The sequence below is a fragment of the Papio anubis genome, chromosome 3 (assembly GCF_008728515.1).
Source record: "Papio anubis isolate 15944 chromosome 3, Panubis1.0, whole genome shotgun sequence".
Classification (NCBI taxonomy): Eukaryota; Metazoa; Chordata; class Mammalia; order Primates; family Cercopithecidae; genus Papio; species Papio anubis.
Window position 1 is genome coordinate 12,241,022 of NC_044978.1, and position 72,089 is coordinate 12,313,110.

A 72,089-nucleotide genomic window follows, 5' to 3' on the forward strand; every position below is an offset into this window, starting at 1 on the left:
AACTGTCATTTTCCTTTCAATCCCCGCCTTGAGCACCACAGTCAGAATTCTGATGTTGAATGAGGCTTCTTTGGTCCTTGAGATCTAAATAAGATAGATTTAGACTCTGAATTTAGACTCTTCTGAAGTCCAAAGTCCTTCAAAACGTTTCTAGACATTTACATAGGTCTTAAATTTTCAAGCTCACCTAAGTATCTGAGCTTGTGTTTCTGTATGTGCTATTCCCATTATGTACTATGTGGGTTTTGGGAGGTTTTTTTGTTTGTTTTTTGAAACATAGTCTCGCTCTATCACCTAGGCTGGAGTGCAGTGGCCTGATCTGAGCTCAGGGAAACCTCTGACACATGGTAGGCAGCCAATAAATACTTTTGAAAAGAAAAGGGAGAGAGGAGAGAGGAGAGGAGAGGAGAGGAGAGGAGAGGAGACCGGAGGGGAGGGGAGAGGAGGGGAGAGGAGAAGCTGAAGCAATTCTCCTGCCTCTGCCTCCTGAGTAGCTTGGATTATTGGCATGCACCACCACACCCAGCTAATTTTTTGTATTTTTAGAAGACACGGGGTTTCGCCATGTTGGCCATGCTGGTCTCGAACTCCTGGCCTCAAGTGATCTGCCTACTTCGGCCTCCCAAAGTGCTGGGATTACAGGCATGAGCCATTGCTCCTGGTCCCATTATATACTATGTTGATCCAGAAGCAAAATCCAGATCCTTCAAAATTTTTGAAAAAAAAGAAAGAAATGTTGTGATTACTGGAGATTTTACTGAAAAGGCCAGGTGGCATCATTCTGATGATGAGAATAAAGTAGTATTCTACTGGGAGTGTCTGAGAAGGCTTTTGCGTTCTGGATGAAAAGGGAAAGACGCGGCTGATACCAAGTCCTTGTCCTTTTCCCCAGCTTGAACGTGGATGTATGTCTGGAGCAACAGTAGCTGTCTTGTGAAAATAAAGCAGCAAGTAAGTTCTCACAGTTTAGAGCTACTGAACCAATGCCAGCAGCTTTCTACTTATCAGGTGCAAAAAAGTAAAGCCTTGCTTGTCGCTTTAAATCACCATTAAGTTTTCTGTTATTTGCAACCAAAAGCACTTAAAGCTAATACAAAATTACAGAGTTACAATGATCATAACTCTAAACCTATGAAATTCAAGGGGTTTAATGATTTATGAGTTGGGTGTGGTGGTACATACCCGTTAGTCCCAGCTGAGGCACGAGGACTGCTTGAGTCCAGGAGTTCCAGGCTGCAGTAAGCTATGATTGTACCTTTGAATAGCCACTGCACCCAGCCTGGGAAACACAGTGAGACCTGGCATGAAAAAAAAACTTTTTAATCTGTGCCTTTATTCTAAGTGCCATCCAATAATAAGGGCACCTAAACTACTGAGTGTCCTCAGAGCTTTGGGTGCAATTAAAAGTTAGTGGTTTTACAGCTACCCAATTCTGTGGCCGGTAGAAAATTATAAAGATGGTAGGAAGATTAAAAAGCCTCTTCCATAGAAGCTACATTAGCTGGGTGTGATGGCCCACGCCTGGGATTCCAGCTGCTCAGGAGGGTGTGAGGTGGAAGGGCTGCTTGACCCCAAGTGGCAGAGGATGCAGTGAGCCAAGATTGCACCACTGCGCTCCAGCCTGAGCAACAGAGCAAGACACTGTCTCAAGCCCCTCTGATATATGAGGGGCTTCCTCATATCAGAGTTCTTCTGATACCATTCTCTCAAACCACCTGACTCCCTGAATTTGTCCTGAATTTGGAGACCTGCTTAATCTCTAAATCTGCCCTGACTCTTCAGAAACCTTAGTGTTAGTAACATACAGAGCTAGCTCTGCTCACGCACCCGATCCCTGTTAGAGTCCTGAATTCCTAATAATGACCTTCACTCATGATCTAGCGTGATGCTATTTTAATTGCTACTGACTATCATATAAACTCAACATAGTATCTGACAGATTAATTCTGAAAAAATTCTTCATACACAAAGTCAAAAATTTTTAAAGCAACAGAAATCAATGGTTAAGTAATTTCTGTGTATCATAAATAGATTTTATACATCCTTTAAAATTACATTGTCTCTGCACATGGAATTTTTTTCAGAGACGAGGTCTCACTGTGTTGCCCAGGCTGGAGGGCCATGGCACAAACAGCTCATTCTAGTTTTGAAACCCTGAGCTTGAACAATCCTCCTGCCTCAGCCTTCCATTTAATAGCTGGGACTACAGGCAGCAGTTGCCACCACAAAGTTAACTTAAAAAAATTTTTTTTTTTAGAGACAGGGTCTAGCTGCATTGCTCAGGCTGGTCTCTAACTCCTGGGCTCAAACAATCCTCATGCCTCAGGCTTCCCAGTAGCTAGGATTACAGACATACAACACCACACCCAGGTACACAAGGATGTTTACAGCAGCTTTATTCATAATTCCCAAAACTTGAAACCGCCAAGATGTCCTTCAGTAGGAGAATGAATAAACTGTGATACATCCAGACAATGGAATATTATTCAGCGCTTAAAGAAAATGAGCTATCAAGCCATGAAAAGACATGGAGGAATCTTAAATGCGTATTACAAAGTGAAAGAAGCCAATCTAAAAAGGCTCCATACTGCACAATCCAAACCAAATGATATTCCGGGAAAGGCAAAAACCATGGAGACAGTGAAAAGGTCAGTGGTTGCCATGGGTTCGAGGGGAGGGAGGGATGAATACGTGGAGCAGAGGATTCTTACGATACTCTAATGGAATATAGGCCAGTATACATTTGCCAAACCCATAGAATGTATAATACCAAGTGTGAACCTTAATATCAACTATGGATGTGGAATGATAATGATGTGTGCAATTTGTTCATCAACTGTAACAAATGTGCCACTCTGGTGGGAAGGTTAACATATGTGGGGGCAGGAGTATATTTTGTACTTTCTGCTCAATTTTGCTGTGAACCAAAAATTGTTCTTAAGAAATAAAGTCTTCAACTTAAATGTAAGACCTGAAACTATAAAAATTCTATAATGTAATAATAAAATCTAGGAAAAACTTTTTTGGACATTGGTCTAGGCAAAGAACTTATGACTAAGTCCTCAAAAGGAAATGAGACAAAACCAAAAATAGACTAATGGAACTTAATTAAACCTAAAAGCTTCCACACAGCAAACTAAGTAATCAAGAGAGTAAACAGATAACCTTCAGAATGGGATAAAATATCTGGAAACAATGCATCTGGGACAGGACTAATATCCAGAATTTAGGAGGAACTCAAACAATACAATGACAAAACAACAAATAACCCCATTAAAGAGTAGGCAAAGACATGAACACATATTTTTCAAAAGAAAACATCCAACTGGCAAACAACCATATGAAAAAAAATGTTCAACATCAGTAATCATCAGAAAAATACAAATTAAAACCACAATGATACCATCTCATACCAGTCAGAATGGCTATTACTAAAAAAGCAACAAACAACAGATGTTAGCAAGGATGTGTAGAAAAACGAACACTTATACACAGTTGGTGGGAATGTAAATTAGTATAATCTCTATGGAAAACAGTATGGAGATTTCTCAAAGAACTAAAAATAGATCTACTCTTCGATCCAGTGATCCCACTACTGGGTATCTAACCAAAGGGAAAGAAATCATTTTATCAAAAACACACCTGCACTCAAATGCTTATCACAACACTATTCACAATGGCAAAGTCATGGAATCAACCTAAATGTCCATCAGCAAACAATCAGATTAAAAATGTGATATATACACACACACATACCATGGAATACTACTCATCCATAAAAATGAATGAAATCATGTCGTTTGCAGCAATGTTAATGGAATTGAAGGCCATTATCCTTAGTGAAATAACTCAGAAACATAAAGTAAAAATCTGGATGTTTTCATTTGTAAGTGGGAGCTAAACAATGAGCACACACAGACATTTAGAGTGGAATAACAGAAGACTCCAAAAGGTGAGAGGGAAGGAGGGGATGAGGAATGAAATACTACCTTTTGGGTGCAATGTATACTGTTTGGGTGATGGGTACACTAAAAGCCCAGACATCACCATTACTCAATATATACATATAACACAACTACACTTATACCCCATATCTATAAAAATAAAAAATTAAATACATTTTTTTAAGTCTTCAGAGAACATGTTATAGAGGTTCTTAGGGGTTTTCTGGGGTATTGACAATATTCTATTTGTTTATATAAGTGGTGATTATATAGGTGTTCATTTTCTACAAAATTATTTATTTATTTACATTTTATGACCTTCACTGTATTTACATTGCAAAATGAAGGTTTTTAAAAAGCATAAACTTTAATGATATGCAGAGGTCAAAGATATATTAAACAAAAAAGTAGGTTCTACAACGGTGTGTATAATACCAAGATTTTTCACCAAACAGATACATATCAAAATGTTAAGAAGCTGGTGATTTTCAACAAGGGCTAGAGTACTTCGGAGACATTTGAAGGACACAAAAGTGTTTCTAAAAAATGAAAAAAAAAAAAAAAGCTATGTTATGTGGAAATCTTTCCTTTCAAATTTTTATATGAATGATTGAGAAATAACAGACTATTTGTGTAGTTACACACAGGATACATGTGTTCATTATTTGGATAGTTTTCTAATACTCATTATCATGATCAACAAGTAGATATCATTTTAAATACATAATGTACTTCCTGTAAGTCACTGTTAGTTTAGAAGTTCGCTTTTATTGTTGAATTTCTTTATTGAAATCATCTGTCACACTACCTTAACAATGTCAAAGTCATTTTTTAATGGTAGGAAGACATCCTGACACCTATTCTGTTGCCCTAAGGCTTTACTATTGTAATGGATCACATTTATGAAGACATCATAATGTTATAAACAACTGTCATAAAAAGCAAGATCCACCATGTTTAATAGTCTACTATGTCCTTGTTATGAAAACTGTATCACAGCAGTGGCCCAGTATTACAATTACACATTGAAAATATGCTGTACATAATTTATTTTGATAAGAAATAACTTAATAGGCCCACATTCTACTGCACAATCTTGGTCTTTATAAGTCACTAAGATGACTCTTAAAGGTTAAAAAGTCAAGAAAGTTTGTAATTAGAATCTGCTATTGATTTGACAAATGGTTTTGGGGGCATGACCCAGAAAAATTATTTCAGAAAAGAAGAATGCTCTCTTTTCTCATTTAGAGAACAAGAAGATTACACTTATTTCTGTATAATGACTCTAATTACATCTAGAATATACAATCAGGTAGTAACATCAAGTGTTCCCAGATTAATGTAGACATTGATTTAAATTAGAAACACAGTACCACAGTGCTCTAACATCAGCAAAAAATCATTACTTACAGTTTGTGAAACTGACAAGAGCAAATGCCAATCAAGTAAATAGCCTGTATTTAGATAACCTAGGTAATAGTTCAGTGGGGAGTTTTGAAAAAGAAATTATCATTTCAATGCGAAGTCACGCTGACAGCTTTGAACAAGTAGCAAAACATGGACATGTTTCTCAAATGGATTTCACAGCATCAGTGCAAAAGCCGGAGGGGATGGCTTAGTTTTTTAAGCCTCAGAATTGAAACACCTAGACTCCCTGCAACTACAGCATTAAATCCTCTGTGGAACCACCGCTTCAAATGCTATCAGGAGGGACTCAACTCTTCATCCTTCTGAGACTGATAAATTGAAAGCCATGAAGTTTAGAGGAAGTAAGAGAGCCTGCAGCTGTCTGAAACTCCCCCACCCACCTCCAACACACACACACGCGCTCTATTTGCAACATCACTTAAGATTCCATTTGAGGCTTTTTCCTTGTTAAGACCTAAGAGTGCTGTTTTTAAGACATCCAGAAATCTCACAGTCCTGCCATGCACCATCTTTATAAGCATTTAAACCAAATTTTAGGCAGCTCCAAGTAGACTAAAAACATTATTTTTAATTCTTATTTAATATGTTTAAGGAAACTCTAAGTGATTACTTTAAAATGCATTATAGGTATTGGGCCAACTTGTTATTCTTCCTGTGGAAATTTCTGTATCTCAAATTGATTTCCTTTTGCTGCCTTGTATGCTTCTGCACTGCATCCTTGACATCAATTATAGATACTTGGGAATGGCCAATTAGAATAAGAGAATTTTATTTAATTTGCCTGGTATTCCACCATTCTCCCACGTCTCCTACCTCATTCACAAAGCTTTGTAAAATAAGAAAGAACACTATTATTATCTCCATTTTATAGATGAGAAGAGCATGGCTTAGGAAGCTTACATGAGTTAATTACTACAGCTGATATGTAGTCACCTGTTTGTTTAATTTTTTTTTTTTTTTTTTTTTTTTTTTGAGGTGGAGTCTCACTCTAATGCCCAGGCAGGAGTGCAGTGGCACAATTTCGGCTCACTGCAAGTTCCGCCTCCTGGGTTCACGCCATTCTCCTGCCTCAGCCTCCCAAGTAGCTGGAACTACAGGCGCCGCCACCACGTCCAGCTAATTTTTTGTATTTTTAGTAGAGTCGGGGTTTCACTGTGTTAGCCAGTATGGTCTTGATCTCCTGACCTGGTGATCAGCCGGCCTCGGCCTCCCAAAGTGCTGGGATTACAGGTGTGAGCCACCACGCTCGGCCTAATTTTTTTTTTTTTTAATAGAGACAAGAATCTCGCTATGTTGCCCAGGAATCTCTCTATGTTGCCCAGGCTGATTTCAAACTCCTGGGCTCAAGCCATTCACCCACCTCAGCCCCCGAAAGTGCCAGGATTATGGATATGAGCCACTGGGCCTGGCCACACCCTATGTTTTAAAATCGAAGTCTCGAAAATCCTCCTGAAGTATTGCTAGTTATAAGTAAGCTTTATTTAGGAACAGAAACAGTTTACCAAACAAAATTGTGTAATGCATTCTAAATTTATATAAAAATAATTTTACAAATAGTTCCTTTATCAGTAACACTAAATATATCTGCCCTTGTGTATAATGATTGAAAAGAATGAAAAATTGGAGAGGATGCTGGAAAAAGTGAGGATCATTTATTTTATGGTCTACTACTGACACGGGAAAGGTTCCCTTTTCCCCCTTGCAGGGCGTGTGATGGGGGTGTGGCTCGCTTCTTCAGTGCCCTGCTGCTCAGACCTCTATGGGGGCATACAGACGGGCAGGCTGTGGGGCTCCGACCCCACAGCAGTGTCTAGGTGTGAATGTTTACCCACGAAGCCCCAGTGGGCGTGTGTTACAGGGTGCTCTTTTAGTTTAACCGTCTGTAGGCGGCTTGTGTTCGCTCAATTAGACCCCAGGCTTATCGCAAAGACAGAGGGCTTGCTGTATCCCGAGTTCTTACCTTGGTGTACCAGAAGAATTGGATCACACGTGGGCTTGAAGAATGAGTGGAAAGTTTTACTGAGTGGAAGTAGCTCTCGGCAGACGGGAGATGGGTTTTCTCCTGGAGTCAGGTATGGACGCCTGACGCTTCTCTGACCTCCCTGGAGAAACCCCGCATCCTTCCGCTGGTCAATGGCCTGCGACCATGCCGGTGTGCTCCTATGCTGGTGCGTTCCTGTCCACATCCAGCCGCTCCTGTATTCCCTGCCGATATGCTCCTCTCAACGTCCAGCTGCTTGTGTGTCTGCCTGCCAGGGTCTCTGGGTTTTTATAGGCACAGGATGAGGGCATGGCAGGCCAGGGTGGTCTTGGGAAATGTAACATTTGGGCAGGAAAACAAAAATACCTGTCCTCACCTACGTGGGCACAGGCCCAGGGGTGAAGCCCTAGCTGGGGACCACGCCCTCCTCTACCCAGCACTTCCCGTCCCCCTTCCCTATCTTTAAAGGGACCACGCCCTTCCCTTCCCAGCATTCCCTTCCCAGCACTTTCCTGCGGCATCCCTACCTGTTAACAGGTGTTCCTTTTCCTTTAGATTTATCTCAAAACAAAGGCAAAGCATCTAATTATATTTAGGCCTGAAAGAACACCTAAGTGAGAGTAACAGAAGGTTACTTCTAGGACTAAAATGAAAATTATTCTTCAAGTGTTAGTCAAAGGAAAACTACTCCAGAAGGAACCAAATATCCAGACGAATTTAACTTCTTTAAGAAATAGCCACAGTTTAGGCAAACTGGACAGTGGATCCAGTGGGTATTTTAGCAGTCACTATGAAGACACTGAATCGGCTACATTCTTCAGGGGTTGCATATTAGTTATTTAAATACAAATACCCAGCCGGGCACGGTGGCTCACACCTGTAATCCCAGCATTTTGGGAGGTCGGAGAGGGGGGGGTAATCACCTGAGGTCAGGAGTTCAAGACCAACCTGGCCAAAATGGCAAAACCTGTCTCTACTAAAAATACAAAAATTAGCCGGGCACAGTGGCAGGCAGTAGTAATCCCAGCTACTCAGGAGGCTGAGACAAGAGAATCCCTTGAACACAGGAGGTGGAGGTTGCAGTGAGCCGAGATCACACCACTGAACTCCAGCCTAGCTGACAGAGCAAGACTCCATCTCAAAAAATACATACATACAAATATCCATGGAAAAGTTGATATATTGAGACCTTCTATCAGCCATTCCCACTATAGTGTAATTTAGCTGTTTCTCTGACAGTAAATTTTTATTTAAGAAGAAATAATTTTGGAGAAACAGACATAGTAGGAGATAACAGATCATGCTCTTTCCACCAGAAGAAACACAAATACCTTAAAAAACAGGACGAGGCTAGACAGATCGGGGGTACTAAGACCAATTTTCCATGTATTGTATTTTACAATTTTTGCTAAAGGCGTGTCCTACTTCCTTAAGGCTGCATAAAAATAGCCCAGGAGTTAAGGAAAATTTACTCAGAGGACAATGTATGTTTTTCTTGCTTTCTTACCCTGTTTCACCCAAGTTTCCAGTTTCACCTGCCATTGGGTTATGCTGATTACTCCAGCACAGATGACTTGTTCCTTTTCCAAACCCCATGAAAGGAACTTACAAAATTTCTCTTTATTGTACCTTTTAAATAACACTGCCCAACGGGATAATTATACTTCCGGGCTATCTTATGTTCTTTAAATTATGTATTTAATTTCCTAGTAATCAATAAGAGCCTTGAAGGCTTTGTCTCACAACTCCTACCTAGTTCATATTTTTACATTTATTTATTTATTTACTTATTTATTTATTTTTGAGACGGAGTCTCACTCTGTTGCCCAGACTGGAGTGAAGTGGCACCATCTCAGTTCGCCGCAACCTCCACCTCTTGGATTCAAGCAATTCTGCCTCAGCCTACCAAGTAGCTGGGACTACAGACATGCACCCGCACTCCCGGCTAATTCTGGTATTTTTAGTAGAGATGGGGTTTCACTATGTTGGCCAGGCTGGTCTCGAACACCTGACCTCGTGATCCACCCGCCTCGGCATCCCAAAATGCTGGGATTACAGGCGTAAGCCATCGCGCCCGGCCTAGTTCATATTTTTAAAGTTTGTATAGATTTATAGACCCTTTAAAACATGACCTGATTATGTGTCTTGCCTTGGCAACATGGGCAGGCATTCCAGACGCCCAAAGGGATTATTAATTCATGTTCGCACCTCTGCCCAGCAACAAAACTGAGAGCCCCCACCAGCCACGTAAAGTCCCCATTCCTCCTTTTATTCATTTATTTAGCACTTAATAGTTGCCAGGCAGGAAGGTGAAAATACATTTAAAAAGGAATGGAGGTAGCCTTCTTGTCCTGGAGGTGCAGGAAGGTGCACTTCAGTGTGCTAAGTAGAGGGTACATAGGCCATTTGTTTTTCTTCCAGCTCAGGGATTTATAATGAGGAAGTGCTACAAAAAGTCGTGGTGCGAAAATGACGGACGCTACAAATGGAAAAAAAAATCTAAAATGAATCCGATCGTAAGCAAACACGCTCCACCTACACTCAATAACTACTGCAGATTTCCGAGGCCTGGGATCCCCAAGAATATATTGAGTTTGACAAACTTTTCAACTTCAACTTTAAATTAAAAAGACAGTAAAAGACCAAATCCATAGCACACAGCAATCAGCTAAAGTTCCTAGGGCCCTGCAACCCAGAGTTGAATAATTTTGTATTAATTTCCCAATATCAAGCTAAATCTAACAACAGGAAAAGCAACAACTTGTTTGGCTGTTTTAAAAATCTGCACAGCACTTAGGAAGAAGCACCTCAGCGCAGGGAACAGCTAGCTCAGCACCGCGTGACACCACGCTCCCGCAGGCCCAAAGACGCCAGGTCCCGCGAGAGTTGACGGAGGCCTGGCGCACCCCCGAGAGAGCGGGCGTGGCCGCCAAGCGGGCGGGGCGCCTGGGATTAATTGTTCCGCGACCGCTGGCTGCCGGGACTTTTCTCGCGCTAGTGCCCTCGGCGCTCAGCTATGGCGCGGAAGTCGAAATTGCCTCTGCTTCTCGTGCCGCTTCTGCTCTGCCAGGCCCTAGTGCGCTGCTCCAGCCCTCTGCCCCTGGTCCTCAACACTTGGCCTTTTAAGAATGCAACCGAAGCAGGTGCGGGTTGGCGGCCTGGGTGGGTGGCTGCGCCGCGAGAGCTTGCGGGTGGGGAGGATCAGCCCGCCCCAATGCAGTCACCGGGCCAGGCGGACTGACGAGCGCCGGGCTGGGCTGGGCCTCGTGGTCCCGCCCTCTAGCTCTTCCTGAATCTCCAGCGCCGCTCAGTCTCTTCCAAGTGGCCTTTACTGCATCCTCCCTACATACAACTGCTGCATTTTAGGTCCTCCCTTCTGCAGCGTAATAATATTTCCACCCTGCTGCTGACCATAGTTATGGCCTTTATGCTTTACTCAAGTAGCACGTACGCTTTTTTGCCTGACAGTCTTTTCGCGAGCTATATACGTCTCCACCTCTCATTTCGAATCCCTCACTTCTTCGCAATTTTGTAGACGACTAATAGTTTCCCAGCCATAGCGAACTCTTTTGCCATTTACTTTTTTTGCCACGTGTTATCATGCTTTACTTGCCACCTAGAATTCGAGGTTCCAACCTTTGCTGTACGTTAACTATCTGCGGAGCTTCTCAGAAATCATCCTGGCGGCGCCCACCTCCTGTGATCGTGATCTAACTGCTGGAACCAGGGCAACTGTGTTTTTTTTAAAAAAGCTCCCTTGGTGATTTCGATTTGCAGACAGGGTTGAGAACCACTAAGCTAAGGCATCACCTCTTCCCGGAAGAGCTGTCTGACCTAACTGCCCTCGTGCTTGTGCCCGGAATGAGTTCGGTTCCTGTCCTCTGCGTCTTGTTAATAGCCCTTACGTACCATTATCCTGGCATGTTCCTCTGTACTATGCTTGTTTCTTTTATTTGCTTAATGACCAGAAGAGTCATTTTTCAGACCCCTCCTCCTCCATCTGAGGTTGCTAACATACTAACTTTCTGGGGCAGAATTGACTCCAGAATGTGGTGGAGCTAAATTTCCGTATTATAGGCAGTGCATACGAGTCAGAGAAAATGAAGAAACAGGCTGTGAGAAAGATATTCCCAGCGATAATGAGACAGAAAGTGCAGCAGTCTGGGCGGGGACAGTTCTGTGTAAGCTGCCTGTATTGAAAGAGGGAATTTGCGTAAATACACTTTCAAGCCTCTAGGTGCTGTAATGATGCTTAAAGTGTCTACCAACAAGAGCACCTGCCCTTCAAGGAATTCTGTTATTACCAGGAAAGAAATTGTCCATCGAAGAGCCTTCCCCACATCCCCACATGTATGGGATCCTGACTCTGCTACTTACCAACTGTGTGACCTTCAACTAACTGCCTGGCCTCTGGCTCTGTTTCCTTTTCTTTAAAATGAGGGTCGTGATTGTACAGTACCTACCACAGAAGCTGTTATGAAGACGCAATGAACTAATCCATATGAAGTCCACGTTGTAATTGTTTGCTGTTCAGTATTATTAAGACTTGCTGGGATAGGTGTTACCTCAAGACATATATTAATTATGCATATTTTAATCTAATGATGCAGAAGAAATGTGTGAAGAAGGCTGTGGTTTAGTGGATTTTTTATTTAACTACCTTTTAGTAGTTTTGATGGTACCTTTTAAAATAAAGGAGGGGATACTGATTTTGTTTCTTACACACAGAGGAAATAGATATTAGTAAGTGGAAAAAAAAAAAAAACTTCACTTTGCACCAATAGCCAGTTTTTGAGTTCTTCTGATAACTAGTTAAATAATTTTGCCTCTTATGACTCTGACTCGTTTGTAGCACTTGATAAACTAATGTGTTAAAAAGTCAGTTTAACTCAGTAAATGTGAAAAAAGTTGTTAAGTTGGAATTGGTTTGTTGCATTTGGCTTTGAAATATATATATAAATATCAACAAGCATTATTGGGATTTGATTAACAGCGTGGAGGGCATTAGCATCTGGAGGCTCTGCCCTGGATGCGGTGGAGAGCGGCTGTGCCATGTGTGAGACAGAGCAGTGTGACGGCTCTGTAGGCTTTGGAGGAAGTCCTGATGAACTTGGAGAAACCACATTAGATGCCATGATCATGGAGGGGTAAGAACACCGTTCAGGTCCTGTTTATTATGTTGAGTTACATTTAGAGTTGTGGTCTTCTGAGAGCAAGATGAAAGAATGCATGAGTTTTGTCACAGGTCAAAACCCCTAGCTTAATGACCTTTCTAAACACAGTTTCCCTCTCAACTAAAAAAAAAAAAAAAAAAAAATCAGAGTAATAGAAATATCACATGGAGAGATAGGTAGTCTCCTTAGAACCGGGAGAATGCCAAGCTGAAAAACTGTGTCTCTGACCTTATAAACAATCGTTTATCTGCTGTCCACAAATCCTGTGGTTTGCCTGACCTGAAGCCTTCAGGCCCCTTTCAAAAGCCATATTTAAAATTAGCTTGGAGAAACTGAGAATTTTAGTGCTGTTGTGGTATAGGCAAGTTGATTTTCTATTTTTTCCCTAATTTTGTCCGATTGTGGGAATCTATATGAACTTCATGGATGTGTTGTCACTTCTGTGTTAAGATGGTGGAGTTTAACTGCAAAACACTATTGATTGGAGAAAAGCAATGTTTTTAATGTATGAACCTGTGAAAACTTCTTATTTCTTAACTGCATTCCATTTTCTTGCAGCACTACTATGGATGTAGGAGCAGTAGGAGATCTTAGACGAATTAAAAATGCTATTGGTGTGGCACGGAAAGTACTGGAACATACAACACACACACTTTTAGTAGGAGAGTCAGGTATTGTTTTAACTACACTGAAATTTTTTCTAGTCTTTTGACTATAGTTTTCACTGAAAAATAGTACAAAATCACGGATAAAAGCAGACCTAAGTTCAAATTCCAGCTGTTTTACTTAACATCTATTTAACTGGGTAAGTAACTTCTAAATCTCTTTACTTCTTCATCTCTAAGAAGAAGGGAATGGAAGTTTTGCTACGATGGTGTCTGTTATTTGAACACCTTCCAAGTTACAGACCAAAAACCGTACAGTGACCTGTAGTCAAAATTTATTGTTAATGATCTATTATGTGACAACTCCAGTAGTCTTCCCTCAATTTTGTAGCATCTACACAATTAGAAACTACCTGACAAGTCAAAGGATCTGCTACCCATTCATTGGAATTCAGTTGTTCCTTTGGTGTCTCAAAGTTTTTTTTTATATGCAGGCATTGCAGTCTAGTTTCAGTGCAATTCTAAGACTCAGTATTGGTGAGAAGTGTGTCTTTTCTTTTGTGAAGTGGAAGGAGGAAAATTGTGGAGGAGGCGAGGTGGGAAGAGAACTCTTTTTTTTTTTTTTTTTTTTTTTGAGACGGAGTTTCGCTCTTGTCACCCAGGCTGGAGTGCAATGGCAGGGTCTCGGCTCCCTGAAACCTCCCCTTCCTGGGTTCAAGTGATTCTCTTACCTCAGCCTCCCAAGTAGCTGGGATTACAAGCACGTACCACCACACCCAGCTAATTTTTGTATTTTTAGTAGAGACGGGGTTTCACCATGTTGGCCAGGATGGTCTCAATCTCTTGACTTGGTGATCCACCCGCCTCCGCTTCCCAAAGTGCTGGGATGACAGGCATGAGCCGCTGCACCCGGCCAGGATGAGAACTCTTGTAATGCATACCCCAACGGCTTTAAGTAGATCAGTTTTAGGAAGGACATAAGGAAATCGAAGGTGTAAAAATTGAGTCTCTTAAAACTGTTCATGTATGAATACTTCTTCGAAAGTCTTTGTGTAGCTCTCTTAAGATGCTGCTGACCCAGAATGCCTCTAGTACATTTATTTTTGTTGAAAAGACAATACTCGAATAATTTACACTTGCCTTTTTTCCAATCTCCAGCCACCAAATTTGCCGAAAGTATGGGGTTTGTCAATGAAGATTTATCTACCAGTGCTTCTCAAGCTCTTCATTCAGATTGGCTTGCTCGGAATTGCCAGCCAAATTATTGGAGGGTATGCACACGTATTTAATTTTAAAAAATAAGTTAATTGAAGATATTAAATGACATCCTTTCTGCTCACTGTTGCCTGCCTGTTGTCTGGGGTGCTGGTTAGCATCCTGGCTGTACATTAGAACCAGTGGTTTTAGTTTAGTTGACTCTGTAGTTGTGGATATTCCTGAAACACCTCTAGCTGCATCAGATGCATATCCAGCGTGGAGAGCTACTGGTCTCTCACAATAGTTTTCAAACTGAAGTTTCTGTCATGTGGAGGTGGCTGCCTCAATCAGGGCTGCTGCTTGTATTTCCTTGTAACTTAAGTCTAAAAAATCAGTTTGGAAACTACGAGTCTAAAATATTTCTTAGATTTTATCTATGTGCAGTATATCCAATATCTTGTTCTTGACTTGAGAATGTATAATATTACATGTCTAGTGTGTTACCAGTGGAATGATTTGTCTTTAATGGGACTTTTAGCATAAATCAGTTTGCCTTTGCCATACAGAGTCCTTGTATGGGATATCTTAGTCTCTCATCTATTTCTTCCCTAAGTCCTAATTACTTTTGAGTAGCCATCAAGTCAGAAGTCCCTTGGGTTAGCACTTGAAAGAGGCTAATCATAAAACGAAGTTAGGGGAGGCACTTAGTGCACTGATGTGTAAGACATGAGGAATAGGAATAGGTTTCTTGTTTTAATATCAGTCTACATATATAACCTAAATTTATGAGTTTGCGTTATATACTCGAGCCTTTAAGATTTATAAAGATATCTTAAAGCACAACTTAGAATATATTCACATAAACCTAGCTTTGAAAAAACAATAAAAGCTTTTAAAACATATTTTGCTTTAAATCTCAGAATTCTTTGCCAAGGAACAAATTTCTGAAATTTAGAGGTCCAGTGTGTATCTAATTTGTTTAAGGATTAATGTCTAATTTTAAAACACTTTATATCTACTACCGTGTTGAGAATTTTAGGCATATAAAGAGACAAATTAGGGACCTGTGTCGTGCAATATAGATACCTCACCTATATTATTTAATTCTTAGACTAGAATGGATATTCAGTAAAATTATTTACCTTATTTGTTTTTATATGAGACTTAGTGATTTCTTAGCTTTTAATTTTTATCTTTAAGTTACCACGTCTTTTCTTGATTCGTTGCTAGTGTTTAGTGATTGTACATAATTTCTTGGCAATTTCTAAAAATACCCTTTGTAAGAAGTAAAACTTAAATCTTGTTTACAGAATGTTGTACCAGATCCCTCAAAATACTGCGGACCCTACAAACCACTTGGTATCTTAAAGCAGGATATTCCTATCCATAAAGAAACAGAAGATAATCGTGGTCATGACACTATTGGTAATTTGCCTTTTGTGCAGTTTTTATGGATAAAGTTTAGTTAATTATCTTCCTGTAGCTCTTCCCTATTCTTCTACTGGCAGTTGATTTTGATTGTTTTAACTGCCAATTAAGTGTGTCTCTCTATAGATTGATCAATCTTGTCTTAGAAACTGTATAAAATTTGGTAAATTATTTATACAAGACAACTAAAACCCAGTGACTATTCACTTGTGGATTTTTAAATCTTTATTTGATATTTCATTTTTTGGCAGTGTTATGTTGCTGTAGTTTAGTGACCTTAAATAACTTTTTCCAAGTTATAATGTTAAAAATTTACATTAGTTTTTGTCTTAGTTTGTTTTTCGCTGCTATAACAGACTACCACAGACTGGGTAATTTATAAACAAAAGTTGATTTGGCTCACAGTTCTGGAGCCTGAGAAGTTCAAGAACAGGGTGCTGGCATCTGGCAAGGGCCATCCCAAGGTGGCAGTCAAGAGAATGAGACAGGAAATCGGGTAGAACTCATCCTTCATATCAGGAACTCACTCCCTGCAATAATGGCATTAAGCCCTTTTAGCCTTAATCGCCTCTTAAAGGCCCCACCTGTTAATGAATAATGTTAATTGCCTGTTACCATGGCAATTAACAAAATACCCAGACTGGGTGGCTTCTAAACAACAGAAATTTATTTCTCACCGTTATGGAGGCTGGGAAGTTCAAGATCAAGGCACTGGCAGGTTCAGAGTTTGGAGACAGCTTGTTTCCTGGCTCATGGATGGCGTCGTCTTCCTGTGTCCTCACATGGTGGAAGGGACGAGGAAGCTCTCTGGGGCCTCATTTATAAGGGCATGAATTCCATTCATGGGGGTTCTGTCCTCATGACCTAATCAGCTCCCAAAGGCCTCACCTCTTGATACCATCATCTTGTGGAATAGGATGTTGATATGAATTTGGGGAAACACAAACATTCAGACCACAGCAGTTATTACCGCCTGCTCAATTATTTGGTTATATTTGAGGTAAACTTTATACACCTACAGTGGTTTATTTATTTGTTTATTTTTTTAACTTCTAGGCATGGTTGTAATCCATAAGACAGGACGTATCGCTGCTGGTACATCTACAAATGGTATAAAATTCAAAATACATGGGTTAGTGTTTCCAAAAGAACAGAGCTGTCAAATATACATTGAATGCAGAGCAATATATGCTAGGTGCTATGGGGGTTGCAAAGCACAGCCCTAGTCTCACAGCTACGATGAATGAGTGTGAAAGAAAATGCAGTACTGTCTGCTGAGTGCCACAGGAGAGGGAGTCACAGCCAGTGCTGTAGGGTTTAGGGGTGGCAGAGGTGATCGCTTTAAGCTGGGGTAGTTAGGAACACCAGTAAAGTGATGCTTAGAGATGAGCCCTGACTCATGGTAGTTGAGGTTCAGCACTCCTACTGGCTAAGAAGGTTGTGTGCGTGTATGTGTGTATGTATGCGTGTATTCAGAACTCCCACTGACTTGGAAAGAAGGTGCGTGTGTGTGTATGTGTTCAGAACTCCCTACTGGCTTGGAAGGAATGTGTGCGTGTGTGTATGTGTGCGTGTGTGTGCGTGCATGCTCAGGGCTCCCACCGGTGTGGGTGTTTGGGGGTGTGTGTGTGTGTTCAGGGCTCCCACTGGCTAGGGAAGAAGGGGTGTGGGTGGGTGGGTGTGTTTTGGGGTAGGGGAAGTGGTATTGGAAGATAAGACTGCAAGGGAAGACTGGAGCCAGATTTAAGGTGTCTTAAGTCAGTTTAAGGCATTCTGGATTTAATTTTGAAATAGAAAAGCATTAAAAATTTCTTACAAGAAAAAAATCTGGTAAAAGTTTGGCACATTACATAGGAAGCAGAAATAGATTGTAGATAAGGGAAACCAATTTTGAACATGTTGCAATAATCTGGAAATTAAATGATAAAGGATGGTAATAATAGAATAGTCACTTTAACTCTATGCCATCCTGGTATATACCTGGCTGATAACAAGTTCTTTTAAAAAATTAATTTTAATGACAATGAAAATTGTGTGTATTTGTGGTGTACAACATGATATTTTGATGTATGCGTATGTTGTAGAATGGCTAAATCAAGCTATTTAACTTCTTATCTCACATACCAATTTTATTATGGCGAGAACACTTAAAATCTACTTAGCAGTTTTCGGCCGTGCAGGGTGGCTCATGCCTGTAATCCCAGCTATTTGGGAGGCCAAAGCAGGTGGATCACGTGAGGTCAGGAGTTCAAGACCAGCCTGGCCAACATGGTGACACCCCATCTCTACTAAAAAAAAAAAAAAAAAAAATTAGCTGAGTTTGGTGGTTCGTGTCTGTAATCCCAGCTACTCAGGAGACTGAGGCAGGGAGAATCGCTTGAACCCAGGAGGCAGAGGTTGCAGTGAGCCAAGATCATGCCATTGTACTCCTGCTGGATGACAAAGCAAGACTTCATCTCAAAAAAAAAAAAATCTGCGTAGCAGTTTTCAGATGTGCACTCTATTGTTATTAACCTTAGCATGATCCGCAGTAGGCCTCTGGAACCTTCCCTCTTGCCTAACTGGAATTGTGTGTCCTTGACCCACATCTCGCCAGGTCCACCTCCCTCAGCCTCCAGTAACCACCATTTTAGTCGCTGTTTCTATGAGTTCAGCTGTTTTACACTCCACATCTGATAACAAATTCTTACATAATTAATGTAGGTTTGTGAAAACCTTAGTTCAAAAACTAGTGAAAACCTGTTCTTTGTTCTGATGAAGAATTTACTTAAAACGGTATCAGAGGCTAAGTGGAGATATCCCTTATTTGGAACAGCTTGTGACTTAATGTGTTTTACACTCGATTTCCTCCCCTAAATTGTTGATACCCTCTCAAAGCCGTGTAGGAGACTCACCAGTACCTGGAGCTGGAGCCTATGCTGACGATACTGCAGGGGCAGCCGCCGCCACTGGGGATGGCGATATATTGATGCGCTTCCTACCAAGGTATCACTTCTTAGTTTGTGAATTTTAGAGACCTTTGGAGAAGATATTTTTTTCTTTTAAGATAGAAAATAATTTTTGAGGCTGGGTGCAGTGGCTCACACCTGTAATCCCAGCACCTGGGAGATTGAGGCAGGTGGATCACCTGAGTTCAGGAGTTTGAGACCAGCCTGGCCAGCATGGTCTCAAACTCCTGACTGTTTCTACTAAAAATACAAAAAATTTAGCTGGGCATGGTGGTACAAGTCTATAGTCCCAGCTACTCGGGAGGCCGAGGTAGGAGAATCGCTTGAACCTGGGAGATGGAGGTTGCAGTGAACCAAGATCGTGCCACTGCACTCCAGCCTGGGCAATAAGAGTAAGACCCCGTCTCAAGAAAAAAAAAAAAAAAAAAGAAAACATAATTTTTGTGTTGTGTAACCTGAATTTCTGTGCATAAGAGCTGCTTTGAAACTGCATACAAGCTTGTTGCCCATCATTTTGATAATGACAATCATTCAAGTTAAGTAATCATAGTCCTGTGAAATAAAGTAGTATTTCTCACCCTGCTTCCCAGATGAGAACACTTACAATCTATCCAGATAATTGATGTGAAGCTACTGAGTAACAGGGCTGTGATAGTTGATGGTAAAAGTAGGAAGCACAGTCATCGTGTACAGCTCACCACCCTAGCTAGACGGTGTGCCCATGCACACTACTTTCCCCTTTGATTGTAGCTGTTTTTCTCATTGAAAATCTGTATTCTTTTTTACTTCTGGCCATTACTACTGACAGTTATCCAGCCAAAGTCAAAAATAGTATTCTATATCTGAAATTCATGGGTGGATTAGTTGAAAAGATAGACACTGTATCAAAGTTGACTTGCTTTGTGGATGCTTTAACAGAAGTAACCGACTCCTGTTCATTTATGTGTATTCTGTCACGTGGCAATTTTGGTGGTTTTAATTCCTAACTTTAACCCAATTTGGAGTTAGTATTTATTCTGTGACACTGAGGTTTCACCTTTGTTTCAATCAGCTACCAAGCTGTAGAATACATGAGAGGAGGAGAAGATCCAACCATAGCTTGCCAAAAAGTGATTTCAAGAATCCAGAAGTATTTTCCAGAATTCTTTGGGGCTGTTATATGTGCCAATGTGACTGGAAGTTATGGTAAGTTGTGTTTGGATTTTTTATTTGTGTGAACTTCCAAATATTTATCAAACATACACTTTTTAAATATTGTTGTGTACAATACACTATATTCAACAGAAAAAGAGATTCCTTAAGGTGGGCATTGAGTAAATGTTAATTGATGATCTGTCAAGACCCACAGCGTTAAAAATATACCTAAAAGCCTCTTTTGATTGACTGCTGATAGCTATGACCCAGTCTCTGACTAGTAGTTCTTATCTTTCACATGTGTCTTAAATGAAGTTTAGCTTCAGCTCCAGTACATGTTGACATAGGCTAATCTAGTCAAATGTTTATACTAATTAAAAATAGACAAGGATAAATTATCTTCCCTATTTCTTTTCTATTCATTATTTAAATGCCTCAGCCATTTAGATCTTCTCGGGGCTCCAAAGAACAAAATGTATTACTAATTAGTAAACCAAAGAGGTTAGCAGAATTATTTTTGCACTGTTTGAGGCTTGTGTTTCGCTTCATTTACTTTCCGTGTGAGCCTATCACAGTTTCAAAGCATTTTAAGATCAGCCACTGCTGATTCTCATTAGTGAATTTTCAGATGGGGAAGATACACAGCTTACTGATCAATATGACTTATTAGGTTGGACTGCTTATTATTGTTCTTTGATCTTTTACTTCCCACAGTTCTCTATTTGAAAAACTTGTTTGAAGAATGCTTTATTCTTTTTTAAGCACTAAGACACAAAAGTCAATAAAAATTATGAAGGGGAAAAGCTTTATGTATCAAATAAGGCAGTTTTATTGATTCCCTCTTAAGAAATAAACCTTATTAGAAAACTCAAAGTTGGATTTAACAGAATGAAAAAAATGATAATTATATAATTGTGGATGAATTTACAGTTGACTAGATTCTTCTATTTAATGACCGAAGAGGACCCTCCCCCAGGTGTTTGAGCATGAGAAGATGAACTTGATTAGACAAAGCATCATGACAAATTACTCTTGATTCTTCCTGTGAGAGTAGGAGAATAGGGAGCAGTGGTGGGGTATGGAGTTATGAATGAATGATGAGAATGTTCTAGTGGCTAGAGAAATAAAATGTGGGGAATGTGCCTGAATAATTTTTCCTAAGAACGACATGTAAGAACAGTTAAATAATAGTAGCAATGACGGCGTGTGTGTAGATCCACAGCAACAACAAAAATCAGCCAGTTTTCTGAAGTTCAAAGAGATATTTTACCAGCTACCTCGTTCCTTTCATGGACTGGTCACTGCTTAGTTCTGAGGAGGAGACACTAGTGTACTTCCTGTGACTTAGACATAAGGTATACAGTAGCCAGTGTCTAGTCAAATAAGCAATACCTGTATTGGTTATAAATATGTACATCCTATAGTTAACCAAACGTCTTTCTCATTTTTGGCCCCAGGTGCTGCTTGTAATAAACTTTCAGCATTTACTCAGTTTAGTTTCATGGTTTATAATTCTGAAAAAAATCAGCCAACTGAGGAAAAAGTGGACTGCATCTAGTCCATCTTTTCTGTCAGCATCTGTATTTAAAGAAGAAAGAAACAAAGGCTGAAAAGGCTGCTCACTGTCATCATCTAGTGTTCCTCATGTGTTCTAAAGTCTTTTTGTAAAATAAACACAAAAATAAATTTCTGTTTATGTGGCACTTTCTGTATCTGAAATTTTATCTATTTTTATTTAACCTTTTTTATATTTTCTGAAGATGGATATGTATATGGCTGTGTTTTGTATATATTTAAGTTTTAAGTGACATTTGGATTTCTGATCAGTGTCGCAAAAAATTGCCACTTTGAGATTTATTTCCACAGTGATATATTAAACCCAAAAGGAATAATCATATTTGGATGCTTAAAATAATTAGAGTATACAAGTTTTTCAGACCCAAAGAAAAAAACAGCAGGGTCTCAGCATGATGAGTCCTGATTGAATTTCAGTATGTCACAGTGATGCATCTCTTATCACTGATTATTGGTTTTACTTAATATTCCCTAAAAACTTGAGGAAGGAAGATGATATTAAGAACATGAGATACTCTTTGATTTGTACATATTAGAAAATATGGGCAGTCTTCTGATGAGGAATTGTGTTGATTTTCTTGGCTTTTTTCCTCTTTTGGAGCTCTGTGTGTGAAAGTTCGAAAGCCACAAAAATATGATGTTTTACCTGCTAATATTTAGTATTGATCATTTCTTTTAAAAATGATTTGGGGAACTTGATCTGTACTGTAATTTTACTAATCCCTTATGCAGAGGTGGGTATTGCAGTTAGAAGTAAGTCAAGAAATACGTTGTTTAGCTTGGTTTGTTTTCCTAACTTCTGATTAACTGTCTGTATGGCAACTCTACAGAAGTTGTGTGTGCTTTCTCAGCAGCATTTTTCCTTCAAAATCATCTTTTTAATCAACATTCATTAATAAATGTACGTGTACGATATTGTCTTCAAACTTTAGAATTTCAGCTGTTTTTTCTATGCTCATCTTAATGTTTAATGTTCTTTATAATTTAGGGGAGAAAACTATCGTTTTAAGAACAGTGTAGATCACTTGTTCTAATACACCTTGCTAGGTATCAGAATTCTCTGGGGAACCTCTTTAAAAATGCCCTCTGTGCCACTAAATCAGATTCTTCATAAATGAGAACTTGAAACCTGGAATTAGCAACTGCTAATGGCAGCCCTACAGCTTCACACTCTGAGAGAGGGAATCTTACTGTTCAGGGTTATCTGAGGTATGCTAACCTGCTTAAACCTGGTGCTGGGCCTTGGAAAAAGAAAAAAGAAACCAGATTTAAACTTGCGGTTACTTTAAGATGATACTTGCATTTTGCATATTTGCTTTCCATTAATAAATAAGGCAGTCATTTACAAAATCACCAGGAAAAGGAGAATGAAGTATTCATGGCCTGTCACTTCCCAGCAAATTACGAGTTTAGCTGACAAAAGCAATCCACATATGTTTCTAAAAGATGTTTTCTTTTTAACTCACATTCTTCCTCAGAGAAATAATTTCCCTATATTGTAAGTAATGGAACTACTTTGGAAATACATTTTTAAAGTTCGAGTTTTGACTGTAATGTTATTTAAATAATACAGATGTGTCTTTCTTTTGAAAAGAAGTGTGTGTCCCTAGTGATGGTATATGCAGAGGGAACGTCTTTCTTTCATGATGTTACAATACCAGTGTTCACTGGGGTTGTGGGAAATACATTAGGAATAGTGAATATTAACACAGTTGGGGAAGAGAATTGTAAGCCAATTAGAAATACATTGAATTTGGAAGTGGTTCACTAAAATGGGAAATGCAAGAAAGTAACTTGGGAAGGGAGCCTTGGAAAATCTGATCATGATTTAACTTTTTTTTTTTTTTTTTTTGAGGCAGAGTCTCGCTCTGTGGCCCAGGCTGGAGTGCAGTGGCTGGAGTGCAGTGGCCCAATCTCGGCTCACTGCAAGCTCCGCCTCACGTGTTCACGCCATTATCCTGCCTCAGCCTCCTGAGTAGCTGGGATTACAAGCGCATGCCACCACGCCCAACTAATTTGTGTATTTTTAGTAGAGATGGGGTTTCACCATGTTGGTCAGGCTGGTCTCAAACTCCTGACCTCATGATCTGCCTGCCTCAGCCTCCCAAAGTGCTGGGATTATGGGCGTGAGCCACCGCACCTGACCATGATTTAACTTTTTTTGCCAGACAGTAGTTAGTGGTTTGCCTCACATCTGTCCTGGTTGTATCATTGTATAGATTGCATGGCTATTACATAGCATAAGGTAAGGGATCTAGTTGCAGAATTTTCCCCATTCTGGCAAGTTGTTTTTGTTTTTTTTCCTTTGACCTTACAAAAAAATGTTCTCACTTGCCTACTGCTAAGATGAAACTAGATTGTCCTAAGCACATATATGGATTAAGCAACTTTTCTATGTGATTCTGAGAACGAACATATTGTCACTTAGATTTTTAGTGGGCATAAGTTTGAGCATTCTCTTAGCTCAATGTAACAGCCCTACTTAGAAAAAGAAAGTGATTTTGATATTAGCAATATTAAAATTTCTTGATTAATACTCCAGAGGATTCGGATAAACAAGTGCTTCGTATTTTTAGCACAATAGACAAAGAAGAAAATGTTAACCATGGTATAAAATAAAGATTTTGGTAGTTTCATGCTCTTTATTTGCTTTGATTAATCCGTGGAACTTAAAAAAAATTATTTCACTTATTTATATGGGCAGAAAAGACTAACGGTAGGTTGATTCTTATTTCTGCTAACCACAGTGTAAACTGGTTGTCACGAATCCTGTTCACCAAACATTTCCAGCTCTGCCTACCTGGCACATGGTAGGATTGTTCTTTTTGGCCTCTCGTGATCTGGTCCAGCCATGGGATGTCCTGGGCATGAGTTCTGAGCATTTTTTTCCAAAGCTAACAACATGATGGTGGTTGTGCTTGAGTGACCGTAATGAGAACCCCATGACAGTGCAGGATGCACATGTAGTGTGAATAAGAAATAAGCCTTTTTATTGTGACACAGCATAAACTACCCTATCCTGACTGATACATAAAGAATGGTTAGGCCAGGCGCAGTGGCTCATGCTTATAATCCCAGCACTTTGGGAGGCCGAGGCAGGAGAATCACTTGAGGCCAGAGGTTCGAGACCAGCCTGGGCAATAACATAATTTTGTAGGAACGGTCTCTACAAAAAATACACAAAATTAGCTGGATGTGGTGGCTCATGCCTGTAGTTTCAGCTAACTGCAGAGGCTGAGGTGGTGAGATTGCTTGAGCCTGGGAGGTTGAGGCTGCAGTGAGCCGAGATCGCGTCACTGCGCTCCAGCCTGGATGACAAAGTGAGACCATCTCAAAAAAAAAAAAAAAAAGAAGCTTAAACAGGCTTACATAGTTTAAAGAGTTTTTCTGGAGGTTATTAAACTAGTGACAAATGAAACTTTCTAAAGGACAAAAGGAATTTTTTAAAAAATAGATGCCTAGAAAGATATTATTAGGAAATTAATCAAAAAGTTAAAGGTACTACTTTGTAGGAAGGTTGTGGGTGACTTTATCTTAATAATATTTGTATGTTTTTTAAAAAGAAGCATCCATACCATAAGACTCCAACTGTATGACACCAGACAGGGAAAAACTATGAAGACAGTATAAAGATTAGAGGCTGCCAGCGGTTGTGGGGAGGGAGCAAAGCACAGACTACTTTTAGGGCAGTGAAATTCTTCTCTGTAATACTGCAAATGGTGGATGTCATTTTATCCATTTCTCCAAACCCGTAGAATATACAACACTGAGTGAACCTTGACGTGAACCATGGACTCTGGGCAATAATGATGTGTCAGTGTCAGGTGTACCAGTTGTAACATGTACCACTCTGCTGGGGAAGGTGGATAGTGTGGAAGAAAGACTGTGTATGTGTGACGACAGGGAATATCAGGGAAATCTTTGTACCTTCCTCCCAATTTTGCTGTGAACTTAAAACTACTCTAAAAAATAAAGTCTATTTAAAAGGAGAAAAAGAAGCATATATTATTTTTATGATGGAGGCGGGAAACTCAAGTATTAAAGTTCTTTCATCTGACTATGTCCTATTGTATAAGAGTAGCCAGCATTGATTGAACACCTAACAATAGTAAGCACTTTGATGTATTATCATTTAATCCTACCAAAAGCCAATGAGGAAGGTAATAGCATCCTTGGTTTAGGTAATTTTATACATAGTAGCTGCAATTCCTTCAGGCATGTGTGGCGCTGGCTTTTGTTCAGGACTATCTTTTCAAGAATGTTTCCATAGCAAAAAAAAAATTAAAAGCCTTGGAAGATTGAGAGAGCGTTTCCCTCCTGGGCAAGGGGCATGTTTGTTTGCTGTCTAGTACAATAAAAATAATGTCTCCCTTTGAGACAAAGGTTAGGCAGGTTTGCTTGCAACCCTTATAAAAGGCTGGGGTTTCCTAAGCATGAGGTCCCTCAGCTGTGATGCACGCAAACTTACTGTTTGCAGTATCCACCTGAACCTGCCCCTCTGTACCCCCACCGGGACCCTAGTAGGGATCAGAACATCAAAGTCATGTTGCTTACTGTGCTGTGACTAATAATGTCCTTCGTCTCTGACCCACATGTCTCATGTTTTCTGCCTGTTTGCATGAAGCTGTGGCAAGCTAACTTGTTAGCTGGCAAGTAGAGTGAAACCTCTGACCCTTCACAATTCTTGATACTGTCAACAGTGCTTAGTAAAAGAGCCTTATTTTGCTATTACTTGCTTTCCCTTGCAATATGTATTTGAGATTAAAAAAAAAGTTGTAGACTTGCAGGTAAATTGAAGATAAGAGCAAAGACTGCAGTTTTGCAAGTTCAAACTAAAGAATCACTTAACAAAAGCGAAGGACAACCTTCTGAGATTGTTTTACAATGTTCATATAATGAACATTGAATTCGTTGTGATGAAGTTTTCAAAAGAACCATTATTCTATTCGGGAATACCATCTAAAACATCTGAATGTTAACTTCTTTACTTTGAAGAAAATAATCAGATAGTGACTAAGGTAATTCAAATGTAAACAGGCTACGTTTAAAATGATGAATATTCTCATCTTTTAAAATAGAAAATCAGGAGACACTGTCAGTAGGAAATGAAACAAGAAACAAAGGTGTAAATGTTTATAGGAAATCAAGCAAGGATCTCTCTCTCTACAGTGATTTAACTGCAATGGGCAGTGTGAGGAAAATCCTCATCATCTACACTCAATCAAAAAAAGAGTTATAAGTATCACTTCCCTTTTAGAATACGGAGGTTATCACCAGGAGAAGTCAATAGTGATTTCCACAGGGAGTGGAGGTGGAGGTATAAGAAGATCACTGATAATTCCATAAGCCTTTCTCTACTAGATTTTTTAAAAAATCATACCTACATATTATTTTCCTAATATATCAAGGCTCATTAAAGCTAACCATAAATGTGAAACTGTAAATGGTTCATAGGATCATAGAACTAGACTAGAATACACCTTTGAGATCAACTACAGAAATCTAACTCCTGTATTTTATAGGTAAGCTGAGACTTAAAAGTGATGCATAACTCAGGAGGCAACATGACTAGTTAGTGTCAAGAACATATCATTTCTCTCTGCCTGTGATCATGCTTATCCTACCAAGGGTGCTACCATTCCAAGGGTGCACACACTACAGTTAATTCTATCCTTCAAGAGTCTGCTGTTTTCATTTCTTTTCTTCAGCAACAGCAGTAAAACAAGGTTCTCAAATTCTAAGTCAGATATAATACTCAGATAATCTCCAGTATAGTCACAGAATTCGGCAAAAATGGAGATCATACATAAATTATAACCCCAGGTTTCTATATTCTTAAACAAAATATGTTGTGTTCAGCACTCTATGTTCTTACTAACTTACTAGGTTTCCTAACATTTAATTTGTATGCAGAATTATAGATATGGTGAATGAATTAATTGAATTCATAATTCTGATATTCTGAGCCACGAAAGATCAATCCATATTTGGAATGGCAGCTATAGAACTTAAGCCCATTTAATGTAGACTATTACGTATAGAGTAGTTTTTTTAACTTTTTTTTTTTTTTTTTTTTGAGATGGAGTTTTGCTCTTTTTGCCCAGGCTGGAGTGCAATGGCACAATCTAGGCTCACTGCATCCTCCACCTCCCAGGTTCAAGCGATTCTCCTGCCTCAGCCTCCAAGTAGCTGTGATTACAGGTGAGCGCCAACACGTCTGGCTAATTTTGTATTTTTAGTAGAGAAAGGGTTTCACCATGTTGGCCAGGCTGGTCTCAAACTCCTGACCTCAGGTGATCCGCCCACCTTGACCTCCCAAAGTGCTAGGATTACAGGCGTAAGCTACCACACCTGGTCTAGAGTAATACTTTTAAAACATATATTTTGTAACATTTGCTTGAATTATTTGATATGTTCACATTAAAAGATGACTTGAAGATAAGTTATCAGTTAAAACAAGATGCAAAAACCATGATAACACCTACTCCTTTCTCTGGATTTGGTTCATTTTGTAAATAATTAACTGGACATACCTCACCCAGGTGTCTCATCTAGCCACATTGGAAAGGAACTACCAGCTGCTATTATTTAATTGGATTAACAGTCCATTGCCAACCAAATAATCCCCTAGTCAGTGGAACATTTTGAAGCCAAGTTACACAAGTCAAGTTGAAATTCTATGGCAGACATACAAAATGGAAGGGAAGGAAGTCTCTGAATATGAATATTGCTGCTTGAAGGACAAGCAGAAATATATATGTTATTATCCAAAATTGATTGAGAATACCTCTCCCTCCAACAACCCTAGAGGATCCTAGATATTCTCAGAGGAACCAATCCTAAAATGAAGATTCGAGCAGGGTCGTTTACTGAGATACTAAGCAGTGGTAGAAAAGTTTAGCCTTCTGAACTAGCCTTTCTGAATTAATTACATATCTGATAGTTTGGTTTGGAAACACTGTATGATTCCAGTGAGATGAGGTACCTAGAATAGTCAAATTCATAGAAACAGAAAGTAGATGAGTGGTTATCAGGGGCTGAGGAAAAGAAAGCATGGAGAGTTGTTTAACAGGTACAAAGTTTTAGTTAGGGAAGATGAAAGTGGTTAATGATGGCTAAGATGGTAATTTAGTTCTAATAATGGTTAAGATGGTAAATGTTCTGTTATGTGTATTTTGCTGTCAAAGAGAGAAAGGAAGAAAGAAAGAAGTGGTTGATTTTATAACCATGTCCAAGACTTAACCCTTGACTGGGGCCTCATGGATTTCCCTCTCTTTCTCCCATCATGTATTGAGACTGAGCTATCTGTGTAATTTATTATAATATCTCTAGTTTCTGGCAACCCCAGTTGTAAAGATTCATTCACACTCAATCTTATCACTAGTTAGCTATTGGAAGGGTATGTAGACTAGAATAGGGCCTTTATAAGAGTCATTCTCTTAGTCATTTCAGTATAGTAAATACCTGAATATAAAGTAGTTAATCATTATGCTGATCATGTCTAAAATAGTTTTGGTTTAAAAAGTTGATTCCAGTCAGGCGTGGTGGCTCACGCCTGTAATCCTAGTACTTTGGGAGGCCGAGGTGGGCAGATCACTTGAGGACAAGAGTTCACAACCAGCCTGGCCAACACGGTGAAACCTCGTCTCTACTAAAAATACAAAACATTAGCCAGGTGTGGTGACACACACCTCTAATCCCAACTACTCGGGAGGCTGAGGCACCAGAATCACTTGAACCCAGGAGGTGGAGGTTGCAGTGAGCCAAGAGTGCACCACTGCACTCCAGCTTAAGTGACAGAGTGAGACAGTATCTCCACAACAACAACAAAAAAGAACAAGAAAAAAAAAAGAAGTTGATTCCAATCATCTGAAAGTGCATAGTTTTTCCACACAACGATGTGGGGCAGAGGTCACAATCTGCCAGCTCTCTGGCCAAATATGTATCTCCACATATATTTTGTCTAGCTAGCCCAGCATTTAAAAATATTTGAGATTTTGGCTAGCCACAGTGACTCACGCCTGTAATCCCAGCACTTTGAGAGGCCAAGGTGGGTGGATCACTTGAGGTCAGGAGTTCAAGATCAGCCTGGGCAACATGGTGAAACCCCCTACTAAAAATACAAAAATTTGCCAGGCATGGTGGTGCAAATCTGTAATTCCAGCTACTTGAGAGGCTGCGTCAGGAGAATAGTTTGAACTCGGGAGGCAGAGGTTGCAGTGAGCCAAGATTGTACCACTGCACTCCAGCCCGGGCAAAAGAGCAAAACTCTGTCTCAAAAAAAAAAAAAACATATATATATATATATATTATTTTTAGAGAGAGAGAAAGAGAGAGAAAGAGTTTTGTTTCAAATATTTAAAAATAACAATTTAAAAAATTATGTGCCCTCTCATCATTCCTTTTCAGCATTGTACTGGAAATCCTAGCCAGTCCAATAAGATAAGACAAGAAAACAGAAGTTATCCAGATTGGGAAGAAATAAATAAAACTGTCTTTGTTTGCAGATAACATGAAGGATTGTCTATCCAGAAAATCTGAAAGAATCAATAAGAAATCTCCTGGAACTAACAAACTGTTATAGTAAGATAGAAGCATTCAAGATTAGTATTCAGAAGTCAGTCAGGCCGGGCGCGGTGGCTCAAGCCTGTAATCCCAGCACTTTGGGAGGCCGAGACGGGTGGATCACGAGGTCAGGAGATCGAGACCATCCTGGCTAACACGGTGAAACCCCGTCTCTACTAAAAAATACAAAAAACTAGCCAGGTGAGTTGGTGGGCGCCTGTAGTCCCAGCTACTCGGGAGGCTGAGGCAGGAGCATGGCGTAAACCCGGGATGCGGAGCTTGCAGTGAGCTGAGATCTGGCCACTGCACTCCAGCCCGGGCAACAGAGCGAGACTCCATCTAAAAAAAAAAAAAAAAAAAGAAGTCAGTCACTTTCCAATATACCATCAATGGACAAATAGAATTTAAAATTAAAAACAAAATAATGCTTACATTATCACCAAAAGCATAAAATAATTACATATAAATCTAATGAAAATATGTACAAGATCTTATGAAGAAGATTATAAAACTTTTAAAAAAAAATCAAAGAAAAACTAAATAAATTTAGAGATATCGCATATTCATGGATAGCAAGACTCAATATTGCCAAGATGTCAGGTCTTCCCAACTTGATCTACAGATTCAATACAATTCCATTCAAAATTCTAGCAAGTTATGTCATGTATACTGACAAACTGATTCTAAAATGTATATGAAGAAGTACAAGACCAAGAATAGCTAACACAATATTGAAGGCAATGAATAAAGTTGAAAGTCTGACCCTACCCGACTTCAAGACTTAGGGGAAAAAAAACAGTAATTAAGATATTGTGGTATTGTCAACAGAACAGACATATACATCAATAGAACAAAATACATAGACCAGAAATAAACCCACATAAATATAGTCAACTGATCTTTGACAAATGAGCAAAAGCAATACCATCGAGAAAAAAAATAGTCTCTTCAACAAACGGTACTAGACCAAGTAGACATACACATGCAGAAAACTGAGTTGAGAAATTAAACTTATACCATTTCCCAAAATTAACTCAAAATAGAGCATATACTTAAACGAAAAATGCAAAACAATAAAACTCCTAGAAAATCTAGAGGGCCTGGGTACGGCAATGAGTTTTAGATACAATACCAAAGGCAAGATACATGAAAAAAATAATTGATACACTGAAATTTAAGACTTCTACTCTGTGAAAGATGCTATCAAGGGAGTGAGAAGACAAGCTACAAGCTGAGAGAAAATATTTGCAAAAGACTTTGCTGATAAAGGATTGTTATCCAAAATATACAAAGAACATTTACAATGCAACAATAAGAAAATGGACAGCAAGACTTTAAAATGGGCAGAAGACTTGAAAAGACACTTCACTAAAGAAGATATACAGATTTACAGATTGCAAGTAAGCATATGAAAATTTGCTGCTCATCATATGTTATTAGGGAAATGCAAATTAAGACGATGAGATACCACTATCTACCTATTAGAACAGCCAATATCAAAACAAAACACTGACAACATCAAATGTTGGGGAGGATGTGCAGCAACAGGAACGCTCATTCATTACTGGTATGGATGCACAGTGGTACCTGAAAATAGAATACAATTTTGCAGCTTCTTACAAAACTAAATATGCTCTTAACCATGTGATCCAGTAACCACATTCCTTGGTATTTACCCAAATGGGTTGAAAACTTGTGTCCACATGAACACCTGTACCTGGATGCTTATAACCATTTTATTCACAATTGCCATAACTTGGAAGCAACCAAGATGTTTTTTGGTAGTTGAGTGAATAAATACATTGTGGTACAATAAATATGAGCTACTCCATATAATAAATAGATATAAATATTTATTATTTATTTACTGTTAATAGTAAAATATTATTCACTGCTAAAAAGAAAATAGCTTTTGAGCCATGAGAAGACATGCAGAAACCTTAAATGTGTGTTACTAAGTGAAGGAAACCAGTCTGAAAAGGTCTCCTACTGTATGATTCCAACCGTACGATATTCTGGGAAAGCAAAACTATGGAGATTTTTTAAAAAATCAGTGGTTGCCAGGAGTAGTATGGAGGGAGGGATGAAAAGGCAGAACATGGAGGACTTTCAGGGCAGTCACAGTACATGTCATTATGCATTTGTCAAAACCCATAGGAGGTACGACAGCAAGAATAAATGCTAATGTAAACTATGGACTATGGATGTGGTCCCAGGTTTGTAACAAAGGAACCACTGTGGTGGGGGATATTGATACGGGGGAGAATATGGGGAGGCAGTGGTATATGAGAACTATATGTTTTGCTTGATTTTGCTGCAAACCCAAAGCTGCTCTAAAAAGACTATTTTTAAATGGTCTATTTAAAATAATCCATATTTCTAACTTCTCTGAAAACCTGGAAGATCAGTCAGCATTAAGGTTGCATTCCACATGGTGGTGACCACCAGAACGTGTGTATGAGCTGCCCTCTTGGGATGGACACAAGCTCTCAGTTTTGTCAGTACCCACAAAGACCACATTATTCCTTTGCATTACTCACCTGACCATGGACATTTGCGTTTGTGGCTCCTGCTGTGGGGGAATCATAATGGTTTCATTTCATTTCTCATTTGTACATCCCATTTTGAGATGTAACACTTCAGTTACAGTAGAAAGAGCACCAACTGGAAGTCAAAACACAGTTTCACAGTGATGATGACTCCAGAATGCCAATAGAAGACAGGGACAGCAATCTCATTGAAATAGGGGCCTAGGGAGTTCTTGTAGCTGAATTCGCACAGCAAGTACATGCACTTTTTTTTTTTTTTTTTTTTTTTTTTTTTTTGAGACAGAGTCTTGCTCTGTCGCCCAGGCTGGAGTGCACTGGTGCAATTTTGGCTCACTGCAAGCTCCGCCTCCAGGATTCACACCATTCTCCTGCCTCAGCCTTTCGAGTAGCTGGGAATACAGGCGCCCGCCACCACACCCGGCTAATTTTTCCTATTTTTAATAGAGACGGGGTTTCACCGTGTTAGCCAGGATGGCCTCGAACTCTTGACCTCGTGATCCGCCTGCCTCGACCTCCCAAAGTGCTGGGATTACAGGCATGAGCCGCCACGCCTGGCCAAGTACATGTACTTTTATGTGGGTCTGCTTTGGCGGGCTGATGGAGAAAAGGAGAGGGCTACCTCTAAAACCACCTTTTGGCATTCACACTGGCTCAAACTCAGCACTAGTTAGGGATCTTAGGCTCTTTCTCTAAACATTAGGTTTCTACAGCTGAACCCGAGAGGGTAAACTAGAGATTATCTACTGTAAGTGTAGTTCCTAAGCCAACACCATCAGCATCATCAGGGAGCTTTAAAAAATGCAGGATATTAGGCCCCTCCCCACACCTACTGAATCAGAAACTGCATTTTCACAAGATCTATTGTGCTGATTCATATGCACATTAGAATTAAGCAGTGCATTAGAATTAGAAAAGAGCTAGATGATGTCTAGTTCTTTTCCTGAGTCAGCCTTCAATTAGAAAGAACAATAACATTGGAACTTGACAGCCCTAAATTAGAATTCTTTTTCTGCTACCGCATTATCTATGTGACTTTGGAGAAAGTACTTGACTTCTCTGAGCCTTTTTCACATCTGCCAAATGAGGGACATGAATACATGCTTTATAAATTAATATAACAACGATAAATTATGAAACACCTACCAGAGTGCCTGACACATGCTAGGAATTTAATGTATTTAATTCTCCTCCCTTGCCTGCTCTCTCCTGCAGAATCCATACTCTATAATTCTGTGGCTCCCATTTCCTGCTGTAGACCTGATTTCCTACTGCTGTTGTTCCTAACTTAAGAAGAAAATAAACAAAGTAGAAAATCTTGCAAAAGTAACATCCTCTTCTGGAAACCAGTAATTATTGTGTGTCAACACATGGAATTAATTCAGGTCTTGATATGCAATATCCCTTAGAAATAAACAAACTAGCTTCTTTCTCTACAAGTGTCAGTTCAGCCGGAGACCATCAAACTAACATTTTTGTTCTTCAAATTATCAAAATGATGCTGTTGCTTGGAGGCAAGATGAGTACATCCCTAGAGCGTTGTCTCAAAACAAGATTGTTGACCCAATTACCTTTTAAGTGTTACAGTCTTTCAAGTAACCCTGAAGAAATCTGTTTATTCTAAAGGGTTGTGAGGGGAGAGAAATGTCTCCCAAGATATCTACTTTAATGTTGTTCCACTGTATTTCGAGGTGATATGTTTTATCTTTTACTGAATATGTTATTATTCAAAAATTGCTCACTTATCTTACACTCTTCATTTTGAATTCAACTACATTGTGACTTTTCTGTAAATCTTTCATGAACAAGGTCTCTGGTGGGTCCTATTTAATTGGTTAAGGATTATCAGAGAGAGCACTGTCAAAGCTCTAGACAGTATTTCTTTTAAAAAATCATGGCACAAAACTTTTCCAGGGGTAGAATGTCTGGATGCAGATAAAAACAAACCATGTTCTCATGCCCACAAATACTATTTGAACTTGACTTGTTGAGTCAGAATATGCTTCAAGTGCTCCATTAACAGTCATATTCTAGAACAGCTATGTTTTTTAAAACTGAATTATTTGTGTCATGATTATGACAAAACTTGCTGAAAGAAGAAAGAGATTTGGAGATCTTTGCTTATATGTAGCTGTTCTTTCAGGACATACATTTACAGAAGAGTCAAATTCAAGAGCCTCTGAAGGGTTTCCTTCTGTCATCTTACAAATCTAGGCATTATTTTTATTACCCAGTATAGAAAAACACACATAAAGACACACAACCACCCACTTGTCACATCGACAACATTTCCTCCGTTTCTCCCTCCTCCCTAGGTTATTGTCTAACCCACAAATTCGTCTCATTCCTGTAATCCCAGCACTTTGGGAGGCCGAGGCGGGTGGATCACTTGAGGTTGGACAGAGTTTGAGACCAGCCTGGCCAACACGGTGAAACCCTGTCTCTACCAAAAATACAAAAATTAGCCAGGCGTGGTGGTGGGTGCCTGTAATCCCAGCTACTTGGGAGGCTGAGGCAGGAGAATTGCTTGAACCCGGGAGGCAGAGGTTGCAATGAGCCAAGGTTGCATCACTGCACTCTAGCATGCGTGACAGAGCAAGACTCCATCTAAAAACAAAAACAAAAACAAAAATAAAACAAAACAAACAAACAAAAAACCAGAATTCATGTTTTACTCTATAGTGGCCTAGTTCAAAGTATCCTCAGACCCACTCATTCCATTCCTAGCCCACACTTATGGGTAGTTTCTCAATTCTTCCTCAATGCTCATATCATAGCATGAACATACATTTTGTAATTTTGCTACATGCATCCTTGGATTGCCACACTGGCCACTGTGACTGTTACTACATTTGTAATGAAAAGGTAATTCTGGTTAGGTGTGGTGGCCCACACCTGTAATCCCAACATTTTGGAAGGCTAAGGTGGGAGGATCACTTGAGTCTAGGAGTTCAAGACCAGCCTGGGCAATATAGCAAGCCCTCATCTCTACAAAAAAAAAAAAAAATTTAAAATCACCTGGTGTGGAGGTACATTCCTGTAGTATCAGCTACTCTGGAGGCTGAGGTGGGAGGATCATTTAAGCTCAGGGGTTTGAGGTTGCAATGGTCTGTAATTGTACTGCTGTACTCAAGCTTGGGTGACAGAGAAAGACCTTATCTCTAAAAATATATATATATATATTTCTAAATACAGGGATATCTCATTTTATTATGCTTTATTTTATTTTATTATTCTTTGTAGATATTGCATATTTTACAAATTGAAGTTTTGTGGCAACCTTGCATTGACAGCAAGTCTGTCAGTCCATTTTCCAATAGCATGTGTTCACTTTGTTTCTCTATGTGACAATTTGTTAATTCTCACAATATTTCAAACTTTTTCATTATTATTTTATCTAGTTATGGTGATCTGTGATCAGTGATCTTTGAAGTTACCACTGTAATTGTTTTGGGGCACCACCAACTGTGCACATGTAAGACAGCAAACTTAATCCATAATTGTGTGTGTGTTCTGAATGCTTCACCCACCGGCCATTCTCCCCTCTCTCTTCTCCTCCAGCCTCCCTGTTCTTCGAGACAAAACAATATTGAAATTAGGCCAATTTCAACCCTGTAATGGCCTCTAAGTGTTCAAGTGAAAGAGAGAGTCACATGCCTCTCACTTTAGATAAAAAGCTAGAAATGATTAAGCTTAGTGAGGAAGGCAATGTTGAAAACCAAAAATAGGTCAAAAGCTAGGCCTTTTGTGCCAAACGATTAGCCAAGTTATGAATGCAAAGGAAAAGTTCATGAAAGAAATTAAAAGTGCTACGCCAGTGAACACACAAAAGATAAAAGAGAAACAGCATTATTGTTGATATGGAGAAAGTATGAGTGGTCTGGATAGAAGATCAAACAAGTCGTAACATTCCCTTAAGCCAAAGCCTAATCCAGAGAAAGGCCCTGGCTCTCTTCAATTTTATAAAGGCTGAGAGAGGTAAGAAAGCAGGAGAAGAAAACTTGGAAGCCATCAGAGGTTTAAGGAAAGAAGCTGTCTCTGTAACATAGAAGTGCAAGATGAAGCAGCAAATGCTGAGGTAGAAGCTACAGCAAGTTATCCAGAAGATCTAGCTAAGATAATTGGTCAAGATGGTTATGCTAAACAACAGATTTTCAAGGTAGATGAAACAGGCTTTACCGAAAAAAGATGCTATCTAGTGTTTTCTAGTACTTTCATAGGTAGAGAGGAGAAGTCAAGGCCTGGTTTCAAAGCTTCAAAGGACAGGCTGACTCTTATTAGGAGCTAAGGCAGCTGGTGACTTGAAGTTAAAGCCAATGCTCATTTATTATTTCAAAAACCATAAGGCCCTTAAGAATTATACTAAATCTACTCTGCCTGTGCTCTATAAATGGAACAATAAAACCTGGATGACAACATATCTATTTATTTTACAGCACATTCTAAGCCCACTTTTTTTATATTGTTTACAGCATATTTTAAGCCCACTTTACTGAATATTTTAACCCCACTGTTGAGACCTACTGCCCAGAACAGAAGGATTCCTTTCAAGATATTACTGTTCACTGAAAATTCACCTGGTCATCCAAAAGCTCGGATGGAGATGTACAAGGAAATTAATGTTTTCTTGCCTGCTAACACAACATTTATTCTGCAGTCCATAAATCAAGAAGTAATTTTGACTTTCAGGTTTAATTGCTTAAGAAAAAGATTTCATAAGGCTATAGCTGTTATAGACAGTGATTCCTCTGATGGGTCTAGGCAAAGTAAATTGAAAACCTTTCAGGAAAGATTCATCATTCTAGATCCCATTAAGAACATTCATGATTCATGAAAGGAGGTCAAATATCAACATAACAGGAGCTTGAAATAAGTTAATTCGAGCTCTCATGGATGACTTTCAGGGGTTTGAGACTCCGTGGAGAAAGTAACAGCAGATGTGGTAGAAATAGCAAAAGAACTAGAATTAGAAGTGAAGCCTGAAGTTGTGACTGCATTGCTACAATCTCATGATAAAACTTGAACAGATGAGAAGTTGCTTCTTATGGATGAGCAAAAAAGTAGTTTCCTGAGATAGAATCAACTCTTGGTGATTATGTGAACATTGCTGAAATGACAACAAGGAATTTAGAATATTTCATAAACTTATTTGTTAAGGAAGTGACAGGATTTGAGAGGATTAACTCCAATTTTGAAAAGTTCTACTGTGAGTATAATGCTATCAAACAGTATTGCATGCTACAGTAAAATATTTCATGAGAGGAACACTCAATCGATATGGCAAATTTCATTATTGTCTTATTTGAAGAAATTGCCACAGGCACCCCAACCTTCAGTAACCACCACCACCCTGATCGGTCTACCATCAATATTGAAGCAAAACCCTCTACTAGCAAAAAGATTATGACTTGCTGACAACTCAAATGATTATTAGCATGTTTTAGAAATAAAGTATTTTTATTTTACTTTATGGTAGAAAAGAGATCTCACTATGTTGCCCAGACTTGTCTCAAACTCCTGGCCTCAAGCAGTCCTCCCACCTCAGTCTCCTGAGTAGCTAAGACTACAGGTGCCCACTACCACACCCAGCTAATCATTATTTATTTTTGTAGAGATGGGATCTTACTCAGTTGCTTAGGCTGGTCTCAAACTCCCGGCCTCCAGCAAAATCTTCCAGGCTTGGCTTCCCAAAATGTTAGGATTACAGGCATGAGACATCACACCTGGCCTATTTTAAAATTAAGTTATATACATTATGTTTTTAAACATCATGCTATTGCACATCTAATAGACTACAGTATAGTATAAACGTAATTTTTTTTGAGACAGGTTCTCACCGTGTTGCCCAAGTTGGAGTGCAGTGGCGTGACCATGGTTCACTGTAGCCTCAACCCCTCAGGCTCAAGTGATCCCTTTGCCTCTGCTTTCCAAAGTGCTGAGATTACAGGCATGAGCCATTGTGCCTGGCCTAAAACTTTTATATGCAGTGGTAAACCAAAAAAATTGAGTGGTTAGGTTTATGGCAATATTTGCGTTATTGCGTTGGTCTGGAACCAAACCCACAATATCTCTGAGGTATGCCTGTACTGTATTAAACTTAGAAGTGATAATGAAGACAATGTTAGTATCTTTAATTTAATTCTAAAAATTTTTGTGCTATTATCCTTACACATTACCCAAGCTATTTTAATCGGTTATAAAATCATTTTTTAGATAAAATTGACATTCAAAATTAGGACTACTGTCAAAATCAAAACCTGGGCAATATTCTGCATGACACCGTAAGTTGAATGCAGGGAAAGCAAGCTGATTCTAATATTTCCGTAAGTTAAATATTAAGAAGATACATATTCTGCCAAAGTGTTCATAACAGGTATTCCACAACCTAATGCTGCATCAACAATTTCCTGATTGTCTGTAGTTTTTGGCTTATCATTCTATTTCTTTTCACCATTCTATTGGATATAACAGCCCTCTGCTCTTTAAGATATATGGAAAGTGTTTGTCAGCTCTGAGAATTTGTTTTGGATTGACATAATCAATCATCAGAATTAAACTTAATCATATTATTTTTAAATTATCCCTTATTCAGCATATTTTGGATTTACAAGGTCTTTAAAGATATCTTTATTGTGTGTACACTTTAGAAAATGATTCTCAGTCACTTGTCTGTTCAGGAAGTTCATTCATTAATCCCAGCACATCTAAGTTGGGGTTTCCCCAAACCTGCTTTTATTCTGGCAACTCCTAGTCAGTCGTTAATAGAGAGGGTTTTTCCCACCATTTGTGCCACATGAGAGAGAAATTTTCACCAGGGAATGGGACCAGGACTGTCCATTCCAAACACAGATGCCTTCCCCCTTCTCTTGAGATTCTGATCTACTTCCACAGAATGGCTCAAAGGGTTACGGAGAGTTGAAAGAACTTGCACGGGGGGTAATTTTTCTATATCTCTTTCACCTGGGAGATTTTTCATACGCCCGCTCAGAGCCTCGCTGCTTGCCATGCAATACAGAAATAATTGGGTAAGTCTCTCATAAATTGAATTGAACTGACCATGGATTTGAAGTTACTGCCTTTCCCACTGAGTTAAAACCAAATAGAGTTGCCTCCCTGGGCCAGACTTTGATCAGCAACACAGTATTTTCCTCTTCCTGACTTAAATGCATCCAGTCCTGAGCACGGGTTTTATTTAATGTTCTTGTTCACTTCACTGGAAATGCTTTAACTCTGGCACCTGCTGGCTGTGAAAGTGATTAGGATTTCATGGGACCAGAGCATTTCATTTCTAGTAAGCCACACCACGACCCATAAATTAATACAGGATTATGCTTCTGCATTTACTCTGCAGGCTTGTTTTGAACTGAAAAGAAAAGGCAACTGAAGGATGAAGAAAAAAGAAGAAAATGAGGAGATGAAAAGTGAACAGTGCTACGAAACCTGACAGTGTGCATTAGCATAAGCACTTTCTTATGAGGAAACTGAAGAACTTACACCACTACATCATTGTACTTTGTTAATGCTCATAAGTATCATTCCTTTCTCTCCAAACGTGACTCATTTTGCATGCGGAAAAGATCATACCCTCAATCGAAATGTATATTGGTAATCTCAAGTCTCTCTGAAAGTCAGTTCAGAAATTGGAGTCACAATCCCAGCTGAGCTCAGCCTTTCCAGCACTCCCACCAAGGTGCCAGAAATATGAATAAAGCTGCCTTAGCACTGCACTCCAGCCTGGGTGACAGAGTGAGACTCCATCTAAGAGAGCAAGAAAAAAAAAAAAAAACTTTCTTAGACTCGCCAGGCCAACACATCCGAAGACAAATACTACCATCTGGCTTCTGTCAATATCAAGAGGAGCAGGAGAATCAATCCGCTATGCTCTGTCTTAATCCTTAACCCCCCAAAGAGTCAAAGATAATAAAAATATTATTGTTGGCAAACTATGGCCTATGGGTCAAAGTATGGCCATGGGCCATGGCCTGTTTCTGTATAGCCTGTGAGCTGAGAATGAGTCCTACATTATTGAAAGGTTGCAAAAAGAATCAAAATAGCAATATTTGTGACATAATAAAATCATCTGAAACTGAAATTGCAGTGTCCATTGGTATAGTTTTATTGGACCACAGCCACACCTATTTCTTGTGTACTGTTGTTGGCTGCTTTTGTCCTACGATGACAGAGTGAAGTAGCTGCAACCGAGATCTCTAAAATATTTACTATATGACTCTTTACAGAAAAAGGTTGTCAACTCCCAGAAAAAGTTTGTCAAGTCCTGTTTTAAGCTACCAAGTTTTGGGTTAATTAGTTACACAGTAATCAATAAACAGCAGTAATCTAAGTCAAATGTCAGTACTGACTTTGCAAATGGAATCCATAAGAAACACCTTTAATAAAATAGTTGATTTCTTAACTACGCACCTTTAAAGTTGATTCAAAAGGAAGCTAACAACTGAAAACACTAACATTGAACTTCCTGAATTTTTTTCTCATTTATTGCATAGCATGGCAACATTTTGTTCCAATGAGGAGCAGGATGACTGGAGCTTTTCTTGAACTCCTGCCATATGCCAGGCACTGTATTAGGCCACGGAGAAGCAATGGTAAGTAAAAACAGATGACGACCCTGCCTTCTTGGAGCTTATAGTCAAATGGAGAAGACAGCAAATAATTTCACAAAACAATCTGCAATAGGATTATAAAAAAAAATTTTGTACAGCGCTCTGATAACTATACCAGGAAAATCTGACCTTGCTTTTGTGAGAGCTAAGTTTCCCGTCAAGATGGGATATGTGAGCTGATATTCTAATGGCAAAATAGAGTTAATTCAGCAAAATGAGGTGGGGATGCTGAAGAGAGGAGACTTGTTTAGACTGAAGGAGTGTGGCACATTTGAGAAAATAGAAGATTTGTGTGGCTAGAGACAAGAAAGGTACAAGATAAAGCCCGAGATTGTAGGCTGCGCAGACTGTATTACTGGTTGTAATTTTAATGCTAAGATCACTGTAGTATTTTAAATAAGTAGTAAGGGGAAAGAGATGGACCTGGGCTTTGATGTAGTCAGGTTCACATTTGAAAAATCATGTTGCAGTGTGTTAAAAAAAATGGTTGGTAGACAGTAAGATAAAATTACACAGAATGGAAAATGGTGACATTCTGTTGGTGACAACCAGTGTAGGGGAAATATAATTTAAAACAAAACCTTCTTCCAACTCAGAAATCCTCTCCATAAAGGAAGAAGAGAAAGAAAACATTTTTTAAAAGTATTGAGCAAGCAAGCCTCACAGACGATCTGCTAAGAAATTGAAAAAACAGAAAGAAATCTCAGCCTTTTCTATAGCCAAGCAGACACAACCGATTATATCCACATTCTCAAGTTAAACAATAACTAGTCCTAGAGTTAGAGGACTTACCAGCACCATTTGTCACATATAGCTCATCCTCACTTCATCTGGTAATTGGGATGAGCATGTATGATGGGTAAATATGGCATTGTCTAGAGGGAAAACAAACTTCTCATATCTTTATGAGAGAAGGTCATTTTCCAACTTGGAGAGAGGCATTCACTAAATGTAGGCTCCTACCTTAACACAGAAACTGGGAGACAGTGTTTCTATCTCCCCAGATGTTTACACTGCAAAGAGATGGCTCCCAGGTCTTTGAGAAAGAGATTCTCTAGGTCATAAAGCTGACAAAAGGCCTATTAATCTTCCACGGGATTTATATACATTTCGAAAACAGGAAAAAGTACTCAGGAGATTTCTAAAGTAAGTGTCCTGAGATAAAGGAGGTGGGATAGGAAGATCTCTTAATTTTTATCAGGGCAGTAAAGCCTCTTATTTTCAAATTGTATTTGTCCTTATACCTGTCCAAAGGAAAATAGAATGTATTTCAAAAAGGATGAAGTGGCCGGGCATGGTGGCTCACGCCAGTAATCCCAGCAGTTTGAGAGGCTGAGGCAGGTGTATCACTTGAGGTCAGGAGTTCGAGACCAGCCTGGTCAACATGGTGAAATCCCATCTCTACTAAAAATACAAAATAAAAAAAATAGCTGGGCGTGGTGCCACACGCCTGTAATCCCAGCCACTCAGGGGGCTGACACAGGAGAATCACTTGATCCCAGGAGGTGGAGGTTGCATGGAGCTGAGATCGCACCACTGCACTCCAGCCTGCGTAACAAGAGCAAGACTCTGTCTCAAAAAAAAAAAAAAAAAAAAGAAAAGAAAAGAAAGAAAAAGGATGAAGTGTTAAGGAATGAATAATATCTGTTGAATTTAGAGACAGAAATCATTCATGACTTTAGTGGGGACTGTTTCTAGAATATACTCAGAGCAGAAGCCAGACAGAGTGAGCTAAAGATGACTGTAGGTGGGGCAAGAGAAAGAGTAAATAAAAATCACTTGAGTAGTTTACAGAAGTTGCCTTTGAGGAGAGGACAGGCCAGTACATGGAGGAAAGTGGGTGGAGTCAAAGGCTGGCTGCTTTTCCTTAAGATGAGAGGAACCTGAGTGTGATCAAAGCCTATGAGGAGAATCCAGTAGAAAGGGAAAGTTAAAAATTCAGAGTAGAGAAGGCATGTTGGATGGTGTGAGAGACCTGGCGAAGACGGTGGGATTCAAAGCTTAACAAGGATTGCTTTTGCTCCTCTGTATGCTCCTATGACTTCTCTTCTTGTGACTGATCTTGAATGTCTGTGTTCCTTGAAGCTCCGTCCTAGACCCTATTGTCTTCCACACCCTCCGTGGGCTGTCTCATTGACCCCTATGGTTCCATGTCATCTTTAGGAAGTGACGAGTCCCACATCTGCTTCTCCTGCCATCACGCTCTGCATCCGTCTCTCGCTGAAAGTTTGAACTCATAGACCCACGTGCCTACTGGAAAGTTCCACTGGGATGTCCTGCAATCATCCCAGACTCATCAGGTACAACTTGAACTCGTGATTCTCAACAAATGTGTTCCTTCTACTGTGTTTTCTGTCTCAGGCAATGGCAACAGCATCCATCCAGCTATTCGAGAACTTCAACACTCCTTTACTCAAACGAATCAATCATGGAGTTCACTGTACCTCCAGTATATTCCAAATCTATCTATTTCTCGCCATCCTCGCCAGCGATTCCTTAGGTTGGCCACTGTTTCCTCCCATGTAGATTATCCCAGCAGCTACCTAATTTTCTTACCCCTAGTCATGGCTCCTCTCCGATCCATTCTCTAAACTCCAGCCAGAGTAATGTCATTATAACCCAAATGTAATGCATCTAATTTATTAGTTATTACGTTGGTCCTAGGATCCTACTAATTCTTCATGTAGTTTGAGAATGTGACATGATGTGGACCTTGCCGACATCACTGTAGTGGCTACGGGGAACATTTACTGGGCCTTGCTAATAGACTGGGTGGGGTCACCTGCAAGACCTTTCTGTTTAGATTCTTCTTGGCCTCTCTGTGCAGCTTTCCTTCCTTCTGGGTGCGGGGCGGACCCTCTCTGGAATGAGGTTCTTTACAAGGTAGATCTGATCTTTTATTTATGATCAGTTTTTACACAGATAGAGAGGAAGGCAAATTAGAGTAATATGTTTAGGTTTTGTAAGTGGCTTTGGGGAAAAGAAATTCTGGTTTCTGAGATACACTCTGTGGATGGGTCTAAGTTGCTGTGACTAGCCTTGGTAGGGAATGCAGTAAGAGAACAGGAGGGCAGGAGAAGGTCAGAGAAAACATTTGCTGCTGAGCCTTCCAATTGAGAGACAGGACTAACCGGATTTCCTAGGCCGACTAAGAATTCCTAAGTCTAGCTGGGAAAGGTCACTGTTCCCACTTTTAAACACGGGGCTTGTAACTCAGCTCGCACCTGACCAATCAGGTAGTAAAGAGAGCTCACTAAAATACCAATTAGGATAAAAGCAGGAGGTAAAGACATAGTCAATCATCTATCACCTGAGAGCACAGGGAGAGAAGATGATCAGGATATACACCCAGGCATTGGATCCCGCAGTGGCAACCCCCTTTGGGTCCCCTCCCCTTGTGTGGGAGCTCTGTTTTCACTCTATTAAATCTTGTAACTGCACCCTCTTCTGGTGTGTTATTCCGGCTCGAGCTGAGCTTTCGCTTGCCATCCACCATTGCTGATTGCCGCCGTCACAGATCCAAGGCTGACTTCCACCCGTCCGGTTCCAATAGGGTGTCCGCTGTGCTCCTGATCCAGTGAGGCGCCCATCGCGGCTCCGGATCGGGCTAGAGGCTCGCCATTGTTCCTGTGCGGCTAAGGGCCTGAGTTCATCCTAATCGTGCTGAACACTAGTCGCTGGGTTCCACGGTTCTCTTGCGTGACCCACGGCTTCTAATAGAGCTGTAACACTCACCTCATGGCCCAAGGTTCCATTCTTTGGAATCCATGAGGCCAAGAACCCCAGGTCAGAGAACAAAAGGCTGGCAGCATCTTGGGAGCAGCCGCCACCATCTTGAGAGCTCTAAGAACAAAGACCTGCCGGTAACACAATTTTGGTACTGTTTTCTGAGCCCCAACATCACCAACCCCATTTTTTCACAACTCACCACTCCTCACACTCTACCTCCAACCACAACCCCTTCTTTGCCGGGATGACTCCTGAATACCCTCCACCTTCTACTTAAACGTTATCACATCTTATAGGGAGCTTTTGCCGACTCCCTTAATCCTGATCAGGTATCCTTCATTAGTTCTCCATCAGCACCTGTTCACCCCCATCATAACGTTTATCACACTAACTTACTGTTGCCTGTGATTGTCCTTTCTAGATGCTAAGACAGAGAACTATCTCTGTGTTAAGTGTTGTCTCCCCAGTTCTGAGTATAATCCATTCACCTTTAGTGGGAAATCCATAGATATTTACTTATAAAAGAAGAAAGAAAAGAAACAATGAATCTCTGGTGGAGCAATGTTGGAACTGGTCGTAAGGGAATTTTGCAAAATATGTAGTAGCTAAGACTGTTGACAAGGGTGGTTCAAAGTTTAAAGGGCAGGAGACGGCAGGCTTATTTACTATTCATATTTGTAAGCAAATATCAAAAATTGCTTTCCTGAGCTTGAAGTTACGGGTAGCATTAATTACATTAAACCTTCATAACAAAAACATGTTTATTAGTGACAAAAATATGGTATCTGTTTATATTGGTGTATGACAATTAAGAAGTACGATGTGACAGGCTGTGAATTAGTCTGCAATCACTCATGCCTCAGGTGTTTTCCACAAGTGTGATAATAGGTTACCATCTTGATGGGAGACAGGAATCTGAACCCAGCCTATAAAATATTAAATTCAAGTTTCCTTGTAAAAACCATTTTCCTAGATGTTATTTCCCCCTTTAAATGCTTCAGTATAAAAGTAGAAAATCAAAAATAAAGGAATTTGAATTTTCTATTTTATTTAACTGCTGGACTTTTTTGAAAATCCGTCTTGGAATCCAAGGACAGTTCCCCTTCCTCCGCTGGGTAGGAGACTGGGATGGAGCAGGGTGAGAGCCTTTCCCTGTGCCTAGCTGGTTGCCCGTCTCACCACCCCACCACAGTTTTCTGCCACCTTGAAGAAAGGAATTGCTTCATATGATGGCTGTTGGCCTAGTGGATATTTAGACATTGTCTCTCCCAGGAGAGATGATCCTTCAGTTTTTGGAATATCATGCACAACATCTTGGTAAGGTTGGTAGATACTCCTAAGTCAGAGACTTCCTGGAAAGAAACAAGGAAAGAGACAGAGAGAGAAAAAGAGAGAGAGAGATCACATGTGAGTAGGAGGGAAACAAGCAGAAAGAGAGGGATACCTTGTGAAAATTGTCCTTGGCAAAATAGCTTCAAAGATCCACTTCCTGATATGACATAAATAAGAACAATGCATTTATCAAGTCAGCTTTTTTTTTGGTCTTACAAGCAGGTGAATTTCTAAAATCAGCATATGTGTTTCTGCCCAATGCTTAGGAATCTGCTTCAGGGCATAAGGAAGATGGGATGTGTGAATACCAGTGTGTTAAGATTTACCTGGGTCCATTTTGCTTTCTGATTAACTTTGTGGCCGGGTGACATCATTTTCTACAAGTATTATGGAAATCATTGTCCTTTCTTGCATTTAGAATTACTTTTGTGAAACTTTTGGTCTGTTAGACCAAAGTACTAGTTTTACACTTTAACTCAGCTGAATGTTTTGGGCAGTATCCCCTTATGCACGTATCATATCCCTACACGGAGGTTGGGGCAAAGGGATTGTCGCATCCTTCTTTCCTACAACTTCCATTCAAGTTAGCTATGAAAGCACGTTATGCCACTGAATACCAGATGTGGCAGATTCTTACGGCTTTGTGAATAGATTTGCCATTTTTGTTTGGGTTGCTGAGTCAGGAAATTGACATTTTACTGTTGTGCTTTTAAAAGTATTTGCTGCGACTTCAATTTTTTTTCTCTGACAGTTGAAGCAGAAAGGTGGATTAGCTTTCTTGATTCCAATTATCTTCCCTGTAGTATATTGCTGATAGGCTCCTGTGTCAGATAAGTTATGTGAAGTAGAAGAAAATGTCACCTGGTAAATGTGACATTGTTTGAGGGAAAGCTTGAAAGGTATTTTTTGTCATTGATGGGTCTCCAAGAACTTTTTAAAAAGACAGGTGGAATTCTTTTGAAATATTTGAATTGGGTTTTTTTTTTTCTCCTGCCAAATTTGCTGAAAGATTACCATGCAAATGTCAAATTTTGTTTTTAGAAAAGATATAAATTGAGATAGAGTAGCGTTCTACTTGATTTCATTCCGCATGTCAGAAAAGGAAAATCTGAAGGAAAAACATTTAAAAGCAGCCCAAGATGGTTACAGGTTGGACATATGGTAATGGAAACGATGCCCGTGAACTACAGCTGAACCTTTGTCTATAAGGCTTAAGGCTGTCCAATATTTCACTGACCTGTACTGATTACAACTTTGCCTAGCAGATGATTCACAAGGGCACAGCAGAACGGGTCATTCCTCTCTGGCCCTAAGATGCCCGCATGTTCTTAAACCTTTTACCCTCTATGCCTTAACCACATATTGGCTGTATCTCATGTGTAAGGTTACTGAGCAACAAACAGAATTGTAAGATCGTCGCCTTTGCTTCACTGCCCCCTTCTCCCATTCCTATGTAAGAGGAGTGTATAAATACTGTGCCTCGTGTAGCACACACATTGTCGTTTTGCCCTGACTTTGTGTTTCCCGGGCTATCTTCCTCAAACTTGGCTCAGAATAAAGCTCACTTTAAATTTCTTTAAGTTATAGTGCTTGATATATAACTTTTCGGTTGACACATTTGAGAGTTAGATTGAAAGGTGTTCTTTGTGGCACTTGAATTTTCTTGTTTTTTTTTTTTTCAGCTTGTCAGACAGTAGGTCCTATCTCAGACCAGGCTTTCACTGCTACAGAGAGAGAAAGATCTGAGACAATGACTGTATCATAACTGGTGATGCAATGTGTGTCTGTGTGCTTCTGTGCTTTCAGATTTCTTTTTGTGTTTCTGAAACTGCCTTGGCAAAAATTTTAACTGAGGAAATTATGACTGACAGTGAAAGAAATCAGACCTAACTGCCTCCATCTTGCTTCTAACCTTTAAGCTGCCCTTGTTCATTCCTGGGTGTAGACCAAACTACCTTTGGGAAGGAATTCAGTTCATGGTTTGGCTCTGAAACAAAATTGATAATAGTCCTTTCTGGAAAAAAATTCCTTCTTGCCTGGAGACCAGTCTTACTTTGCAGGACTAACAAATTAGCTTCAAGATTAGAAATTACAGTTTAGGGGTCATGCAGCCTCTGGCTCCAAGAGTCTGAACCTTCCCAAGTTGCTCTTGGGGATAACATCACTATCATAAAACCTGAGATCAGTGCTTGAGATATTTTGCAGATCCTGCACTCAGTGCATCAGCTGACACCACCCAGACCCGTAATCCGGCTGAAATGGTTCTGCCACCCCACCCAGGAACAGAAAACAGCAAGAAAAACTAGCTTTGACTCCATATGTTTCCATCTCCAACCTGACCAATCAGCACTCCCCACTTCCCAAGCCCCTACCCGCCAAATTATCTTTAAAAACTCTGATCCCAGAATTTTCTGGGAGATGGATTTGAGTAATAACAAAACTCCGGTCTCCCGCACAGCTGGCTCCGAATGAATTACTCTTTCTCCACTGCAAGTCCCCTGTCTTGATAAATGGACTCTGTCCAGGCAGTGGGCAAGGTGAACCTGTTGGGTCCTTACATTTCAAGGTGGTGAAAAAAAGCTTATCTGTGTATGCATTCAAAGCATTTTGAGTATACAGAACTCCTAGAAGTCTCTGACCATCTGGTGAAGTTTAGTTTTTTTTTTTTTTTTAATTTCCATATATGTTTTATAATAGCTTAATATTGTTTTTTAAATGTTCAACTTTCCTGTTTTACCTGATGAATCACCTTTATCTTCTTATCACAATGAGACAATTTAAATCTCAGCGAAAATACTATGCGTACTTTTAAGGTAAGGGTACAACGCTCAGAACTTTGTGAGTCAGATGAAGGAATTGCTTACAGAGGTAAGATTAAAAAGGAAACTAGGTGATTCTTTATACGGGGTAGGCAGAAAGTGACAGCTGGGTGTGAAATTTGAGCTCTTAGCCTTATGTATTAAATCACTGTCTTTGTGTGATATTAGGATATCATTATGAGCTAACACATAAAACAAAGTTTTTTGTGGTTAAGCTACGGGCTTTCTTAATTTTTCACAAAATGGAAACTAAAGACAATGTCTCTGAAATGCTATAATGAATCATGCATCTTCCACTAGATAAGAGTGCAGAGTACCTCATCGTTTATCTTTTTCAGTCAGATGGGAAGTTCTGAATCATTTTCAACACTGTGTTAAATATATTTTTCTTTAATTTATTATTTTATTTATTTATTTTTGAGATGGAGTCTCACTCTGTCACCCAGGCTGGAGTGCAAGGGCACAATCTCAGCTCACTGCAACCTCCACCTCCTGGGTTCAAGCAATTCTCTTGCCTCAGCCTCCTGAGTACCTGGGATTACAGATGCACCCACCTAACCACCACAACCAGCTGATTTTTGTATTTTTAGTAGAGACGGGGTTTCACCATGTTGGCCAGGCTGATCTCGAATTCCTGACCTCAAGTGATCCACCCGCCTCGGCCTCCTAAAGTGCTGGCATTACAGCCTTGAGCCACCGCGACTGGCCTTTTCTTTATTATTGAAAGGAAAATTCTTGCAAATATAAATATCAGCCCCTAAATCTCATTTAGCTGATTATTAGTGTTTCAATGAAAATGCCACATTCTCAGTTGAGAATTTCTGTCTTTCCTTCCTCTTGGTATTTATTTGGCCTGTAACTAAGGGAGGAGACCATCCCTCATATTGTCTTATGCCCAATTTCTGCCTCCAAAGAAAGAAAAAGTAAAAACTGAAAGGCAGAAATGAAATCCACAGGCAGACAGCCTGGCGCCGTGCCCTGGGCCTGGTTAAAGATCGACCCCTGACCTAAGTGGTTATGTTATCTATAGATTCCAGACATTGTATGGAAAACCACTGTGAAAATCCCTGTCCTGTTCTGTTCTAATTACCAGTGCATGCAGTCCCCAATCATGTACCCTGTGCTTGCTCAGTCCATCACGACCTTCTCACGCGGCGGCGTGAGCCCTTAAAAGGGACAGGAATTGCTCACTCGGAGAGTTATGTTTTTGGAGACATCAGTCTTGCCGAAGCTCCCTGTGGACTGAATAAAGCCCTTCCTTCTTTAACTCGGTGTCTGAGGGGTTTTGTCTGTGGCTTGTCCTGCTACATAACAATTAAATAGACATGAATCAGCCCTGCAGGTCTTCATCTTTCTTCACCTCAGTACTTGAGCGTTTCCAGAATAAAAGCTTTTCCTAATCATTTTCGAGATATCTTCCTATTTGCAATGCAATCTCAATCAAAGGAACAAGCAACAGAGTCTTTCCTGGAAGCATGCGGAGTGTGTATAAGACTCTTACTGCTTTAGATTTAGTGACTAGGAAAGGGTGACCATATTGGTTGAGTAGGCAGACGAAAACACAGCAAGAAAGTCACTGTGATGTTAGAGACATACGTGTAAAGAAATAATGTAGATAAATAGGGAAATAATGTAGATAAACAGGGAAATGAAGAAAGACTTCCCAACACAAAGTCACTTTTCCTATGTGTTAACAGGCCTTCTCCCTAAATACAGCCGCTCTATCCTTTGCAAACATACCCCAGGCTCTGAGTAACCAGGTTTCATCAGCGAGATGAATTGGGAAAGCCCTAGAGCCACAGAAGGAAACAGACAGTTATCTACAGGGAGGCGGATTACACCTCCAACTTGCAAATGTGAGGCCCTTTCCTAGGTCAACTCCTGTGCTAACAGCAATTGTTAGGTCTTTGATTTTTCCTTCCGGAAATCTGCTTCTGCAGAAAACGTGAAATGAGCAGAACTGTAGGAACAGGAGAGGGAGAAGGGTGAATATAAGTATGCCTTGTGTTAGAAATAATGCTAGAAAAGAAAAAACACATATATCCTTCTTGAGGTTGGTGGTGAGAGAAATATATGCATTTTTTCCAGAATATATTTATTCGAAGTCTGCCTAGGTTCAGAAAGGCAGACTACTCTGAAACTGGCTGTGACCTAAATCATCTGAGATTTGATGTGACTCAAATTTTACAGAACCTAGCCCAATTACTAAATAGAAGAGTTTTGTTTATTATCTGAAATTGCCCTTATAAAATTAGTACTTGCTTTCAAAATGTGAGAATCAGCAGGTGTGCATTCTCTCTGCACCTCTATCATTATTTTCTTTGTATTTATCAGCATGAAATATACATAATCAATGTTACACACATATGTGTATATGCATAACATAGTTGTAAACAAATATTCCCCACAAATTGCTGGAGGCTGTGTGATGTGATGGGAGGGACTGAGGGGAAGATGGTCTGTGGACTGCATGAACTGCTGAAAAATTCAGCAGTTACCAGGATTGATTCTCTCTATACTCAGAAAAACACCCTGATATGGTTAGTTCCCTCCAAATCTCATGTTGAAATGGAGAAGAGAAAAAGAAAGAAATGGAATCGCCAATGTTGGAGGTGGGAGGTGGTGGGTCATGGGGGCAGATCCCTCATGAATAGCTTGGCCCATCCCCTTGGTGATACCTGTGCTCTTGCTCTGAGTTCACTCAGGGTCTGGTTGTTTAAAAGAGTGTGGCGGCCGGGCGCGGTGGCTCAAGCCTGTAATCCCAGCACTTTGGGAGGCCGAGACGGGCGGATCACGAGGTCAGGAGATCAAGACCATCCTGGCTAACAGGGTGAAACCCCGTCTCTACTAAAAAAATACAAAAAACTAGCCGGGCGAGGTGGCGGGCGCCTGTAGTCCCAGCTACTCGGGAGGCTGAGGCAGGAGAATGGCGTAAACCCAGGAGGCGGAGCTTGCAGTGAGCTGAGATCTGGCCACTGCACTCCAGCCTGGGCGACAGAGCGAGACTCCGCCACAAAAAAAAAAAAAAAAAAAAAGAGTGTGGCATCTCCCCCCTCTCTGTCTTGTTCCTGCTCTCACCATGTGACCTGCCTGCTCCCACTTTGCCTTCTGCCATGAGTAAAAGCTTCTTGAGGCTTCGCTGGGAGCTGAGCAGATGCCGGTGCCATGCTTATTGCACAGGCTGCAGAACCATGAGCCAGTTAAACCTCTTTTCTTTTTCAGTTACCCATTCTCAGGTATTTCTTTCTAGCAATGCAAAAATGGCGTTAACACAACCCCAAATCTCAAATAAGGAGAAGCAACAGCATTAGAAAGAGGAAACCACAATTACTGTGAGAGAAGAATGAAAGAGTCCTCTTCCTCCTAGTTAAGCCATGAGTATTTCACCTATCATCTGTGGGTTTTGAGAAAGCAAACTTAGCCAGCACTCTGCCGAGAACAGTTGCTAACTGCCAAGAAAACTGTAGATACCAGTGGAAACTGTGGCCTAAGAGTAGAACAATAGATCCATTCTCTCTTTCATTATTTCTTGATTTTTTCCTGTGTCTCAGACACTGTTCTAGGCCCAGGGATATAGCTCTAAAGAAATAGGCAAGATCCCCAAATCTCATGTGCTAGAGGGAGAAAGGAGAAAATTATCAATAAGCAAATAAACCACTAAGATCATTTCAGGCTGACTGATTGGGTATAGATGCAACTTTAGACTGGTGATCAGAGAGGTTCTCTCTGAGGTGGTAACTTCGACCTGCAACCTGCAACCAGAGTGGCATCAGGCATCGAATATATGGGGTCTGATATTTTGCAATGAATATTAACTAGCAAAATTGGCCCATAATTATCACAACCATCTTTATACCTACAGAGTTTAAAAATGTCACACTACGAAAGCATCTCTGAGAGTTCTGGCAACTCCCATGCAAATGCTGCAGTACAATGCAGTGTATCCTCTAGGCATTATTTGAACTTTTTGTAAAATTCATGCAGCTACCACTCATACCACTCAAATATGCAATACTCATACAGGCATATTTCTTCTGTTAAGATAATCACCATCAACTTTGGTCCTTTCAAACTCTCTTGGCACTCTCAATGTTTAGAAGGGGTGTTAATTTGAAGAAAAAAAACTTGGGCTATGTAAGAATTTTCTTTTTTTTTTCTTTCTTTCTTTTTTTTTTTTTTTGAGACGGGGTCTTGCTCTGTTACCAGGTTGGAATGCAGTGGCGTGATTTCGGCTCACTGCCTCCTGGGTTCAAGCAATTCTTGTGCCTCAGCCACCTTAGTAGCTGGGATTACAGGCACGCACCACCACACCCAACTGATTTTTGTATTTTTAGTAGAGACGGGGTTTTGCTATGTTGGCCAGGATGGTCTCGATCTCCTGACCTCATGATCTGCCCACCTTGGCCTCCCAAAATCTTAAGATTACAGGCATGAGCCACTGCGCCCGGCCTGTGTAAGAAGTTTCTTAGACAAAGAATATATACTACTACATGCTTGTCTTAGCAGGAACAAGTGTTTTTTCTTGTCCCTGATTCAAAACCATTTTGTGTTGCTTTGTGTTAGCTTTAAAATAGGAGAGATATAAGTGATAATAAAAATGCTGTATTTCTACTCTCAGAGTACTTCTATCGTAAATAACTTCCTTGTAATATGAATACTCATTCCTGAAGCTTACTCTTTTGTGTGTAGGCAGGGTAGATGTTCATCAATGAATTATGAATGAACAATTTCAGGAATAGCAGTCAACCATATTTATTATGGTTTCTAGCAATTGCCACATTCTCAAAATTTATATTTATTTCCCATTAAATGGAAGTTGTTGACAGTCTCAGAAGGGTGGTACTAAAGTTGTTTATACCCTGGTGCAAATGAATCTCACTCTTTTCCTAGGATTTGGTATTGACGAGGGCAAGAATGAAAGTAGAAAAACACTGTGTTTATGGCAAGGAGTGAGAAGAAATAGGAAATGGAAGGCCTGAGAGTTAGTTGCCCCCAAAGAGAAAAACTCATGTAGAACAGGGAGACTATGTTATCAAAAACAAGGTATATTCTCATTGGTCTCCAGATAGCTGGGGCAGAAACATTTCTCTAAATATAGGGTGTTGATAGAAATTTTTTGAGACGGAGTCTCGCCTCTGTCGCTCAGGCTGGAGTGCTGTGGCCGGTCTCAGCTCACTGCAAGCTCCTCCTCCGGTTCACGCTTATTCTTCCTTGCCTCAGCTCCCCCGAAAGAAGTTGGGACTACAGGCGTCCGCCACATCGCCTGGCTAGTTTTTTTGTATTTTTTAGTAGAGACGGGTTTCACCGCATAGCTGTGATGGTCTCGATTCTCCTGACCTCGCGTGATCCGGCCTGCCTCCCAGTGCTGGGATTACAGGTTTGGCCAATACCGGCCTGACATAGGAAATTATTAACATCTCTGGTAGATCATCCTATTTACTCAGAAGATTTAATGGACTTTCTTGAACAAACAGCATTTATTCCGCGAGAACCATGATAAGACATTCTTCTTGCCCTCTAGGGGCTTATAATCAAGGGGAAGGGTGGACAGTATAGAGCAAACTAATGTTGAGAATCAATTTTCTGGGTCTATTACATTTCTTCATGTCTTATGGTCAGAGGTGCAAAAGTGCAGACCACCTTTGTTTTGGAGTATCTTTCCAAGGATGTTTGTTTAGTGAACAGACTTGGAAGACAGTAAAGGAAGCTGCCTCTGGAGCAAAGGACAGGTTTGTTTGTGGTTAAGATTAATAAATTAATGTCTCTGGGCAAAATTTAGTCAGGTTTACTGCTTATTACAAAGGATCTGGGTTCCCTGAGTTCAAGGTTCCTCTCCACAGGGCAACCCACTGCACATGCAGGCATTACCTGGCCTTCTTTGTGTCTCCCCTTGGGAACTGGAGTTTGGAGAACTGGGACAAATACTGATATTCCAGCTACTGCTATATGTTTGTGTAATAAAGTCCTTTGTTTCTCACCCAGGAGTTTCATGTCTTCTGCCAGCATCCATGAATCTGATAGGTAAACATGTTAGCTTACTTTTGGATGAAATCTCAGATGCTCCACAATTCTTGACAACCAACATGCTGCCCATTTTTAATTTCAAACACAGTAGATAACTAATGATAAAATAAGGTTGACCATATGCCATTAATATAAGTATAAGCAAATTATCATGAAGGTATACCTGATGACAGATCATTTTGGTTGGAGAACACATGGGAAGACCTAGAAAGCAGAATTTGAATGGGGCCTTGAAGGAAGGGTAAGACTTCAACAGTTGGAGTATCAGAGAATGGCATTACTAGTAGTGGGAACAGTTTGCGTATTAGGCAAGGAGAGACTGGTTATACTGGAGGGTAGGGTCAGGAGAAAAGAAGATCGAGCAAGAAGCCTTGAAAAAGGAAGAGCATCCAACTCTCTGGGAGGACTGTGAAATATTTTTGCTTTTTTTCTTCCTTGGAATCATGGAAGTTTTTTTTTTTTTTTACAAGAAAGTTTTACAATTTAAGTACTTTGTACTGAAGAAGTGACTTTGGTGCTAGAAAAAAATAACACTTAAATAATTTCTACCATTCAAAACTGAGGGTTGTCATTGTCTTAAAATTTCTAGACAAAGGTGGTTTTGTTTTTTTCTTGATTGCTTCAAGAAGGAGGAAGAATATACGCTAGCACTGTAGATTCACTACACTGTTCAATGCCAACTTGCATGCCAGGTAGGTGGTATGGTGGTATCACCAGGACAATAAGAATCCAGAGCATTTTCTCTTTGTCCAATATAATCTATGACTCTGGAAAATGAAAATACTTTTTACTGCTCAGACCACTGGACTTATTCAAGGGGGCGTCCCAATAATGTTGCACAGCAAGTCCCTAGTCTGTTCCCAGCACAGAGAAACAAATCCAGCTAAATATACACATAATTTCCAGAAATACAGTCTGAAGAATGTAGCCTTCATCTCTTGAAAGGCCTTAGTAAATGTCAGTGATCTAAAACGTACACTCCGATGCCACATCAAAGACCATGCTTGCTAGAAACAGCTCCTTTACAATTTGAGGAAAAGAGTCAGAAATGAAATGTAGGAATATAGCTTTTAAGACATCTTAGCAGTGATTCTTGATAGGATTGATGTTTAAAAGTTCTAGCATTAATGATATTTACAATAGCACAATATGAAAGCATCAAGGTCACTTCCCAAATGTTCTTTCACTATGTTGCTTTCCAGAAGGGTAAATATGACATAGTGTCTAGAAGCTGCCTAACAGTGGTTTTATCATAAATTCTGAGTGATAAATGACTTTCAGACAGTCCTAAGCATCCCACAATGGGCTCTAATAATACTGAGAGAAAATTTTATGATGAATACAAATCACCCCTAAAGCCCATCATACATCATGCTGAGTAATATCACAATAAGAACAGGAAGGAAAATGAAACTTTAAATAGGCATATGCTTTTATGTACTTTGACTTGAATTTGTATTCTTCCACCCACTCCATCTAACAATAAATATGACTCTGGAAAATAAGAAAACACCTGAAACATTTCTTGGAAAATTTGATTTGTAAAAAAAAAACACAAAATCTGTACTATAAGAGATTAACATGACAATTTTTCTTATTGGTTAAATCGAGAATAATGATAATGCTTTGCACATGCTCCCTTTTGAAAAGAGTTTTACATGTATTCTCATTTGAACTTTATAATAACTTTAAGTAACAGATATTCCCATTTTATAGACAAAGGAATCAGTACATTTAAATGATACTGGCTAGCTCACAGATTAATGAATGATAAAACCAGGAGTAGGAATTTTGGTCTCTTGAAAATTGAGTAATAGTCTTACCAACTACCTAAGGAGTAGGAACTTTGGTCTCTTGAAAATTGAATATTAGTCTTAACCAACTACCTAAGTTCAACATCAATTAATTTTGGGGCCACTGTTACAGTAAATATTGCTGTGTAAAAAGTGATCCCCTAACTTGCAGGTGTTTTGTCTGATGTTGGTCATGACTTTGTGGCTCAGGAGTCTGAGAAGAGCTTGGCTAGGCAGGTCTCACTGGGGGTCTTTCACGCAGTGGCAGTCTAGGTGTCAACAAGGGCTGCAGTCATCTGGGACCCAGCTGGGCTGGGTGTTCGACATTTGACTCACTTTGTCGGAGTCTGGCTGTTGACTGGGAGCTCAACTGGAGCTCTCTCTAGAGCCCCTAAAAGAAGCCTGTCCAGTATGCTGTCTCAGAGTGGTAGGACTTCTTGCACAATGTCCAGCTTCCCGCAAAGAGAGCATCTCCAAAGAATTGGGACAAAGGACACAACCTTTTATAATCTAACATGGGAGGCCACATGGTATTTCTTCCACTGCACTCCGTTTGTTGAAGCAGTCCCAACGTGGTTTTTATTTTTTTGTCAGAAGTGTTAATTTGTGACTTTTATATCTTAACCATCACTATCCCTAACGTCATATTTCCCCTCTGCTTTCATTTGAACCAAATGTAATACTTATTAATATATGTGACCTGAATTTATGATAAATTGCCTAATAAAACTCAAACACCAAACCCAATCCATTCCTTTGGAGGTAAGATAAACTCCGTGTGATTCCATCTCTTTAAAAAATCTACTTAATTTGCTTTTGTGTTCAAAATAAAACAATTTTGATTAAGAAACTGCCATTCTACCATTAATTAAGCCCACACAGAATAACAACAGAAGAAAAGTGGTGATTCCAAAGAGAAGAGAAAACAGAAGCACCTGGCTTCTCAAGTAAGTGAGCTCAGTGCTTTTTGTGCACTTTACTTTCTGTGCAAATGACAAGAAAGATAAAGGAGTAAACTTCTGTGAAGTTTATAAAAATAGTTATTTTTTTCACTTAATGGCAGTTTGGTACCTTTTTAAAAAGCTGCTTGGAAAGAAAGTAGATCACCTCATTGGATTGAAAACATTCCCCCTAACTAATGGTACTATGCAGTGAATTACAACATTGTCTTCTCAGTATGCTCTATGGCCAGAATGGAATGCACACACACATTACTATGTATCAATTATTTTTTACATTCAGGTGACCTGCTTATAAATGATAGATGGGAAAAAGTACAATTAAATTTAAGATACTTAATTTGGTTTTATGCAATAGCTTACACTTGTGTTCCATGTTAAAGTTTTTCGAGTGTTTTCCCAGCTTTGATTCTTTTGATCCTCACAACCACCTTGGGAGATAGAATCGCTATTTGTAATTCACATTTTGTTGATAACAAATGAGGTTTGTAAAGGCTGAATGGCTTGCCCACAAAGCTCCTAAAAGTAGGCAGAAGGAGAACTAGAATCAAGACCTGCTTTATCCAGTGCCTTCTCTGTTTTTTTTTTATTTTTTGAGGAGTCTGGCTCTGTCACCCAGGCTGGAGTGCAGTGGTGCGATCTTGGCTCAGTGCCTCCTGGGTTCAAGCAATTCTCCCACCTCAGCCTCCAGAGCAGCTGGGATTACAGCCGTGTGGCACCACGCCTGGCTAATTTTTTTTTTTTTTTTTTTGTATTTTTAGTAGAGATGGGGTTTTGCCATGTTGGCCAGGCAGGTCTTGAACTCCTGACCTCAAGAGATCCACCTGCCTCGGCCTCCCAAAGCGTTGGGATTACAGGCGTGAGCCACCGCGCCCAGCCTCCAGTGCTTATTCTATCAATCTGCAAATGGAGGAAGAGCAACAGGATAGTACAAAAGAGGAATCTTGTAAGTTCAGGTATTTGGCCAACATAGGCCTGAGTGAATTTAAAAATCCAGGTTATTAGGAGAACCCAAGGTGTTTCAGGAAAAGAAAATATGTGGCAGAAAAAAAAGTAGAGGGAATAAAGCATTAGTTCAGGATTTGAATAGCAGGCAATTGCCCAGTGATATGCTTTAAAATCTCCCTTTAGCCTTTATTTGTGTAGCATACAATGACCAGACTAAGCCACTCTTATTTTTCCTCTAGAATTCTCTGGAACTAATTAATTGATAGATATCTTCTGTCAGTTCTTCTCAAGTTCAGCAGGTTGTTTGGAGCATTAACCCTCATAGGCATTAAGAAAGAAAAGAAACAGTCTGCAAGACACAATTGCAAATATGTAAAATGATGCAGGTGAAAGGTAATATGTGAAAAGGAAATAGCTGAGCTAGGACTATTGGGAGACACTCTGTTTTTTTCTTGTTGTTGTCGTTGTTGTTGTTTTTTGCTTGTTTGTTTTTTAAGAAGTTGTTAACATTTGTATTTTCAGTTTTGAAATAAACCTGACTGATTCCTCAAAGCCTAGCTTTGAGTAAAGTGATGATACAGAGAACATGGAGACAGCAGAGATATAATAATACCTGCACTGCTGCCTAGATGATTGTGAATTTTGCTCTACTTTTTGTTTTGTGATCATTTACAAGTTGGTGATGAAAGGAGATTTTATGTGACTCTAAAGTTGATTTTATGTGGCTCTAAAGTTGATTCTTGTTGAGTATACGTTTGAATCCACACACCCCCATATACTAAGTAATGTTGTTTACTTGAAGACAAATTAGTCTCTGAGCCCCATTCTAACTGCCTGATGGGTAATTCAATCTCCGTCATTATGAGTGCCCTTCTAGTTTAGGGTCCTCAATGTTCCTTAGGCAGGGGGAGACTCACCCAGAGCAGCCTAGATGTGGACACTCCTCCTATGACCAGCCCACCCATATGCCTTACATGTGTTCATGTTCAGACCCACGTATCCTCTGAGGTTCAGCTTTGCTGCTGTTGTGCCCCTCACAGCCTGGGACAAAGCTGAGACCCTCTAACTGGGTCCAGTCCACCGAGCTCACACTGCAGTGATTTCCTTCCAGAGTACTGTGCTCAAAGGCGCTGGTCTCCCTGCCTTCTGCTCTAGTACAGACCCCTAGAGGAGCTCAGGATTCTTGAAAACAAAGGTCATGAGAAAAGGTTCACCACAAACCACGCTTGCTCCCTGCCTTCCCTCCTCACAAAGCTTCCCTCGCACACAGGGGCACAAACTTCCCTCGCACACAAGTCAGAGAGAAGCAAGAGGAAAGCAGCAATTCAAATCCATATAGCTATAAATTAGGCAACCAGAATAATTTTCATCTCCTGACCCTCTAGAAAAGCAGATATGAGGTTGCCAAAAATGCAAGATCTGACCATTTCTTTCCCAATATTTCTTTTCTTCGTTTTTACAGCTTTAAAATGGAAACGATCTCTGAAGGGGTTAAGCCTCATCCATTCCCTGGTGTGAATATTCTAGTCAAATGAACATCATTCTTAATTACCAAAGTAGAGATATTTGACTGGGGTGGGTGGAAGGAGGAGAGAAGGGAGAGAGGTCAGGGCTAAAAGGGGCAACCCACAGGCAGAATGGGAGAGTGGGGAAGCATGGGCTGGCAGAGGACAAACAGGAGGACTACAAATAGTGGTGGTTTGGAAGCTGATAAACTTTTGATTTTCCCAACTCATGGCCTCTCTCTTAATCCAGACCACCCTAACCCAGCTTTGTGTTTTCCCGCATCTTTCCTATAAGTGGGGCTCCTGCAGAAACTTCTCTGTTCCTCTGATCCCCTAACCTGTGACTGTCATCTATGGCAGTAGTACTGCCATACTGTTTTATTGTTTGTTTGTTTCTTTTTGTTTTTGTTTTTGAGGCGGAGTCTTGCTCTGTCCCCCAGGCTGGAGTGCAGTGTCTCGATCTGGCTCACTTCAACCTCCACCTGCCTGGTTCAAGCAATTCTTCTCCCTCAGCCTCCCGAGTAGCTGGGATTACAGGTACGTGCTGCCACGCCTGGCTAATGTTTTGTATTTTTAGTAGAGACAGCGTTTCACCAGACTGGTCTGGAACTCCTGACCTCATGATCCTCCCACCTCAGCCTCCCAAAGTGCTGGGATTACAGGCGTGAGCCACCGCGCCTGGCCCATACTGTTCTTATCCAGAGTACAAATGGCTTCTAGATTGTAATGTTTTTGTTATAGTGATAATAGTGATAAATATTTAATGCCTTAACATATACTCTTTGGCATCAATAAATTATAAGGACCCGGAAAATATTCTTTTTTTTTCCCCGAGACAGAGTCTTGCTCTGTCTCCAGGCTGAAGTGCAGTGGTGCAATCTCAGCTCACTGCAACCTCTGCCTCCTGGGATCAAGCAATTCTCCTACCTTAGCCTCCGAGTAGATGCCTTTATAGGCATGCGTCACCAGGCCCAGCTAATTTTTTGTATTTTTTTAGTAGAGATGGGGTTTCTCCGTGATGGCCAGGCTGATCCTGAACTCCTGACCTCAGGTGATCCACCCACCTCGGCCTCCCAAAGTGCTGGGATTACAGGCGTGAGCTACTGCGCCTGGCCATGGCCTGGAAAAGATTTGTGTGTTTTCTCAGCTTCCTTAAATTACTTTGTTTGGGAATCATTGCAAAGCATACACTACATTGTGCTACCTCCTTAACTACCTGAATTCCTTTTTCATGAGCTTTGCCTACCAACTCAATCCTTTAAAGCAGTCTCTAATTCAGTAAATGACACTCTCACTTACCCGGTATTTCAAGCCTTAACCTGGAGTTTCTGCTTACTCCTTCTAAACTGACTCCATGAAAATTCTAAGTTGTTTCACCTCCCTCTTCCCTTGAATTCATCTGTCTTTTCTGCCTTTGGTTCAGCAGAGGCCACCATCATTTCCTGTCTGTGATGACTGTCGTAGCTGCCCTCTTCTCCTATTCTTGCTTCCTTCCAGTGCCTCTTCCTCACTGAGGGCAGATTTACCTTACTAAAATGTATATTGGATCAAGGGATTTCTCTTTTCAAAACTTTTCAGTGGCATCTCGTTGGCCATAGGGTAAAGCCTTCCCTCCATTAAATTATTCTCCAACCATACCACTTACTGCTCTCTTGAAAGTCTGTGTGGAGCTGTCATTTCTTCCCCACCAGATAGTGGAGCCCTGTCTGCCTTATTGCTCACAACACCTTCAGCACTAAGCACAGTGGACAGCGGAGGCTCACTCAACATTTGTAGAAACTGATGAATAAATGAATTCACTTTAAAATACATTTCTGAGCATCACATATTAAGCAATTAAGATAACAAGGCTGGCCGTGGTGGCGCATGCCTGTAATCCCAGCACTTTGGGAGGTCGAGGCAGGCGGATCACGAGGTCAGGAGATCGAGACCATCCTGGCCAACGTGGTGAAACCCCATCTCTACTGAAAATACAAAAATTAGCCCGTCGTGGTGGCATGCTCCTGTAGTCTCAGCTACTCAGGAGGCTGAGGGAGGAGAATCGCTTGAACCCAGGAGATGGAGGCTATAGTGAGCCAAGAGCGCACCACTGCACTCTAGCCTGGGCGACAGAATGAGACTCTGTCTCAAAAATAAATAAATAAATAAATGAATGAATAAATAACAAAAACTAGTACTGTGTAAGTAGAATAGACTAGGACTAGCTTGAACTATGAAAGGTGAATTTTGATATGAGTTATGAGTTTGCCATGAGATGTGAGTTATTTGCCATGAGCTATGAGCTATGAGTTTCGATATTAATTAAGAATGCCGACGTTTGAACCAGATGATCTGGTTTCAGATCTTGGCTCTGGCACATTCCTTGGAAAAGTTATTTAACCTCTATGGTCTTCAGGTTCCTCATCTGGACAATGGCAATAATAAAATATTTACTTCATAGGGTTATTGTTAGGATAAAAGAAGTAAACATATTAAAATCTTTAGAATTGTACATAAGTGGAATATAAGTGTTAATTATTATTAACATCCAAATAAGACAGCTCTTAATGTTCAAATGTAGTGAGGGATATCCACAAGTTTTTAAATCCCTATTGTATACCATGCGTTTATATGCAATATTTAAATATCATTTGTTCAATTAAGCTTAGAAGAATAAATGGAAAGAAACAGCAGTTTTAAAAGCAGCTGTGGACTCATGCATGGTTTTGTGATAATCACAATAGTAGCACTCTTTGTAATGTCCTCATTAGTGTTGGTCAAGATGGTGACAGTGGACCCTGGGATACAATTATATTTTCTGCCTACGTTTAAATTGACATGAAAGAGCAAGACAGCAAGCAGGTAGCTATTAACCCCTCTTGCTCAGTGAGGTATCTGATAATGAGTGACAAGAAGGTATTTTAGACAAAAAAAAAAATTTCTAAGCAAATCTAGTCTTCCAGATAACAGCCTGGAAGATAACTTTTTCTCTTAAAGTTAAGTCTATTATCTAAAACCAGGAGCAATAAATCGAGTCATAAGTTTTCACAAAAGTCCTTGTTAGAAAGTCAGTCATAGAAGGTGTGAACAAGAGAATTAGGTCTTATGTTTTAACATTAGAAGAAGAAAAGAAAACAAGCATTTTGTCCTAAAGTAATGTGGCAAAAGTAAAGTAGGGTACTGGTTTTGTTTTGTGTTCAATAAAAAGCATTTAATGGAACTAAGGAACTAGCACTAATGACATTTTGAAGTCCCACTGGATAAAACTTATTCTAATTTGCTATTAATACACAAATCACAGAAAATGTTACTCAATATACAAATAACACAGTAACAGTGATCATGTTTTACAAGTGGATCTTGAGTTATAGAATAAAAACAATACCCTTGCCTTAAAACTATCAACTCTTTGATCATATTTAGTTCTTCAGGAGGATGTTAGTATAATTTTTTTTCCATTTCAATTTTACCCCAGCTTCAAAATTTAGTATGAGAAGGAAGGTGAAAAAAAAGTTCTATTAAAATATTGGGCAACTGCTTCTTATTTCCTTAGAATTATCTCTTCTCAAATTGCTTGGCTTTCCAAATCTAGGCAGGCACCAAGTGTATTTGACTTTTTCCTCTGCAGCCTGTCTCTTATCTTACTGTTTTTGTTACTATAGTCTACAATAGTGTAGACTCTTATCATTGCCTCATGTCTGGATTATAGATGCTTCTTGAGTTATAATGGGATTACGTCAGGATAAACCCACAGTAAGTAAAAAATGCCGTAAGTCTAAGATGCATTTAATACCTTAATAAGCCCATGGAAGAGTCAAGCTACATAAGTTGGGAACCATCCGTATTGCAAATACTCCTATTTTCTCCCATTCCAATCATATAGCACGCACTGCTCATGAACTAATCTTCATAAAACACATCTCTACTAAAACTCTTCAGTAGTTTTCTACAGAGTTAGATCTAGTTCCTTAAATGATTGGATCCCATCCCAATACCTTAGTTTCATATTCAAGATCCCACATCAGTTGACCCTTCACTGTACAATGTGATGATGTCTCACTGTCCGCAAACTATGGGCTCCATAATTTGACGTGAGTTTTCCTTCCATCCTCTGCATATAGGCCAGGGGAAATCCTGTCTCCACACTTTTGCTTCAGGAACCTCCTTTGCCTAAAACAACTATCTTACTAGTTCAGAGCTTACATTTCCCTAAGGTCTCACTAGTATCCTTACTGTTGTGTGAAGATTATCTGGAAAATTCTAGCTCATACCAATGTCTTCTTTTTCTGAATCCTGACAGCATTTCTGGTAACACATTATATCAATGTTAAACAGTTATTTCCACTGGTTTCTAACTTTTTCATTAAATTAAGATCTTCTGTATTATAATATTTGAGTAATCCCTCGTGGGCTGTATTTATACAGTGAAAATGAAAAGATGATTAGTTCAGGCCAGGCGTGGTGGCTCACGCCTGTAATCCCAGCAGTTTAGGAGGCCGAGGTGGGTGGATCACCTGAGGTTAGAAGTTTGAGACCAGCCTGGCCAACATGGTGAAACCCTGTCTCTACTAAAAATACAAAAACAAATTAGCTGGGCGTGGTGGCACATGCCTGTGATCTCAGCTACCTGGGAAGCTGAGGCAGGAGAATCACTTGAACTTGGGAGGCAGAGGTTTTGGTGAGCCAAGATAGCCCCACTGCACTCCAGCCTGGGCAACAGAGCAAGACTTTCTCTCAAAAAAAAAAAAAAAGATTAGTTCAAATATCTAATGAACTTTAATATGTCCCCACAACCAATCTAGACTTTTTAACACAACCCATCCAAATAGCTCAGAGGAGTGACTAGAGAGTATATGGGAAACGAATAAAAAAGCACATCTTCGTCTCTATCTACCTCCCCCTAACCAAATCCCTGTAGGGAGCTCCTTGCATGTATGGCTTTAAGATCATTTTGTCTCTCAGAGGTCTTCTGCTCTCATGTCCATTTTTCCTTCTCTATTCTCAACAGTTACAAAAGCTCATCAAAGGTTTGTTTGCTCTGATGGAGAATTAGTGTCTCCATGATACAGTACCTTTGACATAGTACCTTTGACATGACATAGCTCACTATGCTGGTTGAGGAAGGATGAACTTCACCCTAAACAATATTAAATTTAGCTCCCTCCACCCAATAAGTTAAATATTGAAAAACAATTTGTAAACTAAAAATTCTGGAAAGCCAATTTTGTAAAAATATAAGATTTATATTCAGAGGCCCAGTTAAAAATAATGAAGACATTGTGTAGACAATTTAAGGAGAAAATTATTTATTTATTTAAGGAAAAAATAATTTTCTCCTTAAATTATTTATCAGTTATAATAAATTACAGGACTAAATTATTTATTATATCAGTCAATTTTACTGTGGTAGGAAATCAGAAAGCCAAGTCTGCATAAATGCTTTCAAACAAATATTAAAGGCCTTAATAAAAATAAATTGAAGGGGCTGAGCATGGTGGCTCATGCCTATAATCTCAGTACTTTGGGAGGCCGAGGAGGGTGGATCATGTGAGGTCAGGCGTTGAAGACCAGCATGGCCAACATAGTAAAACCGTGTCTCTACCAAAAAATACAAAAATTAGCAGGGTGTGGTGTTATGTACCTGTAATCCCAGCTACTCAGGAAGCTGAGGTGGGAGGATTGCTTGCATCTGGGAGGCGGAGGTTGCACTGAGCTGAGATCCCAAGATCACACTACTGCACTCCAGCCTGGATGACAGAGTGAGACCCTGTTTCCATAAAAATAAAAATAAAAATAAAATAAAATAAATAAATACATTGAAGGTTGAATAAGAAGCATGGCAGCAAATGAAATAATTTGGAAATAATTTGAATGTCAATGATTGGAAGATCAAAAGGGGCATGGAGCATGCAGATTAGAAAGTCTACAGGAAGAGTCAAAAAGATGGAAGGAGAAATAGCATTGTGCAAAGAAAAACAGATACCATCATAGCATAAAAATCGAACCATGTAAAGTATGTGCTTTGTATTAGTCCATATAATTTTTTCAAAACTGGCAATGAAATATATTGCAGAGATTTGACAAGGATAAATTATGTTAAGGTAGAAGGATTGGTAGTGATAAGGAGAAATGCAAACACAAAAATGTAGTAATTGCGTATAATGTAAGACTTTATCCATACTATATTGGTAAAGTCTCTCCTTGGGCTAGAATAGTTTAGGGAAGGATAAACCGGTATAGGCTTGGACCTGAGCAGTGAACAGAAATCCTTGCTGGAAGTATCTGTGGGTTAAGTCCTAATATCAATGTCTTCTTGGAGAGGAAGCACTTTTTAAAAATCCATCCACTTGGTTACTCAACTTTAAAAACCAAACTATGACAAAATGCTGAAATTGTAAAGCAGAGTCAATAATAAGCAGGAAATCTGTACAGTTTTTGAAAATACCCCGGAGCAAACTCAGGAAAAGTGTGTGCTATGAATCAAAAAGAAAGATCGTGTAACTCCTGGCTCTTGCCACCCTCCACTCTCACCTTTCTTCTGCCCACCTTTCTGCCTTCCTCTAACCTCTTTTTTTCTTTTCCCGTCACTACCCCGCTCCAACTTCTGACACGGAGAAACTCACAAATAGCCCAGTTCACTGGCAAGTAATATAGGCTAGTATTATCAAAAACATATCTTTTCAAAGCTGGTAAGTTTTTCCAAATGAAAACAAGACAAAGAAAACCCACGAATATTGTGGCAGGTTAGGAACAATCTAAGAATTTAGAAAGTCAGAGATAATTTAAGATATTCGAATCTCTCAAACTGAACCTACTGGCATTCTTTTATTCTTCTCTTCTTTGTTTCCTGTATCTCTCTTTGCAAGTGAGTTGCTCCGAATCAAGATGGTGAAGACTGCAACTTCCGGAGCGTCTCTTGTAAGCCAAAATAAATGTATTTCCTTTGACGCTTGAAGCAACAAGTAAGATAGATATTACAACTGTTATCTTGAAAATGAAAGCATTAAAGCTCAAAGACCTTCAGTGATTTGCCCAGGGCCACCGAGCTGAGCTGGCGAGTGGGCGGCAGTGGATCTTAACCCATATTTGTCTGCGTTCCTTTCATCACAGCCCACGGTTCCCCCCAGCGGACCTTACTGCCTCTTATCCATGTTATTACAAGAGCTTTCCTGCTTTTAGTCTCATACTTTTCTTTCAACCCAGCCTTCACGTTATTTACAATATAATTTGCCCAATCAAAGCTCTCCTATCTGAAATAAGTTGGGACATCTATTTGATCTGTACTTTCAGAAGAATATGGTGGACGGGAAAAGGGTCATAAGGAGTGCAATTACAGAAATCAAGAGAAAGCAGAGACAGTGAATGACATTCGCCTAACTGAATTAGGACTCTGCAAAGTTGAAGTGGAGAAGAGATGCGACAGAAGCCAAAAATGTTAGAAGAAAGGGAAGGGTGTGAAGAGATTTGGCAGTGAGTCTGGAAAATGCCATGGAGGTGAAAGGGGTGATGAACGAAGGAAACTTTAAAGGTCTAAAAGGAAGAGCAGCTAATAGGATGTATATAAAACTTCTAGAAAAGTCTACTATTTTGAGACAGTGTAAAAATCATAAATGACTTCAGGTTGGCTTTGGACACATTTATGGATCATAGTCTTATAAAATTCTATTAATGGAAGCCTCTGATATTTGGAATAAACTTTAATTTTTCTGAGGTGAATATCATCAGGGACAATTATTCTTTCTTTTTTAAAGGACACTTTGCAGCTATGGTCAGAGATAGCATTACAGGCAGAATCGTTGAGAATCTCACCCTATGGGGAAAGGCAGCGTAGCTCAATTCTGTCTGTGACTCTGCCACTGACTCTACGTGGTCAATTTACTTGTTCTTTCTAAGCCTGAGGTTTAATATCTGCAGAATGAGGGGAATGATAATTTCTGCCTCAGAGAATGGTTATGAAAACTAAAAAAAATGTATATGTATGGGCTTGGCACAGTGTTTAGGACATGGTAAGCATTTACATGCTTACCATTTGAATGCTTAACAACTGAATAATTGTTAAGTATCTGTGAGCCTTCCCTGTGATTTTGAAGTAAGGAAGAAAAACAAGGAAGCAGTTAAGGAAGAAAAAAGAGAGAAAGACAGTAAAGAAGAAAGGGAGGAAGGGAGGGAGGGAAGAAGGAAGGAAGGAGGGAAGGAAGGAAGGAAGGAAGGAAGGAAGCAAGGAAAGGAGAGAGAGAGGGAGGGAGGGAGGGGAAATGGAGGGAGGGAAAAGGGATTTTTTTTTTTTTAAACTGGAAATAAGGCAGGAGACTGCAAACAAGAAATTTGTAGTGTGAGGAAAGTAAAATAAACTGAACATCAAAATTGCTCAGTAAACATGAAAACTGGATGTGAAAAATTAAATGAATGGAAATGATTGAAACAGAAAGTAACCAAATAATCTGACAGATTAATGTGTCATTAGGTAACCATTTGCAAGGAAGAAAAGGCAATAAAATAAAAAAAAAATTACAGATGTAACTTTTTCTCCAAGATATTCCCAAAGTGGCACTAGGCACTGTCACAGATAAAAGCCTACTGAGCTTGAATTTACACAGTTGAGACATTCCAGCCTAGTGGTCCAATAAGAAAATAGGAAGCCGAGGACTGCAATTAGATATAAAGGTGGTTATGGAAAGAAGTGTCATGCTTGGACTGGCTTAATATTACTTCACTGTTTCATAACATTCTCATGTGTAGTTAGTTTAAATAACATATTTGAAACAATGGTAATAAAAAGAAAGTGAAAATAATATTAATAAATAAAAGAAAAGCAGATATTATGAAGTCAGTTAAACATCAGAGCTGACCTTTTGCTATTTGTCCGAAAGCATCCGGAGAGTGAATTTAGCCAATTTTAATGGAAACTTTAACTGCTTCATGCTCAATAAGGCTATGAAGTTGTTCCCTGTGGCAGCTCTGAAAGACAACTGTGGAAAACCAGTTATGCCTGAGACATTTATTTCCAGCCATTTCCTTTGCCTGCCTGAAATTCTTCTTCATGTCATCAATCTCTTGATATACTCTTAAAAAATCATTATCCTCTTCTTCTGACCTGGAGGAATTCTCTTTCTCTTTCAGACTCTGAAAGAGAGCAGTTACTCTTTCGGGTTATATCAGACAGTTTGATAACAGCTGAGAACTACAATCTCTGTGAAGGGAGAAAAACACCTTTTCCCCCATCCCCAAATTCTTATCTTAAATTCCGTATAGTGAAGTGTTCAAATGATATTTTGTGAATAGTTTTATCACTGGGCATGGTTTTATCAACCAGGCTGGAGGCTGGTGAACTGTGGCCCGTGAACTGGATACAGATGGTTGGCAACAGCCCTCTTAGTGTCATTAGTCATCTGAGACTCTTGGCCATTTTTATTTCTTTAAGGGAAGAGTTTGCTCAGATGTGAGAGGTTAGCATCAAAAAATAAAAGGTTGTCTTGATAAGTGTTTTAAGTTTTTCATAGGAAAAGACGTTATAAACAGAAAGCCTTTTTTTTCTTTTTTTTTTTTGAGACGGAGTCTCACTCTGTCACCAGGCTGGAGTGGTGCAGTGGCGCAATCTCAGCTCACTGCAACCTCTGCTTCCCGGGTTCAAGCGATTCCCCTGCCTGAGCCTCCCGAGTAGCTAGGACCACAGGCACCCGCCACCACACCCAGTTAAGTTTTGTATTTTTAGTAGAGATGGGATTTCACCATGTTGCCCAGGATGGTCTCAATCTCTTGACCTGGTATGATCCACCCACCTCGGCCTCCCAAGTGCTGGGATTACAGGCATGAGCCACTGCGCTTGGCCAGAAAACGTTATTTTTATTATATTATTAACCTTTGCTTCATGGTCTAATTTTCATCAGGAAATTCTGTCACTTATATAGAGAGAGCTATTTTGTCATTTATAGAAACAAGTTTAACTCTTTGTCCACATGATGCCAGAGTATCCTATTAAGTAAAATTCAAAATCTAGCAAAGTGCTATGTGGGAGGAGGAATGTAATAAATTACAATATGATTTTCTGTACCTTCTTATTAGAAAATATAAGAAAAATGTATATTCTTTTCCAACAACAAGTTCATATATTAATTAATAATCATTTTAAGGCCGAGCACAGTGACTCACACCTGTAATCCCAGCATTTTGGGAGGCCTAGGTGGGCAGATCACTTGAGACTAGGTGCTTGAGACCAGCCTGGGCAAAATGGTGAGATGCTATCTCTAAAAAAATACACACATACACACACACAAAAAAATTAGCAGGGCCTGGTGGTGCATGCCTGTAGTCCCAGCTACTCAGGGCCTGAGGTGAGAGGACATTTGATTCCAGGAGGAGGTTGCAGTGAGCCAAGATTGCATCACTGACCGGGCATGGGGGCTCACGCATGTAATCCCAGCACTTTGGGAGGCCGAGGCAGCCAGATCACCTGAGGTCAGGAGTTCAAGACCAGCCTGGCCAACATGGTGAAATCCCGTTTCTACTAAAAATACAAAAATTAGCTGGATGCAGTGGTGCACGCCTGTAATCCCAGCTATGCGGGAGGCTGAGGCAGGACAATTGCTTAAATCCAGGGGCAGAGGTTGTGGTGAGCCGAGTTTGCACCACTGCACTCCAACCTGGGCGACAGAGCAAGACTCTGTCTACCAAAAAAAAAAAAGGTCTGAAAAGATTTCTTAAAGAATATAAGATTTGAGAGAGTTAAAAGAGTCATAGATAAGTGTACTTAGCACATCAAAGAACTTGGGGAAACTTAGAATAAGAAAACAAGGAAGAAGGGGACATAGCATTGAAAACTGGTTCAGATACCACAGAGACCAATGTTTCTCAACCTTGTTCTTAGTAGAAACACCTAGGAACCTTTCAAAAAAAAAAAAAACACTGACTCCTGGGTCATACTTTCAATGATTCTCATTTAAGTGGTCTGGTTGGGACCTAAGCATATTTTTGTTGTTGTTTTTTTCTTGTTTTTTTTTTTTGAGACGGAGTCTCACTCCGTCACCCAGGCTGAAGTGCAGTGGCACAATTTCGGCTCACTGCAACCTCTGCCTCCCGGGTTCAAGTGTTTCTTCTGCCTCAGCCTACTGAATAGCTGGGACTACAGGCGTGTACTACCACACCTGGCTAATTTTTTGTATTTTTATTAGAGATGGGGTTTCACCATGTTGGCCAGGCTGGTCTCAAACTCCTAACCTCGTGATCTACCTGCCTCGGCCTCCCAAAGTGCTGGGATGACAGGCATGAGCCACCGCACCCAGCCAGCATATGTATTTTTTAAAAGCTACGTGTGTGTGGTGGCTTACACCTGTAATCCTAGTTACTCAGGATGCTGAAAGTGGGAGAATTGCTTAAACCCAGGAGATCGGGACCAGCCTGAGAAATATAGATGCATCTCAAAATATGTATGTATATGTGTGTGTGTATATGCAATGTCCATGTATATGTATGTATGTATACATGTATGTGTGTACATATGTAATGTACATGTACACACACATATGTATGTATATGTGTGTGCATATATGTGATGTACATATATATGTATGTAGATGTATATGTGTGTACATATGTAATGTGCATGTATATGTATACATGTATGTATATGTATGTATATATGTAATGTATAGGTATATATGTATGTATATTTAATATATGGATATGGATTAATATGTGGATATGTATGCATATATGTTTGTGTGTGTGTATGTATGTGTATATATAAAAGCTCTCTACATTGTTTTAATTGGCAACCAGGGTTTGAAATCCCCTGCATCAAGGCAGCACTTCTCCAAGTGTGGTGCATCAGGGCCTGGGGGTTCCGGAAACACTCTCAC

General features: G+C 39.9%; 1 protein-coding gene across 3 annotated transcripts; it reads left to right on the forward strand.

Annotated features, from left to right (window-relative positions):
* The first annotated feature begins 10,249 nt into the window (after window positions 1-10,249).
* On the forward strand, window positions 10,250-40,617 carry AGA (aspartylglucosaminidase). 3 transcript variants are annotated; one of them, XM_009207898.3, is made up of 9 exons: window positions 10,250-10,496; window positions 12,347-12,500; window positions 13,086-13,198; window positions 14,291-14,403; window positions 15,640-15,754; window positions 16,814-16,889; window positions 18,635-18,742; window positions 19,757-19,890; window positions 39,877-40,617. In XM_009207898.3, the coding sequence occupies exons 1-9, from the start codon at window positions 10,370-10,372 to the stop codon at window positions 39,885-39,887; spliced, it is 951 nt and encodes a 316-aa protein (XP_009206162.1). In that variant the 5' UTR covers window positions 10,250-10,369; the 3' UTR covers window positions 39,888-40,617. The 3 variants fall into 3 exon arrangements, with proteins under 3 accessions (XP_009206162.1, XP_003899437.1, XP_021794655.1); XM_003899388.4 differs by lacking the exon at window positions 39,877-40,617 and adding an exon at window positions 21,297-21,734; XM_021938963.2 differs by lacking the exon at window positions 39,877-40,617 and adding an exon at window positions 21,297-21,734 and having other exon boundaries at window positions 16,814-16,867; window positions 18,643-18,742.
* The last annotated feature ends 31,472 nt before the right edge of the window (window positions 40,618-72,089 follow it).

Coding starts and splice junctions, on each gene's coding strand:
- AGA (XM_003899388.4), top strand. CDS start 10,370: ATGGCGCGGAAGTCGAAATTGCCTCTGCTTCTCGTGCCGCTTCTGCTC. Junction 10,497..12,346: donor TAAGAATGCAACCGAAGCAG/GTGCGGGTTGGC, acceptor TTTGATTAACAG/CGTGGAGGGCATTAGCATCT. Junction 19,891..21,296: donor CAATGTGACTGGAAGTTATG/GTAAGTTGTGTT, acceptor TTTTGGCCCCAG/GTGCTGCTTGTAATAAACTT.